Below are 60,948 nucleotides of genomic sequence, written 5' to 3' on the forward strand. Positions count from 1 at the left end.
TCTGTGTCTGTTTAAAAGAGGTGTACAGTCAGTCCCGGATCATTCTGTATCTGTTTAAAAGGGGTGCACTGTCAGTCCCGGGTAATTCTGTATCTGTTTAAAAGGGGTGCACTGTCAGCCCCGGATCATTTTGAATCTGTTTAAAAGGGGTGTACAGCCAGTCTCGGATCATTCTGAATCTGTCTAAAAGAGGTGTACTGTCAGTCCCAGATCATTCTGTGTCTGTTTAAAAGAGGTGTACAGTCAGTCCCGGATCATTCTGTATCTGTTTAAAAGGGGTGCACTGTCAGTCCCGGGTAATTCTGTATCTGTTTAAAAGGGGTGTACAGTCAGTCCCGGGTAATTCTGTATCTGTTTAAAAGGGGTGTACAGTCAGTCCCAGATCATTTTGAACCTGTTCAAAAGGGGTGTACTGTCAGTCCCGGATCACAGACTCAAGTTGCAGTTTATAGCCTGGATCCGTAAAGCGCTCTCTGACGGGGCAGAGCACAAGCGACTGAGGTGAACTGAGGCACGGAGGGCGTTCAGTTCCTGAAAGTAACACTTGAAATAGAAATCATTGGTCCCATACAGAAAGGCGGAGATCTGTGAACCGTGCAGGAAAGGGACAGCCGGTCTCATGGGATATTGTTACAGACTGGGAGATACTCAGGTTTTAAATATGTTTTAGACCTGAGCATTCAGTTATTTACCATGCTGATTGCGATGGTCGAGTGGTTAAGATATTGCTCTCAAAATCTCGTGTTTTTTTTTCCTGCGGCGGTTCGAACTGAACTCCCAGCGGGTGTGTTCTAAAACCGTTTTCCTTTAGCCCCTCCCTCTCCCAACCACATGACCAAAAGTGCCCGGAATGACCCCCCACCCCTGCATTTTATTATCATCAGCTCATAAACCGACTGTTGCAGAGATTAATGTTGTAATTGCAAATACCAATAATATCTCCGGATCAATTAAGTTTTATTTTTTTAGCCGTGGGCAACTTAAAGAAAAGACAAAATTACGTGTCTCTTCTACTAAAGTGACTGAAATGTTTGGAAAGGGAAGAGTGAATTCCGAGGTTTGAGATTAATTTAATTCCGCAATGAATAAATTGCAGGCGAGTGAAGATTTCTGAGGTTTCAGATTAATTTAATCCGGCATTGAATAAATTGCAGGCGAGTGAAGATTTCCGACGTTTGAGATTAATTTAATCCCGCATTGAATAAATTGCAGACGAGTGAAGATTTCCGAGGTTTCAGAATAGTTTAATTCGGCATTGAATACATTGCAGGCGAGTGAAGATTTCTGAGGTTTCAGATTAATTTAATCCGGCATTAAATAAATTGCAGGCGAGTGAAGATTTCGGAGGTTTGAGATTAATTTAATCCCGCATTGAATAAATTGCAGGAGAGTGAAGATTTCGGAGGTTTGAGATTAATTTAATTCCGCATTGAATAAATTGCAGGCGATTGAAGATTTCCGAGGTTTGCGTGAAATGGAAGAGAGTTCAAAACATTTATCACCCTTTGTGTGTAGAAATGTTTTCAAATCTCACTCCTGAAAGGTCTGGCTCTAATTTTTAGACTATGCCCCCTACTCCTAGAATCCCCAACCAGCGGAAATAGTTTCTCTCCATCCACCCTATCTGTTCCCCTTAATATCTGATAAACTTCGATCAGCTCACCCCTTAACCTTCGAAACTCCAAAGAATACACCCCCAATTTGTGTAATCTCTCCTCGTAACTTAACCCTTGAAGTCCGGGTATCATTCTGGTAAACCGACGCTGCACTCCCTCCAAGGCCAATATGTCCTTCCGAAGGTGCGGTGCCCAGAACTGCTCACAGTACTCCAGGTGCGGTCTAACCAGGGTTTTGTATAGCTGCAGCATAACTTCTGCCCCCTTGTACACTAGTCTTCTCGATATCAAGGCCAGCATTCCTTGGACTTATTGATTATTTTCTGCACCTGTTCATGACACGTCAATAATCTATGAACCTCAACCCCTAAGTCCCTTTGGACCTCCACTGCTTTTAATGTTTCACCATTTAGAAAGTACACTGTTCTATCCTTTTTTGATCCAAAGTGGATGAACAAGCCAGACTTTTAGCTGAACTCAATTTTCCAGCAACGACAATTTATTTATTTTGCGTTTTGTTAATACAAAAAAGGGACAATGCACGAAAACAGAAAGTAAAAATACTGCAGGTGCTGGAAATGGAATTAACCAGGGAATGCTGGAAAGACTCAAAAGGTCCGGGTCATCTGTTGGGAGAGAAACAGCGTTAAAGTTTCATTTTGTTGGTCTTTCCTCAGAACTAAGGTTTTCCAACATTCAAAATAGTGCGGGACTTTTTATTAAAAATGCTGTTTCCATCTTCTGTTCCGTGTGAACTGCCTTCCAAAAATTGCAATTCTTATATTTGCTCAATGGCAAAATCAAAAATGTTCCGTTTTTACCCGTACTGCAAATGATTCAAACTCGGACCTTGAGGTTATAACAGATTGACATAAGCAGCCTTTGCATCTGGTTTCTGCCGCCAGATTTAGTTCACTGCTGCAGTTTTGGCTTTCACTATAAACACGTCTGCGGCCTTCAATCAAAGCCCCGGGTATTGTGAGAGAACTTGCAGCACTGACCTCCCAGCCTACAGTCTGCAGCTGTCAATCACAAGCCAAAGGCCATATAACACAGGCCGTAAACACCACGAACAGTGTCCACAATGCAGTGACTCAGGTCGGGAATAGCAGAACCTCTGCAACAATGAAGTGAGGCAGGCCGCAGACAGCAGGAAACTTCTGCAACTAGAAAGACACGGACCAGAAAAACAACCAACCTTTCATCAATGCAGTAACACAGACCAGAAACACCATTACCCTGTGACACAAGTCAGTGACACAGACCAGAAACACCACTACCCACTGCTACAAGACAGTGACACAGACCAGAAACACAACTTCCCTCTGACACAAGACAGTGACACAGAACAGACACACCATTACCCTCAGCTACCAGAAGGTTACCGACAATATAACCGCTTCTCTCCCTTATAAACCCTCCCAATCCACTATAACCTCTCCTCTTATAAAACTTCGCATTCCCCCTGGAGCCCAACCCCTTCCAGCTATAACCCCTCCTCTTCCCTCTATCCGCTCCCCATATCAACTCTCCTCTTCCTTATAATCCCTCCCATCTCCGCCTCTAAAACCCTTCCCCCTGGCTTATAATACCTCCCCATCAACTATAACTCCACCCCCACCCCGATATCCGTTCCCCTATAAAGCAGCACCCTCCCCTATAAACCACCCCACTCCCCTATAACCCCTCCCCTTCCCCTATAACACCTCCACCTCCCGTATAACGCCTCCCCGATAAAACCGCAACCTCGCCTATAAACCATCCCACTGACCAAAAACCCTGCCATTCCTATAATACGCCCATTCCCCTATAAAACCTACTCCTTCCCTATAACTCGTCCCCTCCGCTTTAACGCCTCCCCTCCGACTCCTCCCCCACGAACCCTCCCCCTCTCCTGTAGCCACTGCACCTCCCCTATAACCCCGACCACTCCCCTATAACCCCTCCCATTATAACTCATTCCCTCCCACAATAACAGGAATAAAACCATAATCGCCGGCAAGGAATGTACAATAGTGAACACTCTCACACACAGCGGGCCAATGATAACTAATCTCCCCCAGGTATTGTACAATATCGAACACTCTCACACAGCGGATCAATGATAACTAATCTCCCCCAGGGATTGTACAATATCGAACACTCTCACACAGAGGGTCAATGATAACTAATCTCCCCCAGGGCTTGTACAATATCAAACACTCTAACACACAGCGGGTCAATGATAACTAATCTCCCCCACGGCTTGTACAATATCGAACAATCTCACACAGCGGGTCAATTATAACTAATCTCCCCCAGGGCTTGTACAATATCGAACACTCTCACACACAGCGGGTCAATGATAACTAATCTCCCCCAGGGATTGTACAATATCGAACACTCCCACACACAGAGGGTTAATGATAACTAATCTCCCCCAGGGATTGTACAATATCGAACACTCTCACACAGCGGGTCAATGATAACTAATCTCCCCCAGGGATTGTACAATATCGAACACTCCCACACACAGAGGGTTAATGATAACTAATCTCCCCCAGGGATTGTACAATATCGAACACTCTCACACAGCGGGTCAATGATAACTAATCTCCCCCAGGGATTGTACAATATCGAACACTCTCACACAGCGGGTCAATGATAACTAATCTCCCCCAGGTATTGTACAATATCGAAAACTCTCACACACAGCGGATCAATGATAACTAATCTCCCCCAGAGATTGTACAATAATGAACACTCTCACACACAGCGGGTTAATGATAACTAATCTCCCCCAGGGATTGTACAATATCGAACACTCTCACACACAGCGGATCAATGATAACTAATCTCCCCCAGGTATTGTACAGTATCGAACACTCTCACACACAGCGGATCAATGATAACTAATCTCCCCCAGGGATTGTACAATATCGAACACTCTCACACACAGCGGATCAATGATAACTAATCTCCCCCAGGGATTGTACAATATCGAACACTCTCACACACAGCGGGTCAATGATAACTAATCTCCCCCAGGGATTGTACAATATCGAACACTCTCACACACAGCGGGTCAATGATAACTAATCACCCCCAGGGATTGTACAATATCGAACACTCTCACACAGCGGGTCAATGATAACTAATCTCCCCCAGGGATTGTACAATATCGAACACTCACACACAGCGGGTCAATGATAACTAATCTCCCCCAGGGATTGTACAATATCGAACACTCTCACACAGCGGGTCAATGATAACTAATCTCCCCCAGGTATTGTACAATATCGAACACTCTCACACACAGCGGATCAATGATAACTAATCTCCCCCAGAGATTGTACAATAATGAACACTCTCACACACAGCGGGTTAATGATAACTAATCTCCCCCAGGGATTGTACAATATCGAACACTCTCACACAGCGGGTCAATGATAACTAATCTCCCCCAGGGATTGTACAATATCGAACACTCCCACACACAGAGGGTTAATGATAACTAATCTCCCCCAGGGATTGTACAATATCGAACACTCTCACACAGCGGGTCAATGATAACTAATCTCCCCCAGGGATCGTACAATATCGAACACTCTCACACAGCGGGTCAATGATAACTAATCTCCCCCAGGGATTGTACAATATCGAACAATCTCACACAGCGGGTCAATGATAATTAATCTCCCCCAGGGATTGTACAATATCGAACACTCTCATACAGCGGGTCAATGATAACTAATCTCCCCCAGGGATTGTACAATCTCGAACACTCTCACACACAGCGGATCAATGATAACTAATCTCCCCCAGGTATTGTACAGTATCGAACACTCTCACACACAGCGGATCAATGATAACTAATCTCCCCCAGGGATTGTACAATATCGAACACTCTCACACACAGCGGATCAATGATAACTAATCTCCCCCAGGGATTGTACAATATCGAACACTCTCACACACAGCGGGTCAATGATAACTAATCTCCCCCAGGGATTGTACAATATCGAACACTCTCACACACAGCGGGTCAATGATAACTAATCACCACCAGGGATTGTACAATATCGAACACTCTCACACAGCGGGTCAATGATAACTAATCTCCCCCAGGGATTGTACAATATCGAACACTCTCACACACAGCGGGTCAATGATAACTATTCTCCCCCAGGGATTGTACAATATCGAACACTCTCACACAGCGGATCAATGATAACTAATCTCCCCCAGGGATTGTACAATATCGAACACTCTCACACAGCGGGTCAATGATAACTAATCTCCCCCAGGGATGGTACAATATCGACCAATCTCACACAGCGGGTCAATGATAACTAATCTCCCCCAGGGATTGTACAATATCGAACACTCTCACACAGCGGGTCAATGATAACTAATCTCCCCCAGAGATTGTACAATATCGAACACTCTCACACAGCGGGTCAATGATAACTAATCTCCCCCAGGGATTGTACAATATCGAACACTCTCACACACAGCGGGTCAATGATAACTAATCTCCCCCAGGGATTGTACAAAATCGAACACTCTCACACAGCGGGTCAATGATAACTAATCTCCCCCAGGGATTGTACAATAGTGAACACTCTCACACACAGCGGGTCAATGATAACTAATCTCCCCCACGGCTTGTACAATATCGAACAATCTCACACAGCGGGTCAATGATAACTAATCTCCCCCAGGGCTTGTACAATATCGAACAATCTCACACACAGCGGGTCAATGATAACTAATCTCCCCCAGGGATTGTACAATATCGAACACTCTCACACAGGGGGTCAATGATAACTAATCTCCCCCAGGGATTGTACAATATCGAACACTCTCACACAGCGGGTCAATGACATCTAATCTCCCCCAGGGATTGTACAATATCGAACACTCTCACACAGAGGGTCAATGATAACTAATCTCCCCCAGGGCTTGTACAATATCAAACACTCTCACACACAGCGGGTCAATGATAACTAATCTCCCCCACGGCTTGTACAATATCGAACAATCTCACACAGCGGGTCAATGATAACTAATCTCCCCCAGGGCTTGTACAATATCGAACAATCTCACACACAGCGGGTCAATGATAACTAATCTCCCCCAGGGATTGTACAATATCGAACACTCTCACACAGGGGGTCAATGATAACTAATCTCCCCCAGGGATTGTACAATATCGAACACTCTCACACAGCGGGTCAATGATATCTAATCTCCCCCAGGGATTGTACAATATCGAACACTCTCACACAGCGGGTCAATGATAACTAATCTCCCCCAGGGATTGTACAATATCGAACACTCTCACACAGCGGGTCAATGATAACTAATCTCCCCCAGAGATTGTACAATATCGAACACTCTCACACAGTGGGTCAATGATAACTAATCTCCCCCAGGGATTGTACAATATCGAACACTCTCACACACAGCGGGTCAATGATAACTAATCTCCCCCAGGGATTGTACAATATCGAACACTCTCACACACAGCGGGTCAATGATAACTAATCTCCCCCAGGGATTGTACAATAGTGAACACTCTCACATAGCGGGTCAATGATAACTAATCTCCCCCAGGGATTGTACAATATCGAACACTCTCACACAGCGGGTCAATGATAACTGATCTCGCCCAGGGATTGTACAATATCGAACACTCTCACACACAGCGGGTCAATGATAACTATTCTCCCCCAGTGATTGTACAATATCGAACACTCTCACACACCGCGGGTCAATGATAACTAATCTCCCGCAGGGATTGTACAATATCGAACACTCTCACACAGCGGGTCAATGAAAACTAATCTCCCCCAGGGATTGTACAATATCGAACACTCTCACACACAGCGGGTCAATGATAACTAATCTCCCCCAGTGATTGTACAATATCGAACACTCTCTCACAGCGGGTCAATGATATCTAATCTCCCCCAGGGATTGTACAATAGTGAACACTCTCACACAGCGGGTCAATGATAACTAATCTCCCCCAGGGATTGTACAATATCGAACATTCTCACACAGCGGGTCAATGATAACTAATCTCCCCCAGGGATTGTACAATATCGAACACTCTCACACACAGCGGGTCAATGATAACTATTCTCCCCCAGGGATTGTACAATATCGAACACTCTCACACAGCGGATCAATGATAACTAATCTCCCCCAGGGATTGTACAATATCGAACACTCTCACACAGCGGGTCAATGATAACTAATCTCCCCCAGGGATGGTACAATATCGACCAATCTCACACAGCGGGTCAATGATAACTAATCTCCCCCAGGGATTGTACAATATCGAACACTCTCACACAGCGGGTCAATGATAACTAATCTCCCCCAGAGATTGTACAATATCGAACACTCTCACACAGCGGGTCAATGATAACTAATCTCCCCCAGGGATTGTACAATATCGAACACTCTCACACACAGCGGGTCAATGATAACTAATCTCCCCCAGGGATTGTACAATAGTGAACACTCTCACACACAGCGGGTCAATGATAACTAATCTCCCCCACGGCTTGTACAATATCGAACAATCTCACACAGCGGGTCAATGATAACTAATCTCCCCCAGGGCTTGTACAATATCGAACAATCTCACACACAGCGGGTCAATGATAACTAATCTCCCCCAGGGATTGTACAATATCGAACACTCTCACACAGGGGGTCAATGATAACTAATCTCCCCCAGGGATTGTACAATATCGAACACTCTCACACAGCGGGTCAATGACATCTAATCTCCCCCAGGGATTGTACAATATCGAACACTCTCACACAGAGGGTCAATGATAACTAATCTCCCCCAGGGCTTGTACAATATCAAACACTCTCACACACAGCGGGTCAATGATAACTAATCTCCCCCACGGCTTGTACAATATCGAACAATCTCACACAGCGGGTCAATGATAACTAATCTCCCCCAGGGCTTGTACAATATCGAACAATCTCACACACAGCGGGTCAATGATAACTAATCTCCCCCAGGGATTGTACAATATCGAACACTCTCACACAGGGGGTCAATGATAACTAATCTCCCCCAGGGATTGTACAATATCGAACACTCTCACACAGCGGGTCAATGATATCTAATCTCCCCCAGGGATTGTACAATATCGAACACTCTCACACAGCGGGTCAATGATAACTAATCTCCCCCAGGGATTGTACAATATCGAACACTCTCACACAGCGGGTCAATGATAACTAATCTCCCCCAGAGATTGTACAATATCGAACACTCTCACACAGTGGGTCAATGATAACTAATCTCCCCCAGGGATTGTACAATATCGAACACTCTCACACACAGCGGGTCAATGATAACTAATCTCCCCCAGGGATTGTACAATATCGAACACTCTCACACACAGCGGGTCAATGATAACTAATCTCCCCCAGGGATTGTACAATAGTGAACACTCTCACATAGCGGGTCAATGATAACTAATCTCCCCCAGGGATTGTACAATATCGAACACTCTCACACAGCGGGTCAATGATAACTGATCTCGCCCAGGGATTGTACAATATCGAACACTCTCACACACAGCGGGTCAATGATAACTATTCTCCCCCAGTGATTGTACAATATCGAACACTCTCACACACCGCGGGTCAATGATAACTAATCTCCCGCAGGGATTGTACAATATCGAACACTCTCACACAGCGGGTCAATGATAACTAATCTCCCCCAGGGATTGTACAATATCGAACACTCTCACACACAGCGGGTCAATGATAACTAATCTCCCCCAGTGATTGTACAATATCGAACACTCTCTCACAGCGGGTCAATGATATCTAATCTCCCCCAGGGATTGTACAATAGTGAACACTCTCACACAGCGGGTCAATGATAACTAATCTCCCCCAGGGATTGTACAATATCGAACACTCTCACACAGCGGGTCAATGATAACTAATCTCCCCCAGGGATTGTACAATATCGAACACTCTCACACACAGCGGGTCAATGATAACTATTCTCCCCCAGGGATTGTACAATATCGAACACTCTCACACAGCGGATCAATGATAACTAATCTCCCCCAGGGATTGTACAATATCGAACACTCTCACACAGCGGGTCAATGATAACTAATCTCCCCCAGGGATGGTACAATATCGACCAATCTCACACAGCGGGTCAATGATAACTAATCTCCCCCAGGGATTGTACAATATCGAACACTCTCACACAGCGGGTCAATGATAACTAATCTCCCCCAGAGATTGTACAATATCGAACACTCTCACACAGCGGGTCAATGATAACTAATCTCCCCCAGGGATTGTACAATATCGAACACTCTCACACACAGCGGGTCAATGATAACTAATCTCCCCCAGGGATTGTACAAAATCGAACACTCTCACACAGCGGGTCAATGATAACTAATCTCCCCCAGGGATTGTACAATAGTGAACACTCTCACACACAGCGGGTCAATGATAACTAATCTCTCCCAGGGATTGCACAATATCGAAAACTCTCACACAGCGGGTCAATGATAACTAATCTCCCCCAGGGATTGTACAATATCGAACTCTCTCACACAGAGGGTCAATGATAACTAATCTCCCCCAGGGCTTGTACAATATCAAACACTCTCACACACAGCGGGTCAATGATAACTAATCTCCCCCACGGCTTGTACAATATCGAACAATCTCACACAGCGGGTCAATGATAACTAATCTCCCCCAGGGCTTGTACAATATCGAACAATCTCACACACAGCGGGTCAATGATAACTAATCTCCCCCAGGGATTGTACAATATCGAACACTCTCACACAGGGGGTCAATGATAACTAATCTCCCCCAGGGATTGTACAATATCGAACACTCTCACACAGCGGGTCAATGACATCTTATCTCCCCCAGGGATTGTACAATATCGAACACTCTCACACAGAGGGTCAATGATAACTAATCTCCCCCAGGGCTTGTACAATATCAAACACTCTCACACACAGCGGGTCAATGATAACTAATCTCCCCCACGGCTTGTACAATATCGAACAATCTCACACAGCGGGTCAATGATAACTAATCTCCCCCAGGGCTTGTACAATATCGAACAATCTCACACACAGCGGGTCAATGATAACTAATCTCCCCCAGGGATTGTACAATATCGAACACTCTCACACAGGGGGTCAATGATAACTAATCTCCCCCAGGGATTGTACAATATCGAACACTCTCACACAGCGGGTCAATGATATCTAATCTCCCCCAGGGATTGTACAATATCGAACACTCTCACACAGCGGGTCAATGATAACTAATCTCCCCCAGGGATTGTACAATATCGAACACTCTCACACAGCGGGTCAATGATAACTAATCTCCCCCAGAGATTGTACAATATCGAACACTCTCACACAGTGGGTCAATGATAACTAATCTCCCCCAGGGATTGTACAATATCGAACACTCTCACACACAGCGGGTCAATGATAACTAATCTCCCCCAGGGATTGTACAATATCGAACACTCTCACACACAGCGGGTCAATGATAACTAATCTCCCCCAGGGATTGTACAATAGTGAACACTCTCACATAGCGGGTCAATGATAACTAATCTCCCCCAGGGATTGTACAATATCGAACACTCTCACACAGCGGGTCAATGATAACTGATCTCGCCCAGGGATTGTACAATATCGAACACTCTCACACACAGCGGGTCAATGATAACTATTCTCCCCCAGTGATTGTACAATATCGAACACTCTCACACACCGCGGGTCAATGATAACTAATCTCCCGCAGGGATTGTACAATATCGAACACTCTCACACAGCGGGTCAATGATAACTAATCTCCCCCAGGGATTGTACAATATCGAACACTCTCACACACAGCGGGTCAATGATAACTAATCTCCCCCAGTGCTTGTACAATATCGAACACTCTCTCACAGCGGGTCAATGATATCTAATCTCCCCCAGGGATTGTACAATAGTGAACACTCTCACACAGCGGGTCAATGATAACTAATCTCCCCCAGGGATTGTACAATATCGAACACTCTCACACACAGCGGGTCAATGATAACTAATCTCCCCCAGGGATTGTACAATATCGAACACTCTCACACAGCGGGTCAATGATAACTAATCTCCCCCAGGGATTGTACAATAGTGAACACTCTCACACAGCGGGTCAATGATAACTAATCTACCCCAGGGATTGTACAATATCGAACACTCTCACACACAGCGGGTCAATGATAACTAATCTTCCACAGGGATTGAACAATATCGAACACTCTCACACAGCGGGTCAATGATAACTAATCTCCCCCAGGGATTGTACAATATCGAACACTCTCACACAGCGGGTCAATGATAACTAATCTCCCCCAGGGATTGTACAATATCGAACACTCTCACACAGCGGGTCAATGATAACTAATCTCCCCCAGGGATTGTACAATATCGAACACTCTCACACAGCGGGTCAATGATAACTATTCTCCCCCAGGGATTTTACAATATCGAACACTCTCACACACAGCGGGTCAATGATAACTTATCTCCCTCAGGGATTGTACAATATCTATCACTCTCACACAGCGGGTCAATGATAACTAATCTCCCCCAGGGATTGTACAATATCGAACACTCTCACACAGCGGGTCAATGATAACTAATCTCCCCCAGGGTCTGTACAATATCGAACACTCTCACACACAGCGGGTCAATGATAACTAATCTCCCCCAGGGATTGTACATTATCGAACACTCTCACACAGCGGGTCAATGATAACTAATCTCCCCCAGGGATTGTACAATATCAAACACTCTCACACAGCGGGTCAATGATAACTAATCTCCCCGAGGGATTGTACAATATCGAACACTCTCACACAGCGGGTCAATGATAACTAATCTCCCCCAGAGATTGTACAATATCGAACACTCTCACACAGCGGGTCAATGATAACTAATCTCCCCCAGGGATTGTACAATATCGAACACTCTCACACAGCGGGTCAATGATAACTAATCTCCCCCAGGGATTGTACAATATCGAACACTCTCACACAGCGGGTCAATGATAACTAATCTCCCCCAGGGATTGTACAATGTCGAACACTCTCACACAGCGGGTCAATGATAACTAATCTCCCCCAGGGAGTGTACAATATCGAACACTCTCACACAGCGGGTCAATGATAACTAATCTCCTCCAGGGATTGTACAATATCGAACACTCTCACACACAGCGGGTCAATGATAACTAATCTCCCCCAGGGATTGTAAAATATCGAACACTCTCACACACAGCGGGTCAATGATAACTAATCTCCCCCAGGGATTGTACAATATCGAACACTCTCACACAGCGGGTCAATGATAACTAATCTCCCCCAGGGATTGTACAATATCGAACACTCTCACACAGCGGGTCAATGATAACTAATCTCCCCCAGGGATTGTACAATATCGAACACTCTCACTCAGCGGGTCAATGATAACTAATCTCCCCCAGGGATTGTACAGTATCGAACACTCTCACACAGCGGGTCAATGATAACTAATCTCCCCCAGGGATTGTACAATATCGAACACTCTCACACAGCGGGTCAATGATAACTAATCTCCCCCAGTGATTGTACAATATCGAACACTCTCACACAGCGGGTCAATGATAACTAATCTCCCCCAGGGATTATACAATATCGAACACTCTCACACACAGCGGGTCAATGATAACTAATCTCCCCCAGGGATTGTACAATATCGAACACTCTCACACAGCGGGTCAATGATAACTAATCTCCCCCAGGGATGGTACAATATCGACCAATCTCACACAGCGGGTCAATGATAACTAATCTCCCCCAGGGATTGTACAATATCGAACACTCTCACACAGCGGGTCAATGATAACTAATCTCCCCCAGAGATTGTACAATATCGAACACTCTCACACAGCGGGTCAATGATAACTAATCTCCCCCAGGGATTGTACAATATCGAACACTCTCACACACAGCGGGTCAATGATAACTAATCTCCCCCAGGGATTGTACAAAATCGAACACTCTCACACAGCGGGTCAATGATAACTAATCTCCCCCAGGGATTGTACAATAGTGAACACTCTCACACACAGCGGGTCAATGATAACTAATCTCTCCCAGGGATTGCACAATATCGAAAACTCTCACACAGCGGGTCAATGATAACTAATCTCCCCCAGGGATTGTACAATATCGAACTCTCTCACACAGAGGGTCAATGATAACTAATCTCCCCCAGGGCTTGTACAATATCAAACACTCTCACACACAGCGGGTCAATGATAACTAATCTCCCCCACGGCTTGTACAATATCGAACAATCTCACACAGCGGGTCAATGATAACTAATCTCCCCCAGGGCTTGTACAATATCGAACAATCTCACACACAGCGGGTCAATGATAACTAATCTCCCCCAGGGATTGTACAATATCGAACACTCTCACACAGGGGGTCAATGATAACTAATCTCCCCCAGGGATTGTACAATATCGAACACTCTCACACAGCGGGTCAATGACATCTTATCTCCCCCAGGGATTGTACAATATCGAACACTCTCACACAGAGGGTCAATGATAACTAATCTCCCCCAGGGCTTGTACAATATCAAACACTCTCACACACAGCGGGTCAATGATAACTAATCTCCCCCACGGCTTGTACAATATCGAACAATCTCACACAGCGGGTCAATGATAACTAATCTCCCCCAGGGCTTGTACAATATCGAACAATCTCACACACAGCGGGTCAATGATAACTAATCTCCCCCAGGGATTGTACAATATCGAACACTCTCACACAGGGGGTCAATGATAACTAATCTCCCCCAGGGATTGTACAATATCGAACACTCTCACACAGCGGGTCAATGATATCTAATCTCCCCCAGGGATTGTACAATATCGAACACTCTCACACAGCGGGTCAATGATAACTAATCTCCCCCAGGGATTGTACAATATCGAACACTCTCACACAGCGGGTCAATGATAACTAATCTCCCCCAGAGATTGTACAATATCGAACACTCTCACACAGTGGGTCAATGATAACTAATCTCCCCCAGGGATTGTACAATATCGAACACTCTCACACACAGCGGGTCAATGATAACTAATCTCCCCCAGGGATTGTACAATATCGAACACTCTCACACACAGCGGGTCAATGATAACTAATCTCCCCCAGGGATTGTACAATAGTGAACACTCTCACATAGCGGGTCAATGATAACTAATCTCCCCCAGGGATTGTACAATATCGAACACTCTCACACAGCGGGTCAATGATAACTGATCTCGCCCAGGGATTGTACAATATCGAACACTCTCACACACAGCGGGTCAATGATAACTATTCTCCCCCAGTGATTGTACAATATCGAACACTCTCACACACCGCGGGTCAATGATAACTAATCTCCCGCAGGGATTGTACAATATCGAACACTCTCACACAGCGGGTCAATGATAACTAATCTCCCCCAGGGATTGTACAATATCGAACACTCTCACACACAGCGGGTCAATGATAACTAATCTCCCCCAGTGCTTGTACAATATCGAACACTCTCTCACAGCGGGTCAATGATATCTAATCTCCCCCAGGGATTGTACAATAGTGAACACTCTCACACAGCGGGTCAATGATAACTAATCTCCCCCAGGGATTGTACAATATCGAACACTCTCACACACAGCGGGTCAATGATAACTAATCTCCCCCAGGGATTGTACAATATCGAACACTCTCACACAGCGGGTCAATGATAACTAATCTCCCCCAGGGATTGTACAATAGTGAACACTCTCACACAGCGGGTCAATGATAACTAATCTACCCCAGGGATTGTACAATATCGAACACTCTCACACACAGCGGGTCAATGATAACTAATCTTCCACAGGGATTGAACAATATCGAACACTCTCACACAGCGGGTCAATGATAACTAATCTCCCCCAGGGATTGTACAATATCGAACACTCTCACACAGCGGGTCAATGATAACTAATCTCCCCCAGGGATTGTACAATATCGAACACTCTCACACAGCGGGTCAATGATAACTAATCTCCCCCAGGGATTGTACAATATCGAACACTCTCACACAGCGGGTCAATGATAACTATTCTCCCCCAGGGATTTTACAATATCGAACACTCTCACACACAGCGGGTCAATGATAACTTATCTCCCTCAGGGATTGTACAATATCTATCACTCTCACACAGCGGGTCAATGATAACTAATCTCCCCCAGGGATTGTACAATATCGAACACTCTCACACAGCGGGTCAATGATAACTAATCTCCCCCAGGGTCTGTACAATATCGAACACTCTCACACACAGCGGGTCAATGATAACTAATCTCCCCCAGGGATTGTACATTATCGAACACTCTCACACAGCGGGTCAATGATAACTAATCTCCCCCAGGGATTGTACAATATCAAACACTCTCACACAGCGGGTCAATGATAACTAATCTCCCCGAGGGATTGTACAATATCGAACACTCTCACACAGCGGGTCAATGATAACTAATCTCCCCCAGAGATTGTACAATATCGAACACTCTCACACAGCGGGTCAATGATAACTAATCTCCCCCAGGGATTGTACAATATCGAACACTCTCACACAGCGGGTCAATGATAACTAATCTCCCCCAGGGATTGTACAATATCGAACACTCTCACACAGCGGGTCAATGATAACTAATCTCCCCCAGGGATTGTACAATGTCGAACACTCTCACACAGCGGGTCAATGATAACTAATCTCCCCCAGGGAGTGTACAATATCGAACACTCTCACACAGCGGGTCAATGATAACTAATCTCCTCCAGGGATTGTACAATATCGAACACTCTCACACACAGCGGGTCAATGATAACTAATCTCCCCCAGGGATTGTAAAATATCGAACACTCTCACACACAGCGGGTCAATGATAACTAATCTCCCCCAGGGATTGTACAATATCGAACACTCTCACACAGCGGGTCAATGATAACTAATCTCCCCCAGGGATTGTACAATATCGAACACTCTCACACAGCGGGTCAATGATAACTAATCTCCCCCAGGGATTGTACAATATCGAACACTCTCACTCAGCGGGTCAATGATAACTAATCTCCCCCAGGGATTGTACAGTATCGAACACTCTCACACAGCGGGTCAATGATAACTAATCTCCCCCAGGGATTGTACAATATCGAACACTCTCACACAGCGGGTCAATGATAACTAATCTCCCCCAGTGATTGTACAATATCGAACACTCTCACACAGCGGGTCAATGATAACTAATCTCCCCCAGGGATTATACAATATCGAACACTCTCACACACAGCGGGTCAATGATAACTAATCTCCCCCAGGGATTGTACAATATCGAACACTCTCACACAGCGGGTCAATGATAACTAATCTCCCCCAGGGATTGTACAATATCGAACACTCTCACACACAGCGGATCAATGATAACTAATCTCCCCCAGGGATTGTACAATATCGAACAGTCACACCAACTTTTTAATTTCGTGCCCAACCGCGGCCTGCCCGTGACGTCAACATCGGCCAGCAACAAAGCCTGTTTCTTTTTTACCTTTTTTTTTGCGTCCGTTATTTTTAAAAATTAAAGAAACAAACACGAAGAGAAAGATTTTAATTTTAGGGGACTAATTGAGGAAGAAATGTGCGCACTTGCGCAGCAATCAGTTTTTGTGTCTGCGCACGCCAATCGCCATCTTGCACGGTGTGCGGACAACACAGTGTGAACGGAGAGTTTTGTGCGTGTGGGAGTTTAAGGGTTAATCTCTTGTGGGCGTTTAAAGGTTAATCTCTTCAAAATCTAGTACATATTGCTTTCAACTGTTTAAGTTCAATTTTAAAGTTTAAATTTTTAAGTTTCTGTCAGACTTCAGGAGAGAGAGCTGCTGTAGCAAGTTAATTGGTCAGCTGGATTAAACTGGTACTTGAAGGTGGGGCAGGCCTGACTTATTTGGGTCACAAACTGTAGAAATACAGGGGCCTGTCAGTGCGAACAGCACGGTGTGCGGACAACACATTGTGAACGGAGAGTTTGGTATGTGTGGGAGTTAAAGGGTTAATCTCTTGTGGGCGTTTAAGGGTTAATCTCTTTAAATACTAGTGCATATTGCTTTCAACTGTTTAAGTTCAATTGCTATTAAATGTTTAAGTTCAATTTTAAAGTTTAAATTTTTAAGTTTCTGCCAGGCTTCAGCAGAGAGAGCTGCTGTAGTTAGTTAATTGGTTAGCTAGATTAAACTGGTACTTGAAGTTGGTGCAGGCCTCACTCATCTGGGTCACGAACTGTAGAAATACAGGGGCCTGTAAGTGCGAACAACACGGTGTGCGGACAGCACAGTGTGAACGGAGAGTTTGGTACGTGTAGGAGTTCGGTGAAGTGGGGGAAGGAGGTGCTGCTTTGCCTTGCTTTTCCTAACTTTTTCCTCAGAGCGGCAGTGGACCTGAGAGTGGAAGAGTCAGATTGGGGAATAAAAGCAGCAGCAGACCTGCAACAAGGGACAACTAATGTGTGACATCACAGAAGAGGCAGGAGAGTCCGAGAGGTGAGCACAGGATAAAAGGAGTGACCGAGAGCGGGAGGAGAGTCTGAGAGTCCAAGGCAATTCATAGCAGCAGAGCTCGCACCCGTGATTTGCTCCTCCTGCACTATCTGGGAAGTCATGGACACTACCAGTGTCCCTGGCGACCATGTGAGCAGGAAGTTTGTCCAGCTGCGGCGACTGGCTAACCGTATTTCGGAGCTGGAGCTGGAGCTGCGGGTGGATTCAATGTGGGGCATCCGCGATGCTGAGACTATCGAGGATAGCACGTTCAGTGAGGTGGTCACACCGCAGGTAAAGATTACGCAGGCAGAAAGGAAATGGGTGACCGCCAGGCAGAGTAAAAGGACTAGGCAGGTAGAGCAGGAGTCCCCTGGGGCCATCTCCCTCTCAAACAGATATTCTGCTTTAGATACTGTTGGGGGAGATGGCTTATCAGGGGAAAGCAGCAAGAGCCAGGTTCGGGACACCACGGGTGGCTCTGCTGCACAGGAGGGGAGGAAGAAGAGTGGCAGGGCTATAATGATAGGGGATTCAATTGTAAGGGGAACAGGTCGGCGTTTCTGCGGCCGCAAACGTGACTCCAGAATGGTATGTTGCCTCCCTGGTGCTCGGGTCAAGGATGTCACGGAGCGGATGCAGGGCATTCTGGAAGGAGAGGGTGAACAGCAAGTAGTCGTGCTCCATATTGGTACCAACGACATAGGTAAAAAAACGGATGAGGTCCTGCAAGGTGAATTAAAGGAGTTAGGAGATAAATTAAAAAGCAGGACTTCAAAGGCAGTGATCTCAGGATTACTACCGGTGCCACGTGCTGGTGAGTTTCGGAACAGGAGAATAGACAGGATGAATGCGTGGCTGCAGGGATGGTGTAGGAAGGAGAGATTTAGATTCATGGGACATTGGGACCGGTTCTGGGGAAGATGGGACCTGTACAAGCGTGACGGGTTACACCCGAGCAGGACCGGGACTAATGTCCTCGCGGGGGTGTTTGCTACCGCTGTTGGGGAAGGTTTCAACTAGAGTGGCAGGGGGATGGGAACCTGAGCGGGGAGTCAGAAGGGAATAAAATTGAGAGCAGCAAGAGAGGGGAAGACCCAGGGGAAATCTACAATGCAAACAGTACAAACAGTTGTTCAAGAACAAGTGAAAGGCAAAAGCATAGAGCAGCCGAAAGAAAGTGTACTTTAGGCACGACAGATAAAATAAAAACTAGAAGGCGTAAGGCGATTAACCCAGCATCAAAGCTGTGGCAGGGGGTTGGGAACCTGAGCAGGGAGACAGAGGAAAACGTGTCAGGAAGGGACAGAAGGTATGGAGTAAAAGGTAAAATGTTAAAAAAGGAAAAAGCAGGAACTAAGTGTCACAAAACATATTTGAATGTTCTTTTTCTGAATGCACGGAGCATTCGGAACAAAATGGATGAGTTAACGGCACAAATAACTACGTATAGGTATGATCTTGTGGCCATTACAGAAACATGGCTGCAGGGTAACAACGACTGGGAATTAAATATGCCAGGGTATTTAACAATCAGGAAGGACAGGCAGGAAGGAAATGGAAGGTGAGGTGGCTATGGTAATAAAGGAAGGAATCACTGTAATACAGATAAATGATATTGGGACAAAGGATCAGGATAATGAAACAGTTTGGGTAGAGATAAGGAATAATAAGGGGAAAAAAACAATCGTGGGCGTAGTATATAGAACTCCTATTAGTTGCAACTCTGCTGGAAGAAGTATTAATCAGGAAATAGTCGGGGCATGTAATAAGGGAACAGCTATAATTATGGGGTATTTTAACTATCATATTAACTAGACAAATCAAATTGGGCAGGGCAGCCTTGAGGATAAGTTTATTGAGTGCCTTAGGGATGGATTTCTTGAGCAGTATGTAACTGATCGTACAAAGGGGCAGGCAACCTTGGACCTGGTCCTGTGTAATGAGACAGGAGGAATTAACAATGTCCTAGTTAAGGATCCCCTTGGAATGAGTGACCATATAATGGTTACATTCCATATCCAATTAGAGGGTGAGAAGGTTGGTTCTCAAACAAGCGTACTGAGCTTGAATAAAGGAGACTATGATGGTATGAGAGCGTAATTGATTAAAGTGGACTGGGAAAATAGATTAAAGGGTAAGACGGTACATGAGCAGTGGCGTTCATTTAAGGAGTTATTTTACAACTTTCAAAACAAATATATTCCACTGAGGAAAAACGGGTGTAAAAGAAATGACAGCCATCCGTGGCTAATAAAGAAATTAAGGATAGTATCCGACTGAAAACAAGGGCATATAAGGTAGCCAAACTTAGTGGGAGGATAGAAGATTGGGAAGTATTCAAAATACAGCAAAAAATAACTAAATGATTGATTAAGAAAGGGAAGTTAAATAAAAAGAAAAAGGGTGGCTAAGGCAAACGTAGGTCCCTTAGAGGATGAGATCGGGAAATTAATAGTGGGAAACATGGAGATGGCAAAAATGCTGAACAAATATATCATTTCAGTCTTTACGGTAGAGGACACTAAGAATATCGCAACACTGGACAAACAGGGGGCTCTAGGGGGAGTGGAGCTAAATACGATTAAAATCACTGAGGAATTGGTACTCGGTGAATTAATGGGATTCAAGGTGGTTAAATCCCATGGACCTGATGGCTTACATCCTGGGGTCTTGAGGGAAGTGGCAGTCGGGATTGTGGATGCTTTGGTAGTAATTTTCCAAAATTCTCTGGACTCGGCAAAGGTCCCGGAAGATTGGAATACTGCGAATGTAACACCCTTATTTAAAAAGGGTAGTAGGCAGAAGGCTGGAAATTATAGGACCAGTTAGCCTAACATCTGTGGTGGGTAAAATTTTGGAGTCTATTATTAAGGAGGCAGTAGCAGAACATTTGGATGAACATAATTTAATAGGACAAATTCAGCATGGCTTTACGAAGGAGAAGTCATGTCTGACACATTTGCTTGAGTTCTTCCAGGACATAACGTACAGGGTGGATAAAGGGGAAACAGTGGACGTAGTGTATTTATACTTTCAGAAGGCATTCGACAAGGTGCCACATAAAATATTATTGCTCAAGATAAAGAATTACTGGATTGGGGGTAATATTCTGGCATGAGTGGAGGATTGGTTATCTGACAGGAAGCAGATAGTTGGGATAAATGGTTCATTCTCGGACTGGCAACCAGTAGCCAATGGTGTTCCGCGGGGGTAGGTGCTGGGTCCCCAACTCTTTACAATCTATATTAACGATTTGGAGGAGGGGACCGAGTGCAACATATCCAAGTTTGCAGATGATACAAAGATGTGAGGGAAAGTAGAGAGTGAGGAGGACATAAAAAACCTACAAGGGGATATAGACAGGCTGGGTGAGTGGGCGGAGATTTGGCAGATGCAATACAATATTGGAAAATGTGAGGTTAAGCACTTTGGCAGGAAAAATCAGAGAGCAAGTTATTATCTTAACGGCGAGAAACTGGAAAGTACTGCAGTAGAAAGGGATCTTGGGGTCCGAGTCCAAGAAAATCAAAACTTTCGGATGCAGGTGCAGCAGGTGATCAAGAAGGCCAACGGAATGTTGGCTCTTATTGCTAGGGGGATAGAATATAAAAACAGGGAGGTATTGCTGCAGTTATATAAGGTATTGGTGAGACCGCACCTGGAATACTGCACAAAGTTTTGGTGCCCATACTTAAGTAAATACATACTTGCTCTCGAGGCAGTGCAAAGAAGATTCACTCGATTAATACCGGGGATGAGGGGGCGGACGTATGAGGAGTGGTTGAGTAGATTGGGACTCTACTCATTGGAGTTCAGAAGAATGAGAGGCGATCTTATTGAAACATATAAGATTGTGTAGGGGCTTGATCGGGTGGATGGGGTAAGGATGTTCCCAAGGATGGGTGAAACTAGAACTAGGGGGCATAATCTTAGAATAAGGGGCTGTTCTTTCACAACTGAGATGAGTTGAAACTTCTTCACTCAGAGGGTAGTAGGTCTGTGGAATTTGCTGCCCCAGGAAGCTGTGGAAGCTACATCATTAAATAAATTAAAACAGAAAGAGACAGTTTCCTAGAAGTAAAGGGAATTAGGGGTTATGGGGAGCGGGCAGGAAATTGGACATGAGGTTAGGATCAGATCAGCCATGATCTTATTGAATGTCAGAGCATGCTCGAGGGGCCGATTGGCCTACTCCTGCTCCTGTTTCTTATGTTCTTATGTTCTTATGATACAGGCACAGCCAAACCGGGGCCGTGAGGACCTGAGCTGCGACATGTTTGTTACTGGCAGGAGAAGCAGCTGGGTGGAAACCAACGTGCAGAGCAACTGACCGTTCCACCCCATGCCCCTTATACGCATTGAATGGCCACCATCTGGGGCTGAACCATACCGCTGGCAACCATAAGAGATCGGAGCAGGAGTCGGCCATTTGGCCCCTCAAGCCTGATCCGTCATTTATTGAGATCATGGCTGAAATGATTTTTACGTCAACTCCACTTTCCCGCCTTTTCCCCATATACTTTGTCTCTCATTCTGATCAAAAATTTGTCTAACTCAGCCTTGAATATATTCAATGACTCAGCCCCCACAGCTTTTTGGGGTAAACAATTCGAAAGAATAAGACCCTCTGGTTGAAGAAATTCCTCCTCGTTTCTGACTTAAGGGAGCGACCCCTTATTCTGAGACTGTGCCCCCTACTTTTAGATTCCCCCATCAGGGTTAACATCTTCTCAGCATCTATCCTGTCGAGTCCGCTCAGAATCTTGTAAGTTTCTATAAGGTCTCCTCTCATTCTTCTAAACTCCAATGAGGATAGACCCAACCTGTTCAATCTTTCCTCATAAGACAGCCCTTCCATATTCGGATTCAACCTATTGAAACGTCTCTGAACTGCCTCCAATGCAAGTATATCCTTCCTTAAATAAGGGCACCAGAACAGTACGCAGTACTCCAGGTGTGCTCTGCACCCTGTACAGTTTCAGCTTGACTTCCCTGCTTTTATACTCCATCCCCATCAGCGTACTATTTGAACCCGAACTGAACTTCTGACCCCCATATCCTCCCCTCCTCAAACCGCCTACCTCCACCACCGCAACATGGTCCGTTTCTGGCCCGCCTCAGCCCATCTGCTTCTGACATCCTCATCCATCTCCAGACTCCACTATTCCAATGCTCTCTTGACCTCCATAAATTCCGCAGGGCTCAGTAATAGGTCCCTTACTGTTTGTGATTCATGTCAATGATTTGGACTTAAACGTAGGGGGCATGATTACGAAGTTTGCAGGTGATACAAACATTGGCCGTGTGATTGATAGTGAGGAGGAATGCTGTAGACTGCAGGAATAGATCAATGGACCGGTCAGGTTTGCAGAAAAGTGGCAAATGGAATTCAATCCAGAGAAGTGTGAGGGCAAATAAGACAAGGAAATACACAATAAATTGAAGGATACTGAGAGGTGTAGAAGAAGTGAGGGACCTTGAGTGCATGTCCACAGATCGCTGAAGGTAGCAGGACAGGTAGATAAGGTGGTTAAGAAGGTATAGGGGATAGTTTCCTTTATTATTCGAGCTATAGAATATAAGAGCAGGGAGGTTATGTTTGAACTGTATAAAACACTAGTTAAGGCAAAGCTTGAGTGCTGCTTACTGTTCTGGACACTACATTACATGAAAGATGTAATTGCACCAGAGAGGGTACAGAGGAGGTTGATAAGGAAGGTGCCAGGACTGGAGAATTTTAGCTATAACCAAAGATTGGATAGATTGGAAGAGAGGAGGCTAAGGGATGATTTAATTGAGGTGTACAAAATTAAGAGGGCCCTCGATGGAGTGGTCATGAAGGACCTGTTTCCCTTACCAGGGAGGTCAGTGACTGGGGGCGTAGCTTTAAAGTAATTGATAGAAGGAATAGAGGGAAGTTAAGGAGAATTTTTTTCACCCAGAGGATAGTGGTGGATCTGGAACTCACTGCCTGAGAAGGTGGGAGCGGCAGAAACCCTCAACTCATTAAAAAAGTACCCGTATGTACCCATAAATTTCAATTATTCTATGAATCTTTGAAACTCCAGCTAGTCCAAAACTCTGCTGCCCACATCCTAACTCACAGCACATCCCATTCACCCATCACCCCGGTGTTCGCTGTGCCTACTTTTGCTCCCGGTCCGGGAACGCCTCGATTTTAAAATTCTCTTCTTTTCCATTCCATCTCTCCATGGCCCTCGCCCCCTCCCTATCTCTGCAACCTCTTCCAGCCCTGCAATTCTCATTCTCCTTTTCAAATCCCTCCATGGCCCTGCCCTCTTCCCTATCTCTGTACCCTTCTCCAGCCCTATAATTCTCATCCTCCTGTTCAAATCCCTCCATCGCCCTCACCCTGTGCACTATCTCCGTAACCTCCTCCAGCCCTAAGTTCTCATCCTTCTGTTCAAATCTCTCCATGTCAATCGCCCCCTCCCTATCACTGTAACCTTCTCCAGCCCTACAATTTTTAATCCACCTTTTTCAAATCCCTCCATGGCCCTCGCCCCTCCCTATCTCTGTAACCTCCTCCAGCCCGAGAACCCTCCGAGATCTCTCCATGGCCCTCGCCCCCTCCTTATCTCTGTAACCTCCTCCAGACCGACAATTCTAATCCTCCTGTTCAAATTCCTCCATGGTCCTCGCCCCCTCCCTATCTCTGTAACCTTCTCCAGGCCGAGAACCATCCGAGATCTCAGCGCTCTTTCAATTCTGGCTTCTTGCGTATCCCTATTTCCTTTGCCCCACCATTGGAGGCCGAGCCTTCAGCCTCCTAGGGCTTAAGCTGTGGAATTCCCTCACTGACCCTCTCCGCCTCTCCCTCCTCCTTTAAGAGGTCTCTCCAAACAGCGACAACTTGTCGTAAAATGTCCCAAGGCGCTTCACAGGAGCGATTATCAAAAGAAGAACTGACACCGAGCCACATGAGCAGATATTAGGACAGATGACCAAAGGCCTGATCAAAGAGGTTGGTTCAGGGAACCGAATGATACAAGCCCCCTTTATTAATTATTGAGTTTTATTTATGGTTTGTTGGTTCCTGTTGCCATCAAGAACATGCCACACGGTAGGGGGGATGGGGGGGGGGATGGGGGCAGGCGGGGGGTTTGCAGGAAGTGACATCATTGAGCATGACCAGGTGGGGCGTCAATGATCATTTGACCATTCGACCCATTGTGCCTGTGTCGGGCCTTTGATGTAGAAGGAGTAAAAATCCTCTATTAAATCTTCATCTTAACCTTCCCTGAAAATCCTCTATTAAATCTCCCTCTTAACCTTCCCTGAAAATCCTCTATTAAATCTCCCTCTTAACCTGACCTGAAAATCCTCTATTAAACCTCCCGCTTAACCATGCCGGAAAATCCTCCATTAAATCTCCCTCTTAACCTTCCCTGAAAATCCTCTATTAAATCTCCCTCTTTACCTTGCCGGAAAATACTCGATTAAATCTCCCCCTTAACCGTCCCTGAAAATCCTCTATTAAATCTCCCTCTTCACCTTCCCGGAAAATCCTCGATTAAATCTCCCCCTTAACCGTCCCTGAAAATCCTCTATTAAATCTCCCTCTTCACCTTCCCGGAAAATCCTCGATTAAATCAACCCCTTAACCGTCCCTGAAAATGCACCATCCAATCTCATTCTTAACCTTCCCTGCTCCAAGGAGAGAAAAAATCTCAGCTTCTCTAAGTCTCTGCATATAACAAAAGTCCCACATCCCCTGCTACCATTCGACTAAATCTCCCACCTAACCATGTCTGCTATAAGGAGAACAATCCCAGCTTCTCGTGTCTCTAGTCGTAACTGAGGTCCTTCACCCCGATAGCATTCTAGGAAATCTCTTTTGCACCCACACCAATGCCTTGACATCCTTCCTAAAGTGTGGTGCACAGATTTGGACACAAATCTCCAGCTGGGGCCTGAACAGCGATTTATTTATAAAGGGTTTAGCAAAGCCTCTTTTCTTTTGTACTCTATGCCTCTATTTCTAAAGCCCAGGATCCCATATTTCGTCTTTAACTGCATTCTCAACGTGTCCTTCCACATTCGAAGATTTGTGAACGTGCACCCCCAGGTCTCTCTGATCCTGTACCCCCTTTAAAATTGGCCCAGTTGTTTTATACATCCTCTCCTCATTCTTCCTACCAAAATGGATCACATCACTCTTCTCTGCGCTAAATTGAATCTGTTACGCGTCTGCCGATATCACGGGCCTGAAACATATCTAATCTCTGCAAAAAGGTGATCCCATGCGCTTTCTTTTTTAACAGCTTTACCACCGTTTCCTGCCACCTTTAAAGATTTGTGTAACTGCAAGTTTCATCGGGAAGTTTCAGCCACCCCTTGGGACATTCCAGGATATAAGGAAATGAATAAAACTGCTCTGAGTCGATGCCTTTTCACCTGACCTTTCCACCTGGACTGAATGGAATATCACCTTGTGTCTAAATGGATTGCAACAAAGCAGCAAAGAAACCCTAATTACCCTCACAGTGGGTAGGAGCAGGTTTTACAAGACGATAACTTTTCAACTGTATCTGTCTCGGTGAGAGGCTGAAATCGGGCTGATAAGAACGACTCTTTCAAGCAGTCGTTTTTATTTCCACTCAATTGATTAAAGTTCTCTGGAATACAAGCACTGGCATGTCTTTTAATTCGAGTCACTTAAGTGAACAAACTGACCAATACTTTAAAGTGCTTTACATTGACTTAAACTTCTCTGTTTATCAGGCGAAGACCACACATTACTACAATATAGAGATAAACTAACAGCAAACTTTACGAAGGTCTGATAATACTTTTCCTTACTAGATGGCAATGTCGCACCGCACGCACTCACCCGAATGTGGCTGTCCTTTATGTAGAAGATAACACACACTTCTGCATTGTTATAGACATCACACCCTAACAGAATGATATCCGCTGAAAGCAAGACGTGTTGTCACCAAACTTGGCTTTAATTCATTACATAAACCCTGTGATGTTTCTTAAATTCAACTGGGGAAGAGGGTGTGTTCAACCTTCCATCACTTCCTTCCGCTCTTCATGTTTCCCTCAATGATTTGAAAAGAGCGGTTTGGCTCCTCACAAGACTCAACGCTGCTGTTCTCGTTCCTTTCCTTTTTAAGAGAAAGGCTTCAAGTAAAAGATGGCTCTGTTACTGGGTCTGATTATCATGTTTCACCGTAAGAGATTTTTAAAAATGATAACCCCCTCTATTTTCTCTCGATTTATTTTTTTTTTTCATTCCTTCGTTCTATCATTCTGAATACTTATTTCTTTCTCTCTTTCTAAATCTTGCTCTCCTCCTTTCTTTCTCACATTCTAATTTTTTCTTTCTCCCTTTCTCCATTGGCCCCGAATGACCCTGTTTACTGACCTCCTCCTCTCCCCCCTCTCCTTCACAGACGTGAACTCGCAGACGATCAAGCAGACACCCGCTACTGTCTCCAGGTTACCTGGGGAGGGAGTGGAACTGAAGTGCACGGTGGAGGGTACCAGTAACCCTAACATATATTGGTACAGACAATACCCGGGGAAGGAGCTAGAGTGCCTGTTTTACTCCACCGCTACCAATTTCGTGACTCCAGAGGGGACGGTGGACGGATTTACAGCCAAGCGACCGAATGGCAACCAGATCAACCTGGATACCTCTGGCCTGCGGGCGAATCACTCGGCCGTGTATTACTGCGCCTGGAGCCTGCACAGTGACTCAGAGAGATCGAGGAGTTTAACAAAAACCCAAAAGGGGGCAGGAAACACCTGTTTGACATAAAACCACGCGTCACCTCGTCCTGTTGGGTACTTTTTGCAGAGTGAACGTGTATTTGACAAAAAGAAAAAAAAAACGGGTTAGAATAAAAGTGAGGGATTAGATATCGAGGCACTGGTGAGAGGTTATAACTATCAGGAAAGGCTGAACAGGCTGCGGCTCTTTTCTCTAAAAAAGAGATGGCTGAGGGTTGACCTGATAGAGGTCCTTAAAATTATGAAAGGGTTTGATATGGTAGGTGTACAGAAATGTTTCCACTTTTTGGGGGAGACCACAACTATGGGCCTTAAATATAAGATAGTCACTAATAAATCCAATTAGGAATTCAGGAGAAACTTCTTTACCCAGAGAGTCGTGAGAATGTGGAATTCGCTACCACAAGGAGTAGTTGACGCGAATAGTATAGATGCATTTAGGGGAAGCTGGATAAACACACGAGAAACATAGGAACATAGAAAATAGGAGCAGGAGTAGCTCATTCGGCCCTTCGAGTCTGCTCCGCCATTCAATATGATCCTCCACCTCAATTCCATATTCACGCTCTCTCCCCAAACCTCTTGATGCCCTCTGTGTCTAGAAATCTATCGGGCTCTTTCATAAATATATTCAGTGACTTGGCCTCCGCAGCCTTCTGTGGTAGAGAATTCCACAAGTTCACCACCCTCTGAGTGAAGAGGGAGAAAGGAATAGAAGGGAATGCTGATAGAGTTCGATGAAGAGGGGAGGGAGGAGGCTCGAGTGGAGCATGGATCTGTTGGGCCAAATGGTCTGTTTCTGTGCAGTACATTCCACGTGGTTAGATACAGATTAAAGCCCATTTTCTGCTCCTGAAATCCTCCATTATTGAGGTTTCCATCTTTCACTTTCTCTCCTCTCACTGGCGGCAATGGAAGTCCCAGACCACCCAAAACGGGCCAAGTTCTCATCCTTGGCATAATGGGTATCTCTTTTCTAATGATTTATATATATATATATATATATATATATATGTAATAGTGCCTCTGCTATCACTTCCTAACTTCTTTTAATATTCACGGATGCAATCCATCCGGATCTGGGGTTTTATCCTCTCTAGGCTTTGATTAGGTTATCAATTATCTCCCCTCTTTCTATCTTAAATGTCTCTATATCTTGTTAAATCTCTTCTTCTAATGTCTGGACCAGCTTGTTAGTCTCCCTGGTAAATACTGAGGCAAAGTCATTCTTCAATATTTCTGCCACATCTATCTATCTATCTACGTTTCCAACTGCACAATGGTCCTAAATCCCACAGACAGATGGGGAGAGAGAGAAATTGAGTGAGAAAATCCTGCTAATGCGCAGGTCTGTCAGTGCCCGATCTGATTTACACTTCCGTGTGATGCTTTGGATCTTTTTTACTTGGTTAAAAACGCTATATAAATGCAAGTTCAATCATTCACTTCTTCCAGTTCTGACGAAAGGTCTTCGATCTGAAACGTTAACTCTGTTTCTTTCTCCACAGATGCTGCCTGACTTGCTGAGTATTTGCAGCATTCTTCAGATTTCCAGCATCCGCAGTGTTTTGCTTTTCATGTAAATACAATTTGTTGTGTGTCTTTCTCCAGCACTGCCATCACTTCACCGCGGCAGCAGAGGGCGACATTGTCCAACAAATGGTAGCCCAATGGTCCCGGGACTCCCGCCTCCGCACCAGTCTTTTTGCCGGCTCCTCCTCACTGATTCATTCATTCATATTATGGTTCGTAATTTTTGCATATGCAAGGGGGCAGCAGGAGTTTATCGGTGAGATTGAATACAGCAAGGAAAATATAAAGGAGGGAGAGTAGGTCAGGTAGGAAGATCCAACGGGAGGGATAGAGAGATAGGGAGACAGAAAGATACAGAAAGAGAAAGAGAAAATGAGAAAGGGTGACAGAGAGAGAGAAGTAGTGAGGCAGTGAGATATTGAGATAGGAAGACAGATATAGAAAGAGAGAGAGAAGAGGAGATAGGGTGATTAAGAAAGGGAGAGAGCGAGAGGGAGATAAAGAGAGAGAAAGAGACACAGAGATAGTGAGATAGAGAGACAAAGTGGGGGAGGGAGATACAGAGAGAGAGAGAGAGATAGTGAGATAGGGAGACAGAGAGGGAGATGTGGAATTACACAGAGGGAGAGTGAGATCGGGAGACAAAGAGAGAGATAGAGAGATACAGTGAGAGAGAAAAAGAGCGAGATAGATAGGGATTCCGAGAGTGAGATAGGGAGATAATGAATGCCTGAGATAGGGATGCAGAGAGCGATAAAGATACATAGAGAGAGATACAGAAAAAGAGATATAGAGATATATATGGGATAGAGAGTGAGATACAGAGAGGGAGAGAAAAAAAAGAGTAATTTAGGGAGACAGAGAGAGATGCAGAAAGAGAGAGAAATATAGATAGGGAGAGAGAGCGAGAAGTATATGAGGGCGGAGAGATACAGAGATAGAGAAAGAGAGATGTGGAGAAACAGCGAGATATAGAAGGGCACACAGAGAGACAGAGAGAGACAGACAGGGATAGAAGCAGAGAGAAACAGAAAGGTGGAGGGAGATAGAGGAGGACACAAAGAGAGGGAGAGGCGGGGAGAGAGAGAGAGAGAGATAAAGAGACAGAGACAGATGGAGAGAGATAGTGAGATGGTGAGACCGGGAATTACATGCAGTGATATCAGGAGCTGCGAGATTGGTGATTGCACAGATTCCCTCCATGTGCGGTTGTGTTCTAGTGCCCTGATATATCACCCTCAGCATTGCACTGGGAGTGTCGGCCTTGATTATGGGATCAACTCTCTGGATGGGGAATCGAATCCACGACCTCTGACTCAGCGGTGAGAGTGCTCGCCACTGAGCCCAGTCTGACAAAAATATTAATGGAATTATGTAAGATGGTTCGACCACAGTAGTATTGCCTTATTTTTTCTGGTAGTTCTTTTCGGGATGTGGGCGTCGCTGGAAAAGCTGGCATTTATTGCCCATCCCTAATTGCCCTGAGGAGATGGTGATGGGCCTTCGAATAGGTTGATACAACTAAGAGGCCACTTTAAGAGGGCAGTTTATAATCAATCACGTTGGTGTGAGGACTGGAGTCACATATAGGCCCAGACCGGGTAAGGACGGCAGCTTTCATTCCATAAATCAGTGAACCAGTTGTTTTTTTACAACAATCCTACAGCTTCATGGTCACTTTTACAGATACCAGCTTTTTAGTTCCAGATTTTAATTAAACTTAATCCAAAGAGTTCAGAAGAATGAGAGATGATGACATTGAAACATATAAAATTCTAACAGGACAAGACAGGATGCAGGGAGGATGTTCCTGATGGCTGGGGAGTCCAGAACTAGGGGTCACAGTCTCAGGATACGGGGTATGCCATTTAGAACCGAGATGAGGATAAACTTCTTCGCTCAGAGGGTGGTGAACCTGCAGAATTCTCTACCACAGAAAGCAGTGGAGGCCAAGTCATTTGATGTATTCAAGAAGGAGATAGATATATTTCTTAATGCTAAAGGGATCAATGGATATGGGGAAAAAGCAGGAACAGGGTACTGAGTTAGACGATCATCCATGATCATTGTGAATGGCGGAGCAGACCCGAAGGTCCGAATAGCCGACTATTGCTCATTTTTTCTATGTTTCTATGTTTCTATAACCACTCGCTGCATAAAAATAAATTCGCCTCATCTTCCCCCTGGTTCTTTTCAAAGTTACCGTAAATCTGTGGCCTTTGGTTAACGACCCTTCTGCAAGTGGACAAAAATCTCCCTATCCACTCTATCAAAACCCTTCATAATTTGAAACCCCTCAACTAAATCTCCCCTTAACCTTCTCTGCTCTAATGCGAACCACCCAGCTTCTACAATCTCTCCAAATAACTGAAGTCCCTCATCCCTGGTGCCATTCTGATAAATCTACCCTTGACCTTCTCTGCTCTAAGGGGAACAATTTCAGCTTTTCCAATCTCTCCACAAAACTGAAGTCCCTCATCCCAGGTACCATAACCTTCTCTGCTCTAAGGAGAACAAACTCAGCTACTCTAATCTCTCCACAGTATATTTTATTTTGGTTTTTAGAGAGCATATTTTTTGCATTGGACTTTTTTCTTTATTCATTCTTGAGATATGGGCGACTCTAGCAATGTTAATTAATTTAAAGCTTAAAATTAGTGGCTGCAGTTTCATGGCCTTTACAACGCCCGTCCTTCCTAACAAACGTTTATTTAAACTCCTGGGGAGGTGAATGTTTTATGATCCAACCCAGGGATTAACAGTTGAATAAACAAATGTTCTTAGTAGCAAATCCATTATCTACTTCCTTTAGAATCCTTAAAAAAGCAGCACTCATATCAATCTGATCAATGCCCAGTGACCTGTGTTCGGCAATAGGCCCATGTGGAAAGCGAAAGACAGGAGAATGAAAGCTTGCTGTGAAGCAAACCAAGGTAGAACAGTTGAAAACACAAACGTTCTTACTCAGCCAAAGTTGCAGAAACGGAAAAGGAGCCGCTCGGATATTCACCCTTGTTAACAAGCGGGTCGTGTTTTGTCCTCCCTCAGAGGAAGGGCAAGGGGTGATGCACCCCAAAGTGACCATTATGGACCCGTCGGATGAAGAAATTGTAACCCGGGAGAAAGCCACCATCGTGTGCCTGGCCAGGGATATCTTCCCAGGCGATGTGAAGTTCTCCTGGAAGGAGAACGGGGAGGAGATGAAGGAGATGGATGTACTGACCGGGCGGCCGGTGAAGAACAAGGGAAACCGCTACAGTGCAGTCAGAAGGGTAACTGTGACAGCGGCTGAATGGGGCCGAAAGGAGTATTCATGCACGGTGACCCATTACACAAAAGATGGGGAAGAGAGATCGGGAGAGGCCAAGACCAGAAATAAGAGGGGTGAGCGTGTTCAGTCCCTGAAACCTCCTCCGTCACGGCCCACTCTGAGGATCATATTAACCTAACTCACCCGGGGCGGGAAAGCCATGGAATCGGGTTGAACGCCTGTTTTAGACTCCGCCCAATATTGTCTCCAGTGGAGAGTTAAGATGGTCAGTTTTCTGATGGGCGGGCTAGGTACAAATTGCCCCTTAAACTCACACGCATTTCTGCACTTGTCCACTCATCTCCTCTGTGGAGCTGTTGATCCAATGTCACAGCCGATTATTTGTGTCATTCCAACTGTGGGTGTAAAACTGACGATATCAGATTGTCCCCTGGCTTTACACCCCAGACGGTTTTATGCTGATGATATCAGATTATCCCTTGGCTTTACTCCCCATACGGATTCATGCTGACGATATCAGATTGTCCCTTGGATCTACACCCCATACGGTTTTATTGAAGTGAAAGGAAAGAATAATTGAACCAGCTGATCTGATATCAACCGTTTAAGCCCAAAGTTAAAGTTACTTTCATAAGCACACGGACCTACCATTAAAGGGCTGGTGGTGTCAGTAATACAAGGGGCATTTACTGACACTCACTGCCCACTGCTATCACACGGACCTACCATTAAAGGACTGGTGGTATCTGTAATACAAGGGGCATTTACTGGCACTCATTGCCCACTGCTATCACACGGACCTACCATTAAAGGGCTGGTGGTGTCAGTAATACAAGGGGCATTTACTGACACTCACTGCCCACTGCTATCACACGGACCTACCATTAAAGGACTGGTGGCATCTGTAATACAAGGGGCATTTACTGACACTTACTGCTCACTGCTTTCACCGCTGCTTTTTGGAATTTAATTTTAGATTCAGTGCCATACCCTTTGAGGTTTTGGACAAGGCTGCATATGGTAACACCACAGGCCCCGGCCAGAAACGTTTATTTAGACTCCTGGGAGGTGATTTCTTTTATGATCCAACCCAGGGATTAACAGTTGAATAAATAAATGTTCTTACTCTCAAATCCATTCTCTAGTTCCTTTAGAATCCTTAAAAAAGCAGCACTCATATTAATTTGATCACTGCCCAGTGACCTGTGCATGGCAACAGGCCCATGTGGAAAGCGAGCGACAACAGAATGAAAGTTTGCTGTGAAGCAACCCAAGGTAGAACAGTTGAAAACACAAATGTTCTTACTCAGCCAAAGTTGCAGAAACTGAAAAGGAGCCGATCGGAAATTCACGCCTGTTAAGAAGCGGGTCGTGTTTTGTCCTCCCACAGAGGAAGGGCAAGGGGTGATACACCCCATAGTTACCATTATGGACCCGTCGGATGAAGAAATTGTAACCCGGGAGAAAGCCGCCATCTTGTGCCTGGCCAGAGACTTCTTCCCAGACTATGTGAAGTTCTCCTGGAAGGAAAACTGGGAGGAAAAAAAGAAAAAATTCCAATCCAAAAAATATGCTCTCTAAAAACCAAAACAAAATACACTATAGAGAGATTAGAGTAGCTGAGGTTGTTCTCCTTAGAGCAGAGAAGGTTATGGTGCTTGGGATGAGGGATTTCAGTTCTGTTTCACTCCTGGAGCTTGCTGCTGTGGATGTGACTGTGATTGATGTTACTCACAAAATTTGTTTTATGTAACTATCCCCCACTCACTGCATTTGGCTAGAGAAATATTCCTGCTTTTATCAACAGACTCTCTTTGTTGTACTGGTCGACTCCGCTGCAGAAATAGACTCTGTCTGCTGCATGTAATAGACTCCGTTTGCTGTCGTAATCGACTCTGTTTGCTATAGTAATCGACTCTATTTGCTCTATTAATAGTGTCTGTTTGCAGTATGTAATAGGCACTGTTTGCTCTATTAATAGATTCTACTTGCTGTATTAATAGACTCTGTTTGCTGTACTAATATACTTTCTTTTCTGTATGTAATAGACTTTGCTTGCTGTATGTATAGACTCTCTTTGCTGTATTAATAGACTCTGTTTTCTGCATGTAATAGACATTGCTTGCTGTACTAATAGACATTGCTTGCCTTATCATCGACTCTGTTTGCTGTATTGATAGACATTGCTTGCTATGCTAATAGACTCTGTTTGCTGTACTAATAGAGATTGTTTGCTATAGTTTATGAGTTTGTTAAAGCAACAAGCTCACTCCCGCCTTCAACCCATTGGCTGACAGACTGCTGCCAACCGTTTGGGGAATAGATCTGTCTCGTTTAAAAATTCAAGAGAGATTAATAAACGGACAGCTGAGGTGAATAGTGTAGATGCAATTAAGGGGAAGCTACATAAGTAAATGATGGAGGAAGCAATATAAGGATATGCTGATAGGGGTGAGATGAAGACTGGTGGTGGGAGGCTCGTGTGGAGCATAAACACCGGCATTGACCAGTTCGGCCTGTCCCTGTGCTGTAAATTCTACAACCTCACCACTCTCCGGGTAAAGACGTTGTAAATACTGACACAGTTACTGCTTCAACCATAAACTCTTCAAGTGAATTTCCACAGCCAAACAACTCTCTGTGTGTAAAAGTTCCTCCTGCCCTCTCTTCTTGGAGTGGTGTGAAGGGCCGCCTTTAATGCGCAAATAATTAAAGTTTTCTCTCTTCTTTTAAAAAAAAGTTATTACAGGAGTCTGTGAAAACAATGGTAAGAGCATCGAACATTTTATATGTTTCCATTTGTCTGTCTTTGTCTCTCTGACACGGACAGAAGGTAATTTGAATTTTGGGATATAGTGTAAATTGAGTGAGTTCGCCACTCGTTATATACCTGGTTCGATCTTTCTTTATGTTGAACTCAATAGAACACTAGAATGCAAAGGGATGGAAATTATGTCAGAGTTATATAAAGCCCTGGTTAGACCCCACCTAGAGATACTCTGTTCGGTTCTGGGCACCGCACCACAGGAAGGATATATTGGCCTTGGAGGAAGTGCAGCGCAGATTCACCAGAATAATGCCGGGGCTAAAAGGGGAAAATTATGAGGACAGGTTACACATGGTTGGCTTGTATTCCCTTGAATATAGTAGATTAAGGGTTGATCTAATTGAGGTGTTTAAGATGACTAAATAATTTTATGGAGTAGATAGAGACAAACTATTTCCTCTGGTGGGAGAGTCCAGAACAAGGGAGCATGATCTTAAAATTAGAGCAATGCCAATCAGGGGTGATGTCAGGAAGCATTTCTTCACACAAAGGGGAGTGGGAATCTGGAAATCCCTCCCCCAAAAAGCTGTTGAGGCTGGGGATCAGTTGGAGCTTTCAAAACTGAGATTGTTAGATTTTTGTTTGGTAAGGGTATTATGGGTCATGGAACCAAGGTGGGTAAATCGGAGTTGAGATACAGATCAGCCATGATCTAATTGAATGGTGGTACAAGCTCGAGAGGCTGAAGGATCACCTCTTGTTCCTGTGTAACAGGCCAGAGGGACTGAATAGCCTCCCCCTGTTCCTGTGTAACAGAGGGGCTGAATAGCCTCCTCTTGTTCCTGTGTAAACAGGCCCGAGAGGCTGAATGACCTCCTCATATTCCGGTGTAACAGGCCCAAGCGGCTGAATGGCCTCCTCCTGTTCCGGTGTAACAGGCTCGATGGGCTGAATGGCCTCCTCCTATTCCTGTGTAACAGGCTCGACGGGCTGAATGGCCTGCGCATGTTCATTTGTTCCTAGTAGAAGGAAAATTGGCGTCTTCCATCTCTCCTGATTGTTCTTTACATTGAAATCATGGCAGAAGAACAGCTCTTTAGAGTTTCAGGATGAGAGGGAGGTGGTTCTGAACCTAATTTTTTGTGGGGCTTCTGTAATAGTTTATTGTTTAGTTTAGGCCGAGATAGGAGCAAATCCTAACTTAATAGTATTTGTCTCTGCCTGTATCGTAACTCGCAGCAAGTCCCGTTCACTCATTGCCCCTTTTCATAGCTGACCTACATTGACTACTGGTCCCTCAACGCGTCCATTTAAAAATGTTCATCCTGGTGTTCAAATCCCTCCGTATCTCTGTAACCTCCTCCAGCCCTACAATCCTCGAGATCCCTGCGTTCCGCCAATTCTGACCACTTCACAATACCCTTAAGCACTTCGCCCCACCATTGGCGGTCGTGCCCTCAGTCGTCTGGGCCCTAAGATCTGGAATTCCCTCCGGAAACCTCTCCACCTCTCCCTAAGTTCTGCAATAACTCACCCCCCCCCCCCCCCCCCCCCACCGCCTAACCCTCTCCACCTCTCCTTAAGCTCTGGAATTCCCTCCCTAAACCTCTCCACCTCTCCCTAAGCTCCTGAAATTCTCTTACTGAATCTCTCCACCTCGCCCTAAGATCTGGAATTCCCTCCCTAAACCCCTTCGCCTCTGCCTAAACTCCTGAAATTCACTCCCTAAACCTCTCCACCTCTCCCTAAGATCTTGAATCCACTCTCTAAACCTCTGCACCTCTCCCTAAGCTCCGGAATTTCCTCCCTAAACCTCTCCACCTCTCCCTCAGACCTGGAATTCCCTCCCTAAACCTCTCCACCTCTCCCTAAGACCTGGAATTCCTTCCCAAACCTCTCCACCTCTCCCTAAGCTCTGAAATTCCCTCTCTACCTCTCCACCTTTCTCTCCTCCTTTAAGACGCTCCTTAAAACCTACCTCTTTGATCAAGCTTTTGGTCACGTGTCCAAATATCTCTTTCTTTGGCTCAGTGTCAATTGGTGTCTGATTTACGCTCCTGTGAAGCGCCTTGGGTTGTTTTATTCGGTTAAAGGCACTGCATAAATGCAAGTTGTTGATGTTGTTCAGACTAGCATTACAAAGTAAAATTTTGAGGAAGTATTATTGCAATTTTTTATTTCTTTCAGGGGAGCGGATGCAGAAGCAACAAGTTGTGGCGAAAACAACCGATGCATTGCTCATTTCCAAGAGCTTGCTTTACATGGCTACGGTCGCCATCGTGGTACTCAAGGTTAAGGAGCACAGCCTCTGTTTATAGATCAACATTGTCCTCATTTTCTGGCACTCTTGCCCGTTTGCTCAAGAGCCTTTCTCAGACACTGGTCGCCCGACAACCTCCAGTCCAAATCATTCGTGCGGATTTATCAACATTGACACCCGACTGGCTGTTTGACCACGGCGGGCATGGAATCATAGAAGCAAAGAAAATTTATGGCACGGAGCGAGGCCTTTCGGCCCATCGTGTTCGCGCCGGCCGAAAATGAGCTACCCAGCGTAATCTCACTTTCCAGCATTTGGTCCGGAGCCCAGCACTTCAGGTGCATATCCAGGTACTTTTCAAATGAGTTGAGGGTTTCTGCCTCCACTCAGGCAGTGAGTTCCAGACCCCCACGACCCCTCGGGTGAAACAATTTCTCCTCAGCTCCCCTCTAATCCTTTTATCAATTACTTTAATCTATGTCCCCTTGCTATTGACCTCCATGCTAAGGGAAATAGGTCCTTCCTGTCCACTCTAGCTGGGCCCCTCATAATTTTATACACCTCCAATACATCTCCCCTCAGCCTCTTCTGTTCCAAAGAAAACAACACCAGCCTATCGAATCTTTCCTCATAGCTAAAATTCTCCAGTCCTGGCAACATCCTCGTAAATCTCCTCTGCACCCTCTCAAGGGCAATCACATCCTTCTTGTAATGTGATGAGCAGAATGTACACGGTTCTCAAGCTGTGGGCTAAATAATGTATTATACAGTTCCAGCATAACATCCCTGCTTTTTTATTCTATTGCTCGGCTAATAAAGGAAAATACCTTATCTACCTGTCCTGCTACTTTCAGGGATCGGTGGACATGCGCTCCAAGGTCCCTCATTTCCTCTACACCTCCCATTTCTTGTGTACTCTCTTGCCTTGTTTGTCCTCCCCAAATTCATTACCTCACACTTCTGCGGATTGAATTCCATTTGCCACGGTTTTGCCTACCTGACCAGTCCATTGATATCTTCCTGCAGTCTACAACTTTCCTCCTAACTTTCAACCACACTGCCAATTTATGCATCATCTGTAAACTTCTTAATCATGTCCGCTACATTTAAGTCCAAATCATTAATATATATCAGAAAAACAAGTGTCCAGTACTGAGCACTGCAGAACCCCACTGGAAACAGCCCTCCATTCAAAAAACAGCTGTCGACCATTACCCTTTGCTTCATGCCACTTAGCCTATTTTGGATCCAACTTGCCACCCGCCCTTGGATCCCATGGGATTTTGCTCTTTTGACCAGTCTGCCATGTGGGACCTTGCTAAAAACCTTGCTAAAATCCATGTAGACTACATCAAATGCACTCCCCTCATTGAACCTCCTTGTTAACTCCTGAAAAAATTCAATCAAGTTAGTCAGACACGACCTTCCCTGAACAAATCCACGCTGACAGTCCTTGATTACTCCGTGCCTTTCTAAGTGATGGCTTATAAGGTCACTCAGAATTGTTACCAATAATTTGCCCACCACCGAGGTTAGACTGACCGGCCTTTAATTACTCGGTCTATCCCTCGCTCCGTTTTTAAACAATGGTACAACATTAGCAATCCTCCAATCATTCGGCACCACGCCTGTATCCAGGGAGGAATTGAAAATGATGGTCAGAGCCTCCGCTATTTCCTCCCTTGCTTCTCTTAACAGTCTGCGGTATATTTCATCGGGGCCTGGTGATGCATCTACTTTCAAAGATGCTAATCCCCTTTATACTTTTTCTCCCACTAAGTTTATTCATCCAATATTTCACATTCCTCCTTCTTAACCATGTCTGCATCGTCCCTCTCTTTTGTGAAGACAGACGGAAAATATTCATTCAGGACCATACCAACATGTTCCGCCTCCACACACAGGTTACCTTTTTGGTCTTTAATAGGCCCCACTCTTTCCTTAGTTATCCTCTTGCTCTTAATGTATTTATAAAACATCTTTGCGTTTTCCTTGATTTTAATTGTCAGTATTTTTTCATGCCCTCTCTTTGCTTTCCTAATTTCCTTTTTGAATTTCACACCAGCACTTTCTATACTCCTCTCGGCTTTCTGTAATAATTGGTTCTCGATGCCTGACATAAGCTTTCCTTTTCTGCCTTATCTTACCCTGTATGCTCCTTGGGGGGAGGAGTCGAGCTCGATCATCGATGGCGATCACGAACAACGACATCGAGCAAACTTTCACCCCTGCCCTCCCCCAATCCGTTGATGAGATTACTTCCTGCATCTTATCACTTCCCATCTGAGATCAGCTGAAGCAGCACAGATCATGTTTCGATTCCAGGAGTTTCCTGGCCTTTTTCTAGCTCAACCACTAACTGACCAAACCCCTTGAGTTATCAGAGGAGCCCAGGAACCCCTTTGCAGCATTGCCCAAGTTTTAGGTTTCTACATAACCAACAGTCTACTTGGCATGATGAATAAGGGTGGCCTATTAAATTATACTGGTGGTATTGCAGGTTACATTCCATTATAGAGGTCGGTGATGATATTTCATTCATTCCCACTAAGAAAAAAGAAACTGCATTTATATAGCGCCTTTCACCACCTCAGGACGTACCAAAGCATTATTGTGGCCCTCGCCAACGAAACAAAGGAGAAAAGACAACCAGCTCAACTTGTTCAGCTGGCTCAAGTAGCTCAACTAGCACAACGATATCAACCAGCATAACTAGTAAAACTAGCTAAAGCTGCCCAACTACCTCGTTCCTCTCGCAAAGAGACGGCTGAGTGTTGATCTGATGGAGATCTTTCAGATAATTAAAGGGTTCGAGAGGGTGGCCATAGAGAAAATGTTTCCACTTGGATGGGAGATGAAAACAAGAGGCCATAAAACTAGGATATCACTCATAAATCCAATCGGCAATCAGGAGAAACTTCTTTAACCAAAGAGTGTTGAGAACGTGGAACTCGCTACCGCAAGGAGCAGTTGAGGCGAAGAGCTTAGATCATAGAATCATATACATTTACAGCACAGAAGGAGGCCATTCGGCCCATCGTGTCTGTGCCGGCCGTAAAAGAGCTACCCAGCCTAATCCCACTTTCCAGCACTTGGCCAGTGGCCCTGCAGGTTACTGCACTTCAGGGGCACATCCAGTTACTTTTTAAATGAGTTGATGGTTTCTGCCTCCACCAGCATCTCAGGCTGTGGGTTCCAGACCCTCACCACCCTCTGGGTGAAAAAATTTCTCCTCAGCTCCCCTTTATTCCTTCTACGAATCAGTTTAAATGTATACCCCCTGGTTATTGACCTCTCTGCTAATGGAAATAGGTACTCCCTATCCACTTTATCTCGGCCCCTCATAATTTTATACACTTCAATTAAATCTCCCCTCAGCCTCCTCTGTTCCAAAGAAAACAACCCAGTCTATCCAATCTTTCCTCATAGGTAATATTCTCCAGTCCTGAAAACACCCTTTTAAATCTCCTCTGCACCCTCTCTAGTGCAATCACATCCTTCCTGTAATGTGGTGACCAGAACTGTACACGGTACTCAAGCTGTGGCCAAACTAGTGTTTTATACAGTTCTAGCATAACCACCCTGCTCTTATATTTTATCCCTCGGATAATAAAGGAAAGCATCCCGTGTGCCTTCTTAACCACCTTATCTACTTGTCCTGCCACCTTCAGGGATCTCTGGACATACACGCCAAGGTCTCTCTGTTCTTCTACACCTCTCATTACCCTCCCATTTATTGTGTGCTGCCTTGCCTTGTTTGCTCTCCCCAAATGCATTACCTCACACTTCTCCGGATTTAATTCCATTTGTCACTTTTCTGCCCACCTGACCAGTCCATTGATATCTTCCTGCAATCTACAGCTTTCCTCCTCACTGTCAACCACACGGCCAATTGTTGTATCATCTGCAAACTTCTTAATCATGCACCTACATTTAATACTAAATCATTAATATATACCACAAAAAGCAAGGGTGCTTGTACTGAGCCCTGCTGAACACCAATGGAAACAGACTTCCATTCACAGAAACACCCGTCAACCATTACATTTTACTTTCTGCCACTGAGCTAATTTTGGATCCAACTTGCCACTCTCCCTTGGACCCAATGGGCTTTTATTTTTCTGACCAGTCTGCCACGTTGGGCCTTGTAAAAAGCCTTCCTTAAATCCATGTAGACATATAGACTCAATCAAATACGCTACCCTCATCGACCCTCATTGTTAACTCCTCAAAAAATCAAGTTAGTCAGTCTTTCCCTCAACATTCACTCCCTTCATCTCCGGTGCACTGTGGCTGCAGTGTGTACCATCTACAGGATGCACCGCAGCAGCCCGCCCAGGCTTCTCCGACAGCACCTCCCGAACCCGCGACCTCTACCACCGAGAAGGACAAGGGCAGCAAGTACATGGGAACAACACCACCTGCACGTTCCCCTTCAAGTCACACACCATCCCGACTTGGAAATATATTGCCGTTCCTTCATCGTCGCTGGGTCAAAATGCTTGAACTCCCTACCTAACAGCACTATTGGTAAACCTTCCCCACACGGAATACAGCGTTTCAAGAAGGCGGCACACCGCCACCTTCTCAAGGGTATGGGCAATAAATACTGGCCTTTCCAGCGATGCCCACATCACACGAATGAATAAAGAAGACCTCAGAGGGCTTTAATGCTCGAAAAGTTTACAGAGATAATGAGGGGCGAGGCCCTGGAGGAATTTGAATATTAGGAGCAGCATTTTAAAAATGAGGCGTTGCTGGACCGGGACCCAATGTCGGTCGATGTGCACAGGGGATGATGGGTGAATGGGACTTGTTGTGATTTAGGTTACGGACAGCGAAGCTTTCCATCATTTCCTGTTTACGGAGGTTGCACGCTGGGAGGCGAGTCAAGAGAGCATTGAAACTGAGCTGACAATTTGCCTTGGAACAGGTCTCGCAAGTGTAAACACAACTGTGGTGAAACTTTAACCCACTTTTGCGTCTCAGTCGCACGAGAAGTGGAAATTCCGTGTCTGTGTGAGTGCGCCGTTAAACCCACAAACCAGGTGGTATTTTAATTGTTGCAGCTGTTGGCCTCCATAAATGTTCACAACGCCATTCTGGGTAACCACACATCCTCACCGCTTGGTTTCTCTCTGCTTCTAAGTGCGATTTCGTTCTATTGCTGTTTCTTCTTTGACTAAGATGTTCCACAGTCGCATCGAGACATAACAGACCAGAGAACTTTGCAAGTGTTTCAGATGATTCATCGGGCAGATAGTGGGGAGCGATTCCTCTGGTGCGGGGAGAGCAGCTAAAATGAGAGCTCGGCCGTTCAGGGGTGATTTCAGGAAGCATTTCTTCACACAAAGGGGAGTGGAAATCTGGAAATTTCTCCACTAGAAAGCTGTTGAGGTCAACTGAAAATTTCAAAACCAAGATTGATAGATTTTTGTTGGTCGAGGTTATTATGGGTTAGGGAACCAAGGCGGGTAAATGGAGTCAAGATACAGATTGGCCATGATTTAATTGAATGTCAGGACAGGCTCGAGAGGCTGAATGGCCTCCTCCGGTTCCTGTGCATCAAGTTCGAGGCGCTGAATGGCCTCCTCCTGTTCCTATATAACAGGCTCGATGCGCTGAATGGCCTCCTCCTGTTCCTGTGTAACAGGTTCGATGGGCTGAATGGCCTCTTCCTGTTCCTATGTAACAGGCTCGAGGCGCTGAATGGCCTCCTTTTGTTCCTGTGTAACAGGCTTGAGGCGCTGAATGGCCTCCTGCTGTTCAAATGTAACTTGCTCGAGGGCTGAATGGCCTCCACCTGTTCCTGCGTAACAGGCTCGAAGGGCTTAATGCACTCCTCCTGTTCCTTTATAACAGGCTCGAGGGGCGGAATGGGACTCCTCATGTTCCTGCGTAAGAATCACGAGGGACTGAATGGCCTCCTCCTGTTCCTGTGTAATAGGCTTGAGCAGGTGAATGGCTTCGACCTGTTTCTGAGTACAACAGGTTTGAGGGAGCTGACCGTCCTCCTCCTGTTCCTAAACATTTGGCTCGAGGGGCTGAATGACCTCTTCCTCTTCCTTATTAACAGGTTCGAGGAGCTGAACGACCTCCTCCTGTTCCTGTGTAACGGGCTGGAGAGGCTGAATGGCCTCCTACTGCTCCCATGTAATTCGCTAGAGGGGCTGAATGGCCTCATCCTGTTCCTAAGCAACAGGTTCGAGGGGCTGAATGGACTCCTCCTGTTCCTATGTAACAGTCTCGATGGGCTGAATGGCCTGTTCTTGTTCCTGTGTAAAAAATTCGAGGCGCTGAATAGCCTCCTGCTGCTCCCATGCAACTTGCTCGAGGGGCTGAATGGCCTCCTCCTGTTCCTATATAAAAGGCTCGAGGGGCAGAATGGGCCTACTCCTGGTCCTGTGTATCAGGCTCGAGGGCTGAATGGCCTCCTCCTGTTCCTGTGTAACAGGCTCGAGGGGCTTAATGGGCTCCTGCTGTTCCTGTGCAACAGCCTTGAGGGGCTGAATGGCCTCCTCCTGTTCCTGTTTAACAGGCTCGAGGGGCTGAATGGGCCTCCTCCAGTTCCTGTGTAGCAGGCTCTAGGAGCTTAATGGCCTCCTGCTGTTCCTCTGCAACATCCTCAAGCGGCTGAATGGCCTCCTCCTATCCTGAGTAACAGGCTCGAGGTGCTTAATGGCCTCCTCCTCTTCCTATGTAAAAAGCTCGAGGGGCCGAATGGGCCTCATCCTGTTCCTGTGTAACAGGCAGAAGGGGTTAATAGCCTCCTGCTCTTCCTGTGTAACAGGGTCGAGGGGCTGAATGGCCTCCACCTGTTCCTGCGTAAGAGTCACGAGGGGCTGAATGGCCTCCTCATGCACCTGTGTGATAGACTTGAGCAGGTGAAAGGCCTCTACCTGTTTCTGAGAAAACAGGTTTGAGGGAGCTGAACGGCATCCTCCTGTTCCTACACATTGGGCTCGAGCGGCTGAATGGCCTCCTCCTGTTCCTAAGCAACAGGTTTGAGGGGCTGAATGGACTCCTCCCGTTCCTATGTAACAGTCTCGAGGCGCTGAATAGCCTCCTGCTGCTCCCATGTAACTTGCTCGAGGGGCTGAATGGCCTCCTCCTGTTCCCATGTAAAAGGCTCGAGTGGTGGAATGGGCCTCCTCCAATTCCTGTGTAGCAGGCTCGAGGGGCTTAATGGACTCCTGCTATTCCTATCTACCAGGCTCGAGTTGCTGAATGGCCTACTGCTGCAACAGGCTCGAGGGGCTGAATGGCCTCCTGCAGTTGCTGTGCAACAGGCTCGAGTGGCTGAATGGCCTCCTGCTGTTCCAGTGCAACAGGCTCGAGGGGCTGAATGGCCTCCTGCTGTTGCTGTACAACAGGTACGAGTGGGTGAATGGCCTCCTGCTGTCCCAGTGCAACAGGCTCGAGGGGCTGAATTGCATCCTGTTGTTGCTGTGCAATAGGCTCGAGGGACTGAATGGCCTCCACCTGTTCCTGTGTAATAGGCTTGAGCAGGTGAATGGCCTCGACCTGCTTCTGAGTAAAACAGGTTTGAGGGAGCTGAACGGCCTCCTCCTGTTCCTACACATTGGGCTCGCGGGGTTGAATGGCCTCTTACTGTTCCTATGTGACAGTCTTGAGGGGCTGAATGGCATCCTCCTGTTCCAGTGTAACAGGCTTGAGAGGCTGAATGACCTCCTGCTGCTCCCATGTAAATCGCTCGAGGGGCTGAATGGCCTCCTCCTATTCCTAAACAACAGTGCTGAATGGCCTCTTCCTGTACCTATGTAACAGTTTCAAGGGGCTGAATGGCCTCGTCCTGTTTCTGTGTAACAGGTTCGAGGCGCTGAATGGTCTCCTGATGTTTCAGTGCAAAAGGCTCGAGGGGCTGAATGGCCTCCTGTTGTTGCTTTGCAACAGGCTCGAGGGGCTGAATGGCCTCCTCCTGGACCTGTGTAATAGGCTTCAGCAGGTGAATGGCCTCGACCTGTTTCTGAATAAAACAGGTTTGAGGGAGCTGAACGGCCTCCTCCTGTTCCTACACATTGGGCTCGAGGGGCTGAATGGCCTCTTCCTCTTCCTAATTAACAGGTTTGAGGAGCTGAACGACCTCCTCCTGTTCCTTTGTAACAGGCTGGAGAGGCTGAATAACCTCCTGCTGCTCCCATGTAACTCGCTTGAGGGGCTGAATGGCCTCCTGCTGCTCCCATTTAACTCGCTCGAGGGGCTGAATGGCTTGCTCCTGTTCCCAAGCAGCAGGTTCGATGGGCTGAATGGCCTCTTCCTGTTCCTATGTAACAGTCTCGAGCGACTGAATGGCCTCCTCCTGTTCCTGTGTAACAGGCTCGAGGGACTGAATGGCCTCCTCCTGTTCCTTTTATAACAGTCTCGAGGAACTGAATGGCCTCATCCTGTTCCTCTGTAACAGGTTCGAGGCGTTGAATGGCCTCCTGCTGCTCCCTTGTAATTTGCTCGCGGAGCTGAATGGCCTCCTCCTAACAGGCTCGCGGTGCTGAATGGGCCTCATTCTGTTCCTGTGTAGCAGGCTGAAGGGGCGTAATGGCCATCTCCTGTTTCTATGTAAAAGGCTCGAGGGGCTGAATGGGCCTGCTCCAGTTCCTGTGTAGCAGGCTCTAGGGGCTTAATGGCCCCCTGCTGTTCCCGTGCAACAGCCTCAAGCGGCTGAAGGCCTCCTCCTGTACCTGTGTAACAAGCTCGAGTTGCTAAAAGGCCTCCTGCAGTTCCTGTGTGCCGGGCTCGAGAGGCTGAATGGCCTCCTGCTGTTCCTGTGCAACAGGCTCGAGAGGCTGAATGGCCCTCATTTTGTTCCTGTGTAACAGGCTCGAGGGGCTGAATGGCCTCCTGCTGTTCCTGTTTACCATGCTCGAGGGGCTGAATGGCAGAATCCTGTTCCTGTGTAACAGGCTCAAGGGGCTGAATGGCCTCCTGCTGTCCCTTTGTACCAGTCTCGTGTGGCTGAATGGCCTCTTCCTGTTCCTATGTAACAGTCTCGAAGGACTGAATGGCCTCCTCCTATTCCTGTGTAACAGGTTCGAGGGGCTGAATGGCCTCCTGCTGCTCCCTTGTAATTTGATCGAGGGGCTGAATGGCCTCATTCTGTTCCTGTGTAGCAGGCTGAAGGGGTGTAATGGCCTCCTCCTGGTCCTATGTAAAAGGCTCGAGGGGGTGAATGGGCCTCCTCCAGTTCCTGTATAGCAGGCTCTAGGGGCTTAATGTCCTCCTGCTGTTGCTGTGCAACAGCCTCTAGCAGCTGAATGGCCTCCTTCTGTACCTGTGTAAAAGGCTCGAGTTGCTGAAAGGCCTCCTGCAGTTCCTGTGTACCAGGCTCGAGTGGCTGAATGACCTCCTTCTGTTCCTGTTCAACAGGCTTGAGGGGCTTAATGGCCTCCTCCTGTTCCTCTGTACGAGGCTAGAGGGGCTTAATGGCCTCCTCCTGTTCCTATGTAACAAGCTCGAGGGGCTGAATGGCCCTCCTGCAGTTCCTGTGTACCAGGCTCGAGTGGCTGAATGGCCTCCTGCTGTTCCTGTTCAACAGGCTTGAGGGGCTTAATGGCCTCCTCCTGTTCCTCTGTACCAGGCTCGAGGGGCTTAATGGCCTCCTCCTGTACCGATGTAACAGGCTCGAGGGGCTGAATGGGCTTCATCTTGTTCCTGTGCAACAGGCTAGAGGGGCTTAATGGCCTCCTCCTGTTCCTCTGTACGAGGCTAGAGGGGCTTAATGGCCTCCTCCTGTTCCTATGTAACAAGCTCGAGGGGCTGAATGGCCCTCCTGCAGTTCCTGTGTACCAGGCTCGAGTGGCTGAATGGCCTCCTGCTGTTCCTGTTCAACAGGCTTGAGGGGCTTAATGGCCTCCTCCTGTTCCTCTGTACCAGGCTCGAGGGGCTTAATGGCCTCCTCCTGTACCGATGTAACAGGCTCGAGGGGCTGAATGGGCTTCATCTTGTTCCTGTGCAACAGGCTCGAAGGGCTGAATGGCCTCCTGCTGTTCCTGTGTACCAGGCTCGAGGGGCTGAATGGCCGCCTCCTGTTCCTGTGTAACAGGTTCAAGGGGCTGAATGGCCTCCTGCTGTCCCTTTTTACCAGGCTCGTGTTGCTGAATGGCCTCCTGCTGTTGCTGTGCAACAGGCTCGAGGGGCTTTTTGGCCTCTTCCTGTTCCTATGTTACAAGCTAGAGGGGCTGAATGGGACTCATCCTGTTGCTATGTAACAGGCTCGAGGGGCTGAATGGGACTCATCCTGTTCCTATGTAACAGGCTCGAGTGGCTGAATGGCCTCCTCCTGTTCCTGTGTAACAGGCTCGAGGGGCTGAATGGCCTCCTGCTATTCCTGTGCAACAGGCTCGAGGGGCTGAATGGCCTCCTGCTGTTCCTGTGTACCAGGCTCGAGGGGCTTAATGGCCTCCTCCTGTTCCTGTGTAACAGGCTCGAGGGGCTGAATGGGCCTCATCTTGTTCCTGTGTAACAGGCTCGAGCGGCTGAATGGCCTCCTGCTGTTCCTGTGTAACAGGCTCGGGGGGCTGATAGGCCTCCTGCTATTGCTGTGCAACAGGCTCGAGGGGTTGAATGGCCTCCTCCTCTTCCTTTTTAACAGGTTCGAGGGACTGAATGGGCCTCTTCCTGTTCCTGTGCTCCTATCATTTCCGGTGATGGTCTATTTCTGGGTTGATTGAACAACAGATTGAAAACTCACCAACACAATCATTAAATTATCTTGGTGCAAAATTCTGCTGAACCGCCATAATTTCACAGATTTGTCCATTGTCTGTCTGATGCTCCGGCTTCATATGTTGTATAGAAATAAGAATAAAAGTCCGAGGAAAACCCAACTTGTTCTTGGAAGCTATTAGCGAGCCTGTCTGATCAAATGTTTCTTTTAAGACATTCTCACTCTTATTATAGAACCTTACAGCTCAAGAGGAGGCAATTGGGTCCATCTTGCCTGAGCTGGCTCTTTGAAAGAGCTGTCCAATTAGTCCCACTCCCCCCTGATCTTTCCCCATAGCCCTGCAAATTTCTCGGCTTCCATTGCTGTATCCCCCACTATCAACATCCTGGGGGACACCATTGACCAGAAACCTAACTGGACCAGCCATATAAGTACTGTGGCGACAAGAGCAGGTCAGAGGCTGGGTATTCTGCGGCGAGTGACTCACGTCCTGACTCCCCAATGCCTTTCCACCATCTACAAGAGACAAGTCAGGAGTGTGATGGAATACTCTCCACTTGCCTGGATGAGTGCAGCTGCAACAACACTCAAGAAGCTCGACACCGTCCAGGGCAAAGCAGCCCGCTTGATTGGCACCCCATCTCGCACCATAAACATTCACTCCCTTCACCAACGGCGCACTGTGGCTGCAGTGTGTACCATCCACAGGATGCACTGCAGCAACTCGCCAATGTTTCTTCAATAGCACCTCTGAAACCCACGACCTCTACCAACTAGAACGACAAGGGCAGCAGGTACATGGGAGCAACACCACCTGCACGTTCCCCTCTAAGTCACATACCATTCCGACTTGGAAATATATGGGCCGTTCCTTTATCGGCACTGGGTCAAAATCCTGGAACTCCCTTCCCAACAGCACTGTGGGAGAACCTTCACCACACGGACTTTAGCGGTTCAAGAAGGCAGCTCAACACCACCTTCAAAAGGCGAATTAGGGATGGGCAATAAATGCTAGCCTTGGCATCGACGCCCACATCCCATGAACGAATATAAAAAATAAATTATGCAGCCAATTCCCTTTTGAATGTTACTATTGAATTTGCTCCCACCACCCCAACAGGCAGTGCATATCAAACCTTGAAAACTCGCTGCCCGAAAAAATTCTCCTCATCCACCCACGGTTCTTGTGCCAATGACGTTAAATCTGGTTACAGACCCTCCTACCACTGGAAACCGTTTCTCCTTATTTGCTCCATCTAGACCCTCGTGGCTTTGAACATCTGTATCAAATCTACGCTTCACCTACTCCGCACTAAGTCGAACAACCCCAGCACCTCCAGTCTCTCCAAGTAACTGAAATCCCTCATCGCTGGCACCATTCTAGTAAATCTGCCCGAGCCTTTTCTGCTCTAAGGAGAAAACCGCGGCTTTTCCTGTCCCTTCACGTAACAGGTCGCTCAACTGACGAAGGGCATTCAAGTTCGCAGAATCAAAAGGGGAGAAAACACCACGGGACAGAGAACGATTGATGAATCCATCAAGAGAAGGTAGCTGAGTGATCGGCTGCAACAAACATTGTCCTTTCAAGCGTACCTGAAGCAACAATCACGCCGTAAACCATCCAGCCATCCATCCATCCATTCATGCATCCAATCATCCATCCAGCCATTCAACAATCTATCCATCCATCCATCCAGTCATCCAAACATCCACGCATTCATTCATCCAACCAGTAATACATCCACCCATCCACCCATCCATCCATAAAGCCATCCATCCAGACAGACATATATCCATCAATTCTTCCATACAACCATCCATCCATTCACCCATCCATCCAGCCAGCCATCCATTTAACCATCCAACCATCCATCCATTCAACCACCCATCCATCCAGCCAGCCATCCATTTAACCAACCATCCATCCAACCACACAGACATCCATCCATCCATTCAACCAACCATCCATCCACCCATCCATCCATTATTCTATCCATCCATGCAACCATTCAAACATTAATCAATCCATCCATCCATCCATCAAAACCACCATTCTTCCATCCAACCAGCATCCACCCATCCATGATTTCATCCAGCCAGACATTCCACCATCCACCATCCATCCATCCATCCATCCATCCATCCATCCTGCATCCAACCATTCATCCATCCAACCGCGCATTCATTCATCCATCCATCCATCCAACCATCCTGCATCCAACCATTCATCCATCCACCAATCCATCCATCCATCCTGCATCCAACCATTCATCCATCCAACCGCGCATTCATTCATCCATCCATCCATCCAACCATCCATCCATCCACCCATCCATCCATTCATTCATCCATCCATCCATCCAACCATCCATCCATCCACCCATCCATCCATTCATTCATCCATCCATCCATCCAACCATCCATCCATCCATCCAACCATCCATCCATCCACCCATCCATCCATTCATTCATCCATCCATCAATCCACCCATCGATCCACCAATCCATCCATCCACCCATCCATCCATTCTCACATCCATCCGCCCACCAAACCATCGAACCAGCAATTCATCCATCCATCCATTCACAAACCCATCCACCCATCGGTCCATCCACCCATCCATACATCCAGCCATCCGTCCATCCATCCATCCATCCATCCATCCACAAACCCATCCATCCATTCAACGATCCATCCATCCGTGCATCCATCCTTCCATCATCCATCCATGAAACCATCAATCCATCCACCCATTCATCTATCCATCCACTCATCCAAAACATCCATCCACCAATGTATCCATCCAACCACCCACCCACCCATCCATCCATCCATCCATTCAAAAATCCATCGATCCATGCACCTATCCATTCATTCATCTATCCATACATTCATCCATCCATCCACCCATCCGCCCATCCATCCATTCATCCATTCAACCATCCAATCATCAATTCATTCTTCCAACCATCTATCTATCCACCCATCCTCCAACCAACCATCCTCCATCCATCCAAACATCCATCCTTCCATCCATCCATCAATCCATCTATCCAAACATCCATCCATCCATCAATCCATCTATCCAAACATCCATCCATCCATCCATCCACTCATCCACATATCCATCCATCCAAACATCCATCCATCCATCCATCCACTCAACCATCCACCCATCCATCCACCCAACCATCCATCCTCCCATCCATCAGTCCAATCATTCATCCATCCATCCGTCCATCCACCCTCCATCCATCCATTCATCCATCCATCCAAAAAGCCATCCATCCATTTATACATGAATCCATCCATCCATGCACCAATCCATCCACCCATCTTCCCACCCATCCAACTATCCATCCATCTATCCATCCGCATATCCATCCATCCAAACATCCATCTATCCATCCATCCATCTATCCATCCATCTATCCATCCGCATATCCATCCATCCAAACATCCATCTATCCAAACATTCATCCATCCACCCATCCACATATCCATCCACCCATCCACATATCCATTCACCCATTCATCCACCCAACCTGCCATTCACCAACCCATCCATCCATACATCGATCCACCCATCTACCCTTGCACCCATAAATACATCCATCCATTTACCAATACATCCACCCATCCATCCTTTCACCCACCAATCCATCCATCCGTCAATCCACCCATCCATCCATACATCAATGCATCCATCCATCCATCCACCTATCCACCCATACATCCGTCCATCCATCCACCAATCCATCCACCCATCCATCCATCCTTCCTACCACCAATCCATCCATCCATCCTTCCTTCCAACATTCCATTCTTCCAACCATCCAGTCAACCATCCATCCATCCATTCATTCATCCTGCCATCCATCCAAACATCCATCTATCCATCCATCCATCCATCCAACCATCCATCCATCCATCCATCCATCCATCTATCCATCCACATATCCATCCATCCAAACATCCATCTATCCAAACATCCATCCATCCATCCATCCATCCATCCATCCAACCATCCACCCATCCACACATTCATCCATCCACCCATCCACCAATCCACCCATCCACACATTCATCCATCCAACCATCCACCCATCCATTCATCCACCCATCAATCCAACCACCCACCCATCCATCCACCCATCCACCCACTCACCCATCCATCCACCCATCCACCCATCCATTCATCTAAACATCCATTCATCCAACCATGCTTTCTTCCATCCACAAATCCATCCATCCATCCTTCCATCCATCCATCCACCAATCCATTCAGCCATCCATCCATCCTTCCATCCACCAATCTATCCATCCATCCATCCATCCTTCCATCCACCAATCCATCCATCCATCCATCCATCCATCCATCCACCCATCCATCCATCCACTCACGCAACCGTCCATCCATCCACCCATCCATCCATCCATCCACCCCCCATCCAACCATCCACCCATCCATCCAACCATCCATCCATCCAACCATCAATCCATCCAAACATCCATTCAACCACCCACCCATCCATCCTTCCACCCATCCATCCATCCACCCATCCATCCATCCACTCACACATCCGTCCATCCATCCACCCATCCATTCATCCATCCACCCCACATCCAACCATCCACCCATCCATCCAACCATCCATCCATCCAACCATCAATCCATCCAAACATCCATCCAAAGCCCCATCCAACCATCAACCCATCCATCCAACCATCCATCCATCCAACCATCAATCCATCCATCCATCCATCCAACCCCCATCCAACCATCCACCCATCCATCCAACCATCCATCCATCCAACCATCAATCCATCCAAACATCCATCCATCCACCCATCCATCCATCCATCCATCCATCCATCCACCCACCCATCCACCTACCAATCCATCCATCCATCCACCCACCCATCCTTCCACCCATCCATCCATCCATCCATTCACCCATCCATCCAACCATCCCTCTATCCAATCATCTATCCATCCATCTATCAATCTATCTATCTATCTCCAGCTGTCTATCTATCTGCAGCTATCTATGTCTATCTCTCTATCTATATATCTAATTATCTATGCAACGATATTCAGTTATCCGTTTATCTATCCCTCCATCACTCTATCTATCTCTCACTACATCGATCTATCTATTTCTCGAATCAACTCTATCTATCTATCTATCTATCTATCTATCTATCTATCTATCCATCTCCATATATCTATCTATTTATCTCTCTATATATCTCTCCATCTATCAATCAATCAATCACTCTCTCTAACTTTTTATCTATCTATCTCTCTATATATCTATCTATGTATCTATATATCTTTCTATCTATAAAGCACTCCAACTCTCTCTATATATCTTTGTCACTATCAATCTATCTATCTCCAGTTATTATCTATCTCTATATCTCCCTCTCCATCTCTATCTCTCTTTCTTTCAATATATTACCATATATCTGTCCTTCTGTCTGTCTTTTTATCTATCTATCTATCTTTCTATCTATCTATCTATCTATCTATCTATCTATCTATCTATCTATCTATCTATCTATCTATCTATCTATCGATCTCTCTATTTCTCTATCTATCTATCTATCGATTTATCTACCTATCTCTCTAAACATATTTCTATCTCTCGCTATCAATCAATATATCCATCCATCTCTCTATCTCACTCTATCTATCGATCTATTCATCCATCTATCTTCAGCTATCTATTTATCTCTCTATGTATCTATCTATCGACCACCCTATCTTTTTATATCTATCTCTCTATCTATTTACCGATCTATGTATCGATATATCTCTATCTATCTTTCGCTCTATCAATCAATCTATCTATCCACCAATCTCTTTATCTATGTATCGATACTTCCCACTATCTCTCTCTCTCGCTAACTGTCTCTATCTATCTTTCTCTCTATCAATCTATCTATCTATCTATCTCTCTCTCTATCCATCTCTCGATCTATCTCTCTATCTATCTCTCTCTCTCTCTCTATCGAACTTTCTCTCTCTATCTCGATCTCTATCTATCTCTCTCTCCATCTAGCTCTCCATCTATCTCTCTCTCTCTAGCTCTCTATTTATCTAACTGTCTTTCTCTCTCTATCTATCTTTCACTATCTCTATCGATCTATGTCTCTATATATCTCCCTATATATCTCTCTATCTATCGCTACCTCCCTCTATCTCGATCGCCATCTCTCCCTAAATCTTTCTCTATCTATTTATCCTATCTATCTATCCATCTTTATCTCTATCGATCTATCTATGTCTCTGTCAATCTACCTCTCTCTATCTCTATCTATCTATCTCTTTATTTATTTATCTAACTATTTATCATTCTATCTCTCTATCTATCCATCTCTTTATCTATCTCTCTATCTATCTATCTATCTATCAATCTATATAACTATCTATTTCTATTTATATCTCTATCTATCTATCCATTGATCTTTCTATCTATCTATCTATCCATTGATCTATCTATCTATCGATCCATCTATCTATCTTTTTATTTAACGTTCTATCTCTTTACTTATCTATCTATCTATCTATCTATCTATCTATCTCTTTATCTACCCATCTCCCTATTTATCTCTCTATCTATCTAGCGCTTTATTTATCTATCAATCTCTCTATCTATTTATCTCAATCTGTCTATATCTATCTATCTATCTATCTGTCCATCTAATTCTATTGATATCTCTATCTATCTATCCATTGATCTATCTATCTATCTATCTATCCATCTCTCTATCTATCTATCGATCCATCTATCTATCTTTTTATTTAACTTTCTATCTCTTTACTTATCTATCTATCTATCTATCTAGCTCTTTATCTACCCATCTCTCTATTTATCTCTCTATCTATCTAGCGCTTTATTTATCTATCAATCTCTCTATCTATTTATCTCAATCTGTCTATATCTATCTATCTATCTGTCTATCTGTTTATATTTATGTCTCTATCTATCTATCTCTCTATCTATCGATCTATCTATCTTTCTATCTATCTATCTCTCTCGCTCCCTACCTACCTATCTCTATCTATCTGTCTATCTCTCTCTCTCTCTCTCTCTCTCCCCCTCTCTATCTATCGATCTACCTATCTCTATTCATCTATCCACCAGATCTGCAGGTGGACAGACTCGTTTACGGAACGGACACATCACACACCCGACAGCAGGTGGGAGCAGAGATTCCATTTGTTGAACTTGAGCTCCAGTCGGAAAGAGCTCAACAACGGAAAAGGTAGAAAGAAAGAAAGATTGAATGAACGAAAGGGAGAAAGAATGCATGAAAGAAAGATGGAAAGCAAGATTACAAGAAGGGAAGAAAGAAAAATAGAAAGAAAGAGATTAATAAAAAAGAAAGTTTGATTGGATGAAAGGAAGAAAAAGGATGGTAGGAAAGAAAAGCTTTGGGTGCTGCAAAGGCAATCAGTAACTTTGTTGATCACATCCAACAGCCACATTTATTTGCACTGAGGTTATCTCTTGCCCGGGCACGGAGACAGCTGCAGGGGGTCTGTAAACCACAGAGGAGGAAATGAGAAACAACAGCTCAGTCTGCCAAACTTCAAACCGAGAGCGCCGTGTCAACAAGCGCATTCGTTTGAACCGCAGAATGAAACTCGGGCGGAGTGACCTACTTTCCAAACCATGCGCAATACTGCACTGCACCATTTAAATGTTCAAAACCCACCACTTCCGCATGAACTGTTTCCGTGCACCTGCACAATTTGTTCAGTTCGAGTCCGTTTTGAGTCAATATTTTCCAGAGACGTTTGATCAACCAACGGAATTGATACTGGGCATGAATTTTAAGGTCAATACATATCAGCTCTCTGTCGCCGGTTTTGCAATCAGCAGTCGATTGGTTTGAAAAACAAAATAATATTTTTTGCATATTAAAAGATATAAGTAAACTTTGTCCTCGACTCCCCCTTTCCTTCTTGGCACCAACCCTGTTACTACGACGTGATGATTCTTCCTTTTTTCCAATTAAGCTGTTCGTTGAAAAAAAAATCGAAAAGGGAAGAGACAAATTCTTGGACAAAGGGAAAGGAGGCAACGAGAGATCGGAGAGCAAGAGAGAGAAAAAGAGAGAGAGAAAGAGACGGAAGGAGAGAGCGAGACAGAAAGTTAAAGATATGGAGAGAGAGTCAGCGAGATGAAGAGAGACACAGAGAGACAGACAGAGAAAGAGACAGAGAGACATAATGAGAGAGAGACAGGGAGAGAGAGAGAGTGACAGAGACAGACGGGAGACAGTGACAGAGAGAGAGATATGTAGAAATAGAGAGACAGAGAGGGAAGGCAGAGGGAGAGATAGTTAGAGATAGAAAAAAAAGACAGACAAAGAGAGATAAAGACAGTGTGGGAGAGAAACAGAGCGTTAGAGAGAGAGACAGAAGGAAAGTGGCAGGGATAGAAAGAGAGAGGCGGGGGATGGTAGAGGAAGAGAGACAGGAGATGGAAAGATAAAGCGAGTCAGTGGGTAAGAAAGAGTGAGAAGCATGGAGATTGGATGAGAGGCAGTAAAACAGAGAGAGGCAGGGGATAAAGAGGAGGGCACTGAGAGATATAAACATAGGCAAGTGAAAAATAAAAGAAAGAGAGGAATATAAAGAGGGAGAGAGAAAGTTACGGTATAGAAAGAGAGAGAGATGCAGCGAGATTGAAAGAGAGAGACAAAGCGAGACACACAATAGGCTGGGGGATAGAAAGAGAGACAGAAGCGCGAGAGGGAGGCTGGGGCGATAGAGAGCGTGTAGGAAAGAGTGGAAGGGAGTTAGAACAGAGGGCAGATAGTGGAAAACACAGCGAGAGAGAAGCAGAGGAATAGAAAGAGAAAATGATAGAATGTGTTTGAGAAAAAAGTGTTCCCAGTGACCTAAACATGCAGTATGTGTAATCGCATCAAATTAGTTTCAAGATTGAATCGATATTTATGTGCATCAACCATTCTCCCAATAAATATCTCTTTCACTGTCTATATTAAATGACAATATGTTCATATCCTGGGGAAACTAGGTCAGTTTGTAATATTAAGTATCAGGAAGTACAGAGAGTACAGGGATGACGTAAAAAGAAAATAAGGAAAGTAAAGAGAGGGCATGAAAAATATCAACTAGTAATATTAAAGAAAACCCAAAGTTGTTTTGTCAGCACATTAAGAACAAGAGGATAGCTAAGGAAAAGGTGGGATCTATCAGGGATGATAAGGGTAACTTGTGTGTACAAGCAGAGGATGTGGGTAGGGTTTTAAATCAATATTTTGTCTCCGTATTCACAAAGGAACGGGATGATCCGGACGTAGTAATTAGAGAGGAGAGCTGTGAAATATTGGATAAGGTAAACATAACGAGAGAGGAAGTACCAGAGGGACTGGAATCCTTGAAAGTTGATAAGTCACCAGGGCCGGATGGATAGTTTCCTTGGATATTGAAGGAAGCCAGGGAGGAAATATGGATGCTCTGAGGATCATTTTCCATTCCTCATTAGATACAGGGGAGGTACCGGAGGAATGGAAGACTGCAAACGTAGTACCATTGTTTAAAAAGGGTACGAGGGCAAGGATCGAACAATTATAGGCCAGACAGTCTTACCTCGGTGGTGGGTAAACTATTAGAATCAATACTGAGAGATAGGATTATTTGTCACTTGGAAAGGCATGATTTAATCAGGGATAGTCAGCATGGATTTGTTCAGGGAAGGTCATGCGTTACAAATCTGATTGAATTCTTGGAGGAAGTGACAAGGAGGATTGATGAGGGTAGTGCAGTGAATGTTTTCTACATGGATTTTAGTGAGGCATTTGACAAGGTCCCACATGGCAGGCTGGTTAGGAATATAAAGGCCCATGGGATACAGGGAAATGTGGCGGATTGGATCCAAAATTGGCTCAGTAACAGGAAACAAAGGGTAAAAGTCGATGGATGTCTTTGCGAATGGATATCCGTTTCCAGTGGTGTGCCATAGGGCTCAGTGTTGGGTACCTTGCTGTTTGTGGTATATATTAATGATTTGGACTTGAATGCAGGGGGCATGGTTGGCAAATTTGCAGACGGCACAAAAATTGGCCTTGTAGTTGATAGTGATGAGGAGAGCTGTAGACTCCAAGAAGATATCAATGGGTTGGTGGAGTGGGCGGAAATGTGGCATATGGAGTTCAACCTGGAGAAGTGTGTGATAATGCAATTAAGGAGGGCAAACAATAAAATGGAATACGCAGTTAACGGGAATATATTGAGAGGGGTAGAGGAAGTGAGAGACCTTGGAGTGCTTGTGCACAGGTCCCTGAAAGGGGCAGTTCAGGTCGACAAGGTTGTGAAAAAGGCATACGGAATGTTCTCCGTTATTAGCCGAGTGATAGAATACAACAGCAGGGATGTAATGTTTGAACTGTACAAAACGCTGGTAAGGCCACAGCTGGAGTATTGTGCGCAGTCCTGATCACCACATTGCAGGAAGGACGTAATTGCTCTGGAGAGAGTGCAGAGATGATTTACAAGAATGTTGCCATGGCTTGAAAATGCAGCTACGAGGAGATATTAGATAGGCTGGGGTTATTTTCCTTGGCGCAGAGGAGGCTAAGGGGAGAATTGATTGAAGTGTACAAAATTATGAGGGGCCGAGATAGAGTAGACAGGAAGTACCTGTCTTCCCGAGCGGGGAGTTCAAGAACGAGAGCACATAGATTTATGCTGATTAGCTGAAGGATTCCAGGGGACATGAGGAAAAACTTGTTTACCCAGTGGGTGGTGTGTGTATGGAATTCGCTGACCGAATAGGTGGTTGAGGCAGGGACCCTCAACTCTTTTAAAAAGTACCTGCAGCTGCAGTGCTGAAAGCTGCAGGGCTACGGACCGGGTGCTGGAAGGTGGGATTCGAATGGACACCTGGTTGTTTTTCCAGCCGGCGCGGACACGATGGGCCGAATGGCCCCCTTCTGTGCTCTATCTTTTCTATGGTTCTATGGTTCTTCGAAGGACTGAACAGGCTGCGGCTCTTCTCTCTAGAAAAGAGAAGACTGAGGTGTGACCTGATTGGGTTTTTAAGATTATGAAAGGTTTTAATGGGGTAGACGTGGAGAAGGTGTTTCCACTTCCTCGGGAGACAAAACTAGAGGCCAAAAATCTAAGATAGTCACGAATAAATCCAATATGAAATTCAGGAGAAACTTCCTTACCCAGAGAGTGGTGAGAATGTGGAATTTGCTGCCACAAGGAGTGGTTGAGGCGAATAGTACGAATGGATTTGAGTGGAACCTGAATAAGTACACGAGGGAGACGAGGAGTGGAAGGATATGGTGATAACCTTAAATGTAAGAGGGGTAAGAGGAGGCTCGGGTGGAACATAAACACAGGCATGGACCAGTTGGACCGAATGGCCTGTTTTTGTGCTGTACATTTTGTGCAATTCCATCTCACCCTGCACATGCCCTGGGAGTGCTTAATGGGGAAGTACAGAGGGAGTTTTACTCTGTATCTAACCCGTGCTGTACCTGCCCTGGGATTGTTTGATGGGACAGTGTAGAGGAAGCTTTACCCTGTATCTAACCCGTGCTGTACCTGCCCTGGGAGTGTTTGATGGGACAGTGTAGAGGAAGCTTTACCCTGTATCTAACCCGTGCTGTACCTGCCCTGGGAGGGTTTGCTGTGATAGTGTAGAGGCAGCATTACCCTGTATCTAACCAGTGCTGTACCTGCCCTTGGAGGGCTTGATGGGATAGTGTAGAGGGAGATTTACTTGTTATCTAACCCTGTACCTGCCCTGGGAGTGTTTGATGGGACAGTGTAGGGGTAGCTTTACTCTATTCTAACCCTGTACCGGTCCTGGGAGTGTTTGATGGGACAGTGTTGAGATACATTTAACGGGAAGCTAGATTAATACATGAGGGATAAAGGAGTAGAAAGATATGCTAATAGGTTGAGATGAAGTAGGATCGGACGAGGATCGTGTGGATTATAAAGGTTGGCATAGGCAAGTTGGGCCGAATGGCCTGTTTCTGTGCTGTAATTTCGATGTAGTTCTATGCACACGTGATGGGGATGGTGCAGTTATGAGCAGAGGTGAATGGTTCTGCCTCTTCCCAGCAGTAAGGTTTCGACTCCCAAAGGTCAAAAGAGAGACTCCACACGCATGACATTGTCCAGCACCCATACAGACCATCCTTGTGCGATTGAGAAACACATTGCCACTTTAGAACAAGCCATTTACAAAGTAGGGGTATTTTTGCTCGGTGGGCCCAGGCACTGTCGGAACGCTATTGGAATCGCCCCAAAGCTGGAAACGACTGAAAGAATTTGCCTTTCCTTCT

At 45.7% G+C, this 60,948-nt stretch overlaps 2 long non-coding RNA genes and 1 gene segment (V, D, J or C); all 3 read left to right on the forward strand.

Moving 5' to 3' along the window:
* The first annotated feature begins 32,685 nt into the window (after window positions 1–32,685).
* On the forward strand, window positions 32,686–37,976 carry LOC137312928 (immunoglobulin lambda constant 1-like). The segment is given in 2 exon segments: window positions 32,686–33,004; window positions 37,846–37,976. Coding segments are annotated over 2 exon segments (450 nt in total).
* A 1,497-nt stretch (window positions 37,977–39,473) lies between these two features.
* LOC137312854 (uncharacterized) lies at window positions 39,474–48,783 on the forward strand. Its single transcript, XR_010960850.1, has 2 exons — window positions 39,474–47,806; window positions 47,849–48,783. It is a non-coding gene; the product is annotated as an uncharacterized lncRNA (long non-coding RNA).
* A 1,169-nt stretch (window positions 48,784–49,952) lies between these two features.
* Window positions 49,953–56,555, forward strand: LOC137312856 (uncharacterized). The gene is made up of 2 exons (XR_010960852.1): window positions 49,953–50,146; window positions 55,755–56,555. It is a non-coding gene; the product is annotated as an uncharacterized lncRNA (long non-coding RNA).
* Window positions 56,556–60,948: the final 4,393 nt, after the last annotated feature.

Source organism: Heptranchias perlo, unplaced genomic scaffold (assembly GCF_035084215.1).
Source record: "Heptranchias perlo isolate sHepPer1 unplaced genomic scaffold, sHepPer1.hap1 HAP1_SCAFFOLD_44, whole genome shotgun sequence".
Taxonomy (NCBI): Eukaryota; Metazoa; Chordata; class Chondrichthyes; order Hexanchiformes; family Hexanchidae; genus Heptranchias; species Heptranchias perlo.